At 46.1% G+C, this 69103-nt stretch overlaps 8 protein-coding genes and 1 pseudogene across 11 annotated transcripts in view; 6 read left to right on the top strand and 3 right to left on the bottom strand.

The window, feature by feature from the left end:
* The window catches only part of LOC136529670 (V-type proton ATPase catalytic subunit A-like), a 6083-nt gene extending 5464 nt beyond the window's left edge, over window positions 1-619 (top strand). The window contains exons 18-19 of the mRNA XM_066522746.1: window positions 1-26; window positions 129-619. The exon at window positions 1-26 is cut by the window's left edge and continues 63 nt beyond it. Coding sequence (XP_066378843.1) covers window positions 1-26; window positions 129-243 — 141 coding nt within the window. The 3' untranslated portion in view covers window positions 244-619. The remainder of the gene's footprint in view (window positions 27-128) is intronic.
* Window positions 620-3221: 2602 nt separating this feature from the next.
* On the top strand, window positions 3222-9426 carry LOC136529671 (glycosyltransferase BC10-like). Its single transcript, XM_066522747.1, has 11 exons — window positions 3222-3595; window positions 4306-4791; window positions 5347-5445; window positions 6450-6550; window positions 6629-6700; window positions 6829-6919; window positions 7065-7145; window positions 8327-8383; window positions 8463-8585; window positions 8669-8707; window positions 8897-9426. The coding sequence occupies exons 2-11, from the start codon at window positions 4447-4449 to the stop codon at window positions 9023-9025; spliced, it is 1137 nt and encodes a 378-aa protein (XP_066378844.1). The 5' UTR covers window positions 3222-3595; window positions 4306-4446; the 3' UTR covers window positions 9026-9426.
* A 28874-nt stretch (window positions 9427-38300) lies between these two features.
* LOC136526682 (uncharacterized) lies at window positions 38301-39203 on the top strand. The gene has a single exon (XM_066519270.1). The coding sequence runs from the start codon at window positions 38301-38303 to the stop codon at window positions 39201-39203; it is 903 nt and encodes a 300-aa protein (XP_066375367.1).
* Window positions 39204-39318: 115 nt separating this feature from the next.
* On the top strand, window positions 39319-42451 carry LOC136526681 (cryptochrome DASH, chloroplastic/mitochondrial-like; annotated as a pseudogene).
* A 203-nt stretch (window positions 42452-42654) lies between these two features.
* Window positions 42655-45384, bottom strand: LOC136528255 (uncharacterized). The gene is made up of 5 exons (XM_066521188.1): window positions 45036-45384; window positions 43797-43879; window positions 43560-43701; window positions 43375-43435; window positions 42655-43124 (listed from the first exon to the last, which is right to left on the bottom strand). Exons 2-5 carry the CDS (start codon window positions 43837-43839, stop codon window positions 42945-42947), a joined length of 426 nt encoding a protein of 141 aa, XP_066377285.1. The 5' UTR covers window positions 43840-43879; window positions 45036-45384; the 3' UTR covers window positions 42655-42944.
* A 3865-nt stretch (window positions 45385-49249) lies between these two features.
* On the top strand, window positions 49250-54055 carry LOC136527310 (TBC domain-containing protein C1952.17c-like). The gene is made up of 5 exons (XM_066519997.1): window positions 49250-49600; window positions 50331-50434; window positions 50932-51108; window positions 51698-53352; window positions 53748-54055. The coding sequence occupies exons 1-5, from the start codon at window positions 49458-49460 to the stop codon at window positions 53892-53894; spliced, it is 2226 nt and encodes a 741-aa protein (XP_066376094.1). The 5' UTR covers window positions 49250-49457; the 3' UTR covers window positions 53895-54055.
* A 657-nt stretch (window positions 54056-54712) lies between these two features.
* LOC136527715 (diphthamide biosynthesis protein 3-like) lies at window positions 54713-56089 on the bottom strand. The gene is made up of 2 exons (XM_066520526.1): window positions 55807-56089; window positions 54713-54926 (listed from the first exon to the last, which is right to left on the bottom strand). Exon 1 carries the CDS (start codon window positions 56073-56075, stop codon window positions 55830-55832), a length of 246 nt encoding a protein of 81 aa, XP_066376623.1. The 5' UTR covers window positions 56076-56089; the 3' UTR covers window positions 54713-54926; window positions 55807-55829.
* An 8-nt stretch (window positions 56090-56097) lies between these two features.
* Window positions 56098-57415, top strand: LOC136527714 (uncharacterized). Its single transcript, XM_066520525.1, has 3 exons — window positions 56098-56232; window positions 56398-56952; window positions 57138-57415. The coding sequence occupies exons 2-3, from the start codon at window positions 56520-56522 to the stop codon at window positions 57197-57199; spliced, it is 495 nt and encodes a 164-aa protein (XP_066376622.1). The 5' UTR covers window positions 56098-56232; window positions 56398-56519; the 3' UTR covers window positions 57200-57415.
* A 136-nt stretch (window positions 57416-57551) lies between these two features.
* Window positions 57552-61400, bottom strand: LOC136527713 (putative clathrin assembly protein At5g57200). Of its 4 annotated transcripts, XM_066520523.1 has the most exons (15): window positions 61117-61324; window positions 60843-60912; window positions 60657-60754; window positions 60329-60467; window positions 60081-60208; window positions 59925-60017; window positions 59710-59760; window positions 59549-59614; window positions 59390-59455; window positions 59205-59285; window positions 58933-58998; window positions 58655-58834; window positions 58489-58564; window positions 58199-58317; window positions 57552-58056 (listed from the first exon to the last, which is right to left on the bottom strand). In XM_066520523.1, the coding sequence occupies exons 1-15, from the start codon at window positions 61201-61203 to the stop codon at window positions 57661-57663; spliced, it is 1716 nt and encodes a 571-aa protein (XP_066376620.1). In that variant the 5' UTR covers window positions 61204-61324; the 3' UTR covers window positions 57552-57660. The 4 variants fall into 4 exon arrangements, with proteins under 4 accessions (XP_066376620.1, XP_066376618.1, XP_066376617.1 ...); XM_066520521.1 differs by having other exon boundaries at window positions 59925-60208; XM_066520520.1 differs by having other exon boundaries at window positions 58489-58834.
* Between the last annotated feature and the right edge of the window lie 7703 nt (window positions 61401-69103).

Genomic DNA, 69103 nt, shown 5'->3' with positions numbered 1-69103 from the left:
CTCGGTGATCTTTTCTATCGCCTAGTGTAAGTACTTGAGTCATGTATCCAAAGGGATACTGATTGCAATTTTCTTCTCAATGATTTATGGACGATTAATTGTTACTGTTATCCCCCTCTTTACAACAGTTCACAAAAGTTTGAGGATCCAGCTGAAGGTGAAGAGGCTCTAGTCGGAAAATTCAAGAAACTGTATGACGACCTTACGGCCGGATTCCGCAACCTAGAAGACGAAGCAAGGTGAATATTTATTGTACAGTCCGTGTCAACAATAAGACCAAATTCCCCGGAAGGTTCCGGGAGCAGTCTGTTTTGCCCAGCCTGAGGTTGTAGATGTAAATTAGCAGCCCGTTTGGCTGTGGCTTTCGTAAACGATCGTATATTTTCAGCCGAAACAATATTTTTCTCTCACACAAACCAGTCAGCAGTACTTTTTCACGAACCAACAACGAAACGAACCAGCCAACCGAACAGGCTCAGATTCCCCCTCCCCCCACCAACACTGTTATTTTTGTACCTTGTCCCCCCGGGTGCTCGACGGGCACTGTATTGATGTACCATTATTTTATTGTAAGATACTGGTGCACATGTTCATAGTTGAATAAGCGCGATGCCCATCAGCTTGAGCAGTAACTTTTTTAAAAAAAAATCTTGTCACCAGCGGAGCGAAAAGCAGATTTAGCCCTTGTTTAGTTAGACCCCAAAATCTAAAAAGTTGCTATAGTATCTGTCACATCGAATGTTTGCGGCCCATGTATGGAGCATTAAATGTAGATGAAAAGAAAAACTAATTGCACAGTTTGGTGGGAAATTGTGAGATGAACGTTTTAAGCCTAATTAGTCAATGTTTGGATACTATTTGTCAAGTAAAAACAAAGGTGCTACAGTAGTCCCAAAATTCAAATTTCGTGAACTAAACAAGGGCTTATCTTGAGATGGGAGATGACATTACAGGGTGTTGACCTTATCCGGTTAATTGTGTCAGAATCAGATGATAGTTCGGGGTAGATCGTTGATTCACATAATGATTCCGACCAGCTGTGGGGTTGATCGTACACAAATCATATACTACCAGACAAGGGGATATCTGCTGCATCGAAGCACATGCTGATCCATGGCATCCTCTCGGAAGCTGCTGAGGGCGGAGACAGACTGAAGAGAAAGCATGGCCAAAGGCCAGCCCACCTAATTTTGTCTCTTGCACATCTCCGCTTGCCTGGATGGAATGGACGCATGCTCGCAAGTGGAACAGCCTCAGACGGCTTTCGTTATGCCATGCACTGCAGATCCGGTTTCTCTCTTTTGGCCGTTACAAGTTATTGTCGCTGCTAGGCTTTTTTTTTTTTAAGACGAAAGAAGAATTATATTAAATGATAGCTGAGTACATCATCATGTTACAAGCACACTGGAATACACTACGTATATCCAGAACTTGATCATCTAAATTGTACCTACGCTTTGTATAGCCCAAAATCTCAACTCCAAACATGTACGGCGATTCGTATAGATGACCGCACAGGCAAACACTCGGCAAAATGTCTGAGAACATATGCTCAACAAACGACGACAAATATTCCTGCAGACGAAGTGGAGAAACTTCTTTCTTGTGTCTTCCTTCTTCTTTCTGCCACCGAAGAATAAGAAAGGCTGATCTGAACCTTATTGTCCCTAGTCCTTTATTGTGGTCAGATCTAACCACAACAAAACGGAGAAGAGAACGAAGAAAATTATTCCATTACAGTGGCATCATCTCTGCCTTGATGTCGCCATCCGGAAAGCCATGTCTCCATGTCGTCAAGCCGATGAAGTTGTTGACGCTGATGTCGCCCTCATCTTCAACAGAGCCGCCATGGAGAAAACGAATCGACCCTTCCTCCTCGCCGTCGCCGGGGAGGAGGAGGAGATAAATCCCCAGTACCAAAAAAACTTGGCATGGAGAGACTCTAACCCTAGATGATTCGATTTACTATAAAACTTATAAAAAACGATGATCCCCACTCCTTCCGGCGAAATGGCGGAGGAGGTAGGGAGGGGGGCCAACGGTGGTGGATGCGGAGGCGACGGTGGCAGCGGCGCTAGGACGTTTGGGGAAAAAAAGGATGGGATAACGGGCTATTAGGGGTTTAGGGTAAATTGTCCTCTTTTGTCACTGCTAGGTAGAATGGTATGTCCAGCCGTTTTTTACCCTGTCCACGCTCTTCGTAAGTGGTCAAAGGTTCTTCTCTTTGGCGTTTTGCTAGGGCCCAGTTTAGATGCAATTTTTTTTGCAAAATCAGTACCGTAGTATTTTTGTTGTTATTTGGCAATTAGTGTCCAATCATAGTCTAATTAGGCTTAAAAGATTCGTCTCGTGGATTTCGTCTAAACTGTGTAATTAGTTTTATTTTTTATTTATATTTAATGCTTCATGCATGCGTTCAAAGATTCGATGTGATGAGAAATTTTGAAAAAATTGGCAAAACGAAGTGGAACTAAACAGGGCCCAGGTAGAATGGTAGATCAGCCGTTTTTTTTTCCCTGTCCATGCTCTTCGTAAGTGGTCAAAGGTTCTTCTCTTTGGCGTCGTGCGAATATTCTTCGGTGCCTGCAGTTCTCGTACTCATCGCTTGTATTGTAGCCAGCACATGTACTTTTCTACCAAAGGTACAGCAAGTTAATAAGTATTTAAGCAAAGGTATTTCTCTTTCGGATTCTAAGGAAAGTTTCCAGGTACAATTCGAGGGCGACATTCTTCTGGAGACAGGAAGGGAGTAAAAACCATGTTTCCGACTCACGAAAACAAGAATGGACAAGTTTCAGGATCAACCTTGAAAAAGTAGACTATGTAACCTCTCACAGCTTACAGTAACTATCTTCTCCCATTGCTTAACGAGGACGTGTCAATTTCTTGGAATATGCATGGAGAAAAAGACCTCTTTATCATTGACTTGTCCACAAAGTCCAGATATTTTCGCCACACAAACACTTTTCGTGGACCTATGAAAAGTTAATGTGACAAGTGAAAAATACTAGTATTATTCTCTAGATTCAATTTAATACCATGATGCTGTAGTAATCCGTCTTCGGCAAACGCCCAAATCTAGAAAACCTGAATCAGAAGAGGAGGACAGTTTGTCAATTTCTAATCCCACCGGAGCTCGGAAAGAAATTTCTGATTCCACCGGAGCTCAGAAAAAGGTAAAGTTTACGAGGTCCCAGACGCAAAAGCGCACGCCCAAACGTTACTTTAATCCAAATTTTCTCAGCCCCCACACTTGCCCTCTTCTCTCTTTTCGTTCCTCCTGCCTCCAATTGGAAACCCGTCATCAGCCACCACAAGAAGCAAGCAGCAATAGCCAAGAGCCAGCCAAGCTTCCACCTCTAACCCAACCCATTGAGCATAAACACATCTAGCTTAATTAATCCTTTTCTTTATACCGCCTCCCTCGTGGCCTCGTCGCCTCGGCTCCACCTCCATCTCCATCTCCACCTGCGCCCTCCAAATCCGATCGATCTCCGCAGCCTCCAGATCCCCGGCGGGCGGAGACAGCGAGCTCCAGGCGGTGAAACCCTCCTCGCAGCGCTCCTCTCCTCTCGCTCTTCAAATCCCTTACCAGGTTCGTGCCATTCATGCTGTGTTTGTTTCTACTTTCTAGCTACTGCCCTGCGTGGCTGCTCCCTGCATTGGGCTCGGTTGCGTGAAACCTGGAGGTTTCCGTGCGATTTGGAGTGGGCTGTTTTGGGTGTAAAGCTTCGATTTTTACGTGGAGTAAGAACCAATTTCCGGTGCTGGCGCTGTGATTTAGCTTGGGTTTGGGCCGTTGGGTTGGTTGCTGCGGGTGACGCTGACCGGATCGAACTGGTAATGCGGATGGGAAGGGGTTGTTTGGTTTGGTTTGATTTGGTCAGAGCTTGACTTTTCGCCGGCCGCCGCCGCCGTGGACTCGGCCGCTGTCTTTCTTGTGCAAATCGCCTGCTTTGGACATTGTAGATCACCTACCTCGGCACATTTCCTGGATTGTCGAACAACTTACAAAGCTTTGGATAAAGTGGTGCTGCTCGCTCAATGTTAGTAGCTTGCATCACAATTTCCAGAACAGATCGTGACTTAATCGCATACTAGTTAGTGCATCGCAATATGTACTAGAACAACCACCAAATTACTGGGGTGGACTGCTCGGTCGTGGTAGAATTGTAGGGACAAATCTTGGTGAGTTGACTTGAATGTGTCACTATGAAAGTATATAGGAGCATTATTTGGTGTTTTTGAATCATTTCGATGGGATCCATGTATTAATGCTTTGTTTCCCTTGGATTGCAACTGCAGGAAAGGAAAAAAAAAACGTTGCCTGCCCTGGTGTAGCAGCTGAATTACCCAGTTTGATAGTGAAGAAAGAGCTTTAGATGGTCTAAAGATGGAGATGATGAGATAAAAAGTACCAAAAGTGTACAGTGGGATAGCAAGGATATGACTGTCATGATGCCTCAGCGCCACCGGGCTACAGCCAAGAAGCCCATGTGGATAATCGTGCTCTTGTCTATGGTTTGCATCGTGTTGATTGGGGCTTACGTCTTCCCACCGCGGCGCTTCTCTAAGTGCTACCTCTCTGCTTCAAGTGTATGTACGAATTTCAAGGATTGGCTCCCTTCCATGGGCCGTCGGGAGCGGACTGACGAGGAGATTATTTCATCTGTAGTTATTAGGGATATCCTTTCAATGCCCATGCCTGTGTCAAAAAATCCAAAGATCGCCCTTATGTTCTTGACACCAGGTTCATTGCCCTTTGAGAAATTGTGGGAGAAGTTTTTACAGGTTGGTCAAAATGTACTTGTTGTCTTTGTGCCACTTAAGATGTACTTGTTGTTTTTGTGCCACTTAAGGAGTATAAGCCTTTCAAGGGTCTTTCTGTTTCCTTAAACTGCAAGAAATCATGTGTCTTTCAAATGTATAACGACACCAAGGTTGGTTCCAGAGAAACAATTTAGTGGATATACTTACTTGTTTGTAGCGTGTATTATTGAAATATGAGTATATAACATTGGGCCAACATGTTGATTCCCCTATGACCCTTCATTTGATAGAGGTAACAATGCTCCTAGCAAGTAGTAGCCTGTATAAATAGATTAAGCCTATGAACCTTCATTAGTGAATTGGTTGTTTTATCTGTATAAATAGGTTAAGCCTATGTTTTCACCATATAGGGACCAAAGCCGGTAAGATTTGTAGCAAGTAGTCGCCAATACTCACTGTAATATCCTCCCTTGTTTTTACTAACCCTCTGTGTTTATGTGATGTAATACTTCCCATCTCATATATGATTCATGTGACTTTTAAAGAAAATTGAATCACTGTGCCTTCTTTGAACAGGGACATGAGGGAAGATACTCCATCTATGTGCACGCATCACGTGAAAAGCCGGTTCATACTAGTTCTTTGTTTGCTGGTCGGGATATTCACAGTGATGCGGTAATAATTTTCGTCTCTGTTTCATTTTTTTTCCAAAGCAACTCCGAATTGGTAGAAAAGAATTGACCTAGTTTATGGGGGAAACTAGGCCCAAAAACCTTATAAACACGTGGTTTATTGAGGAAAACTGGGCGAAAAACCTGAACATGGTAGCCTGGACAAGTAACCCTAAGCAACCTACCAACAAACAAGTGTTCAACGGCAACAGGCAACCGATGGAACCCATCATGCATCATCGTTGCCAAGCTTGTCACAAGAGTGACCATCAGCTCCCACTTCCCATGGCGGGCATCAGCCAGAGGCCCCAGAACGCAGCCACCTACACACAGCGAACCCCGACACATCTAGAAAGGACCACAACATATCATAATTGCATTTTCGTCTGTGTTTCATACATTTTGATTTAACACTTTTGTCTTAAATATATCTGTTGTATCAGGGGTTCATCTTGTCAACTCAATCCATTATATTTCCAGACCTTTTGTCTACAAAAAAAAAGAAAAAGAAAATACCCCTCCCTCTGGTCAATAATGAATGAAGAATGTACAAGTGGTTGACCTTGGGTGCCATCAGACACTTCTTTTGAACTAGGATTTTACTCCATTGTAGCAATAATCAGCAATAGCAATTAACCAAACAGTAGTTACAGTAGTTTTTGTGTGAAAAGCCAAACAGTAGTTACATGCTTTGCGTAGGACTATAGGACTTAACTCATGTTGAAGTTGAACACACCAAAGTGACTTGATAAAGAATAAAGATAGCATTCTGGGTTGAGAATATTACTGTTTAAAACCCACAACCTACAACAGTAGGTCCAGTTCTAACAAAATCGCTACTAGCAATCTGGATTGAGAATACTTACTGTTCCACCACTTGCAAATTGAATGGATCGTTATAAAGTGGCATCTTTAGTTGGAATTCTTCTCTGCTAATAGACTATCCTATTGCTTATGCTGTAATTTTGAGATTGTTAACATTGAGCAGAGTATGTATTTGTTATGCAGGTAGTATGGGGATTGATTTCAATGGTTGATGCTGAGAAGAGACTATTAGCGAATGCACTGGAAGATGTTGATAATCAAGTTTTTGTCTTGCTTTCTGACAGGTTTGGACCCTGATTACGGTGACTCCCTTTTTGATCCTTTGTTCTCAATCACTGAGTCATCTTTGCTTTATTTCACAGCTGTGTTCCGCTGCATTCATTTGATTATGTGTATAACTACCTGATGGGAACGAATGTTAGCTTCGTGGATTGGTGAGAACACTATAAACTTATATTTCAAAATCCTTTTGAAAAATAGGATATGAGAACCTTTTCTCTCTTGAAGATGTTCATATCCACTCACTTTGATTTTTTGCCCTGCCTTTGTTTCAACTTATAAGTTTCAAGGATCCAGGTCCACATGGCAGTGGAAGGTACTCTCCTGAGATGTATCCTGAAATAGACGAGAGGGATTTTAGAAAGGGTGCCCAGGTACAGTTATTCTCTATACTAATTTGTTAGGATATAAAATACTTGCTGTTATCAAACTCTATTGGTGGTATATCATTCGATGAACACTTTACATGGATAGCTGAGCGGAAATCTAATTTAAGTCCTTTCTCTGTTCTTGTTGTAGTGGTTTGCAGTTACGAGGAGACATGCTTTAATGATTCTGGCTGACAGCCTGTACTACAAGAAGTTCAAGCTATACTGCAAGGTATATTTATTTATCTTAGATAAAGGAAGGATTTTATTAATTCACAATCATTACATCGAGTTGGTACAGTAAAACTGGATACCAAGTATCTTATCTTAGTACGAAACATGCATAGAATACAACAATGACTTAATTTAGATATGTGCTCAAATATTAATTTATTCTTTTACTTTGTTTGATGTAAGGTTGGCAGTAAGGTCAATATATATTTTTCAATATGAAGTAAAGTCTTGTTGTAGTGAAACTTCAGTGCAGAAATTTGACAACTACCTCTAAAACCCTGTTTGGATATGGTAGTCACATAAAAAAACACACACAATTCATACAACGCCTCAGAATCTAAGTCTGAAGGAACCAAAGAAATAATTGTATACATGCTGGGTCATTGATAAATATGTAAAGCTTAAGAGGGGCATACAGAGGGACGGGGATATTGATGAAGATGTTAGCCATAGAATCAAAGCAGGGTGGATGAAGTGGCGGCAAGCGTCTGGTGTCCTATGTGACAAAAGGGTACCACAGAAGCTAAAAGGCAAGTTTTATAGGACGGCGATTAGACCTGCTATGTTGTATGGTGCAGAATGTTGGCCTACGAAAAGACGACATGTTCAACAGCTAAGTGTCGCGGAAATGCGTATGTTGCGTTGGATTTGCGGTCATACAAGAAGGGATCGAGTTCGGAACGATGATATACGTGAGAGATTAGGGGTAGCGCCAATTGAAGAAAAGCTTGTCCAACACCGGTTGAGATGGTTTGGACATGTGCAACGGAGACCTCCAGATGCACCGGTGCGTAATGGAATCCTAAGTCAGGATAGTAACGTGAAGAGAGGCAGAGGAAGACCGAAGTTGACTTGGGTAGAGGCAATAAAAGGAGACTTGAAAGGATGGAATATACCCAAAGACTTAGCCTTAGATAGGAGTGCTCGGAAGACAGCTATTCACGTGCCTGAACCTTGATTGCTTCTTATGGGTTTCAACTCTAGCCTACCCCAACTTGTTTGGGACTTAAAGGCTTTGTTGTTGTTGTTGTTGTTGTTGTTAAGAGGGGCATACATTCAAATTAGTGTTTCTCAAGTCTGAACCAATGGCCATGATTTCCACTTTTCCAGTTTTCACTTATGTTTTTCTAGTAAGCACATTTGTTGCAAAGAGAATTACCTTTCTCCCATGATCTACAGCCAGCGGAAGGGCGCAACTGTATTGCAGATGAGCATTATTTGCCAACCCTATTCAATGTCGGTATTCGCTATCTATTGAAGTAACATTTAGCCTTTATTTAGTTGGGCGCTTGCTAATTCATTTCCTTGACTTTAGATGGTAGATCCTGGTGGAATCTCTAATTGGTCTGTTACAAATGTGGATTGGTCTGAGGGAAAATGGCATCCAAGGTCATATAGCGCTGATGATGTCACCTATGATCTCTTGAAGAATATTACAGTATGTTTCCTAGCTGCTTAATTTGTTCTCGCCTACCATCTGATTTTTATGTGCATACACTGATGTGTATTACCATTTTGCAGGCAATTGATGAGATCTTCCATGTAACAAGTGATGACAAGGTAAGCACAAAGATCTATCGTCATTATTGACTTTTGAAGAACAATAAACAAATTATTTCATGAACTTAATTATGGATTATAAGCAAACTCGTGAATTGTATTTCGCATCCATGAAGCAATGAAATTTCCAGCTTCAACGCATCTCAACAACCATTGAATGCTGGTGTGCTGTTTTTCCCCATATTGCAGAAACTTGTGATGCAGAAGCCTTGTTTGTGGAATGGATCAAAGAGACCGTGCTATCTTTTCGCTAGGAAGTTTAATCCTGAAGCACTTGACAACCTACTGAAGCTATTTACCAGTTATACATCTGTTTGAGTCCAACCTGATTCTTTGCCTTGGGCTGTCAAATCCCACAAGCTTTTTTTCCCTGTTTGTATGTAAATTGTGAAGTCCGTACTTATTAGGATCTGGGCCCAAAGATACCGGTACAGCTGCAACAACTGTGATGGCTTGGAGCTCGGTCCTCGGTAAAACGGCCACAGCAATGTTTATAGAATGACACTGCCCTCATAGTAATTTGTCGTGTTCAATGTATGTCTCCATAGTCTTCCAGCCAACTCCCAACTCATTAGTTCTTTATTCTTGAAGAACAGTTTTTTTGTCAGAATGTTATACTGTCATTATATGATCCATTCTTTGTAGACACAGAGATTACAACAGATGTACCACAAGTGCATATTAATTTTGTCACTATTAAATCTTTTATCATGGATTCTACTGAATTAGGTGTTCGCATTTCTTAATTTTCACTGTGATTAATTTTTCAGCAAAGTAAGCGTATTTGAGCTGCTGCTAATGGAATTCCAGAACATAATATTTATATTGTAGGAGAGGAGATATACTAGTACAGTACATTTTCCATCTCCAAGATGAGACACTGACACGTGGATGATGGGCCCATCCATTTCAATTTATAAATTGTTAGTCTTTCTTGGTGCATAGTCTTTGCTATGTATAATATATCTATCTAGGTATATAATAAAAGTTATGTATTAAAAAAGTAACTTATAATTTAAAATAGAGGGAATATGTATATATTAGATAGATTTAATAGAAAGATATTTCTTTTTTTTTTCTATTACTTCCTGTTAGGTAATATGCTATTGACGAGCCTGAACCGTGACTAGGAGCTTATGTTGGGATTCAACTCTAACCTATCCTCCAACTTGTTTGGGACTAAAAGGCTTTGCTGTTGCTGTTGTTGTTCCTGTTAGGTAATATGTGATCATTATTATAACATCTAAATCAATGATCTACAGTCGTTTGAACCATAGCAAAAACTTATTTGAGCAAAGTAAGCATTTGAGCTGCAGCTAATAGAATCTCAAAACATGATATTTATATTTTAGGAGATACTAGTACATTTTCAATCTCCAAGATGAGACACTGACATGTGGATGATGGGCCCATCCGTCTTAATTCTACCCAGGACTACAATATCCACATCCTATTTCCACAGGCCCACATCAGGCCACGTAGCACCACTTGAACACGGACACGTGGCACCATTCTCCGCTCTTCCCTCCACCTTCCCTTTCCAACTTTGCAAATCACCCCCTCTGTCGGGTTCATAAACCCGGGGTCCCTCGGGGATCGGCTTCCACGCCAAGGCTTGACTCAAAAAAACGGCCTTTTCTTCTTCTGGACCGGCCCAAGAGTCTGAACTCAACAGACCGGAGCACTCGCTTCAGGCTCAGGCCGCCTTCGGCCTATCTCTCCGACCGGAGCACTAGCTCAGGCTCAGGCCAGCTCCGAACGGCCTCTCCGATCGGAGCGCTGGCGTCAGGCCCCGGCCGCCTCTGCATGGCCTCCACTCGGAAAGCCTGATCCAAGGACCGCCTCCGACTCCGACCCCGTGTCTCCGACCGGGATTCATAGAAAACCCTGCTCATCGCTATTCTCCGACTAGGGACCATCCGACCGGGGACGTCCGCTCGGAAAGAACTAGAAGGCGTGCGAAGAAAGGCAAGGCATGGCTCATAAGTCAAAACCATTGTACCAGGGACCATACCCTGCACGGAACAGTGCTCTGCAGCCACCCTGACACAAAGTATTGTAGGGGCCGCTAGAAACTCCCATATGGTAAGCCCCCTCCGTGTGCCTCTGGACACCGATTGCGGTATGGGCTCCAGGATTTGCCATACCGGGTGAACATAGCACAGCTCCTCATATGCCACTAGGCATCCAGAAGTATTCTACAGGTACCGGCGTCATCCTTCCTGAAGAAGATAGCTCGACCTTTCGTACACATCTGACATCCTACAACGACATCGACAGTATTGGGAGGCTTCAACCATTATCCAGTTTTCATCACTGTAGGCAGCAAGGCTTAGAAATATCTATATTCTCTCCCTCTCACCTGTAAAAGCCATCCCCTTCATCTATAAAAGGGGATGCGCTCCCTCCAACCACTTCCAACCACAGGACCGCCAAGTTCCGACCGTGACCCTTCCGGTCGGAGCCAACCGAACCTCTTGTACACCCTCCTTCTTCCTCCTTCTCGTTTGTACCCCCACTACAGACTTTGAGCACCTAGGCTTAGGAATAAAGTCGTCGACCGACCCCGACTAGACGTAGGGCACGTTGCCTGAACTAGTATAAATCATGTGTCATTGAGTGTTAGGCCACCTCCGATCATAACGTACAGCAAAACTACAAATATTTACTAGTTGGTCACTTTCTGCACCGACAGTTAGCGCCGTTCGTGGGGAAGACGTCGTACGTTCAACACTCTTTTGGTCATCGAATGGCCCATTTTTTCGCCACTCCCTCCATGGCGGGCTCAGGTGATATGATTCGCTTCGGATCGCTGGAGTTTCCCGCACTCTCGCCCATCGAGATGCGGGTTTCACCTATCTTCGAGCCAGCCCATGCCTTCCGCTTTGGGAGCCTGGACTTCGTCGCCGATCGGTTCGGCGTACTTCACCTTCGCGAGGAGGCTCACGACCCGGCACCCGTCGGAGGGACGTCCTCCATCGACTCTGGGACGTGTGACTTCGATGGCACGGCATCTACGCTTCATTCCGAGCAAACTCTCTGCTCAAACCTCGCTGTGAGTAATATACATGCTGTTATTTACTTACTGCGCTCTATTTTCTGCCAAATACCCGGTGGGTTACCGTTGTCCCCATCGTAGCCACCATACGGCCGGTTCCCCTATGGCCTTGTGTCTTCTGTGGACGCATACGCCCGGGGACTCCAAAAGGTGCTGGCACCGCACCCCCTCACGTCTGAGTTCATGGGGATGGCGAGCTATGCTCCCACCTGTTTCCTCGATATCATGGACGACGACGTCGGGAGTGACGGCTCCAGCATCGGTGACATGGCGCCTAGCCACCGTCGGTCCTAGGAGTACGCTGTGGTGGATGCCCCGGAACAGCCGCTAGGGGTGACGGAGTCCTTCTAGACCCACGCCTCGCTGGGCCCCCACGTGGGGACCCCCGAGCTCACACGTGAGCACAGGGAGGATCTACGACGACAGTGGCCGCATCAGCCACCAACTGCACCAACGCGCTCGGCGCACCATACTGCGCCTCGTGTGCATAGACCGGCGAGCGGCACTTGGGGTCACGCCCGTCAGCCCCAGCGTAACACCCCAGCTCAGGGGACCAACCCCTCGCAGTTCGCTCGGGCCAGTCAGAAGTTGCCGCCGCGGCAATGCTCCTGCGTGACCTACCTGAGCCGAACGACCCTCGTGGACGAGCAATCCATCTAGAACCTCCGGGCACTGTTGGAGACCACCGCCGTTCTCCATATCGCGACACCGACCCACGACCTTGCTCCTCGTCTGGGGAACAGGGACGCAACAGACGGGGCACTACACCCTGTCATCGCCACAACCACTGATTGTGGCACAAGAAGCCGCAACCGCTCCTCGTCTTGACTTGACGACCGCCCCATGCCGACCGCCCATCTACACGTGGCTCGAACCAAACCAAGACGCGCGCAGCGTCGACCGGAGTCCCAGCCCTGATAGCCTAGAACCACGGACCTTTGTCCAACACCCCAAGCAAGCGCCTTTTCTGCCATGCTTCAATGGGGGCCGCGACAAAGGTAAGGCCAGGCACCAGGATCAAGACGAGGGCCCCTCCACGTAGAGGGGAAAAAAGAATAGAAAGGATCGCCGCCAACTAGCCAACTCCACGTTGGCCACCACGGCAGATTACGCAGACACTCAGCCCCGGCAAGACCCTCTGGGCCACTTTCACGAGCTCATGGAGAGCCCGTGCACTAACCATAACTATCCCGTCAACCATCTCTACAAGGACTACCAACTCCTCAAGCGCCTGCTGATGTAGGCTGGTAGGCCAAAGGAGGAAGAAGACGGGGAAGCACCGACTGAAGGACGACGACGACGATGCCCTCTTTGTGGACCTTGGAACAGCTATGTTTTTTCTTCTTTTCCTAAGTTTCAGTCTTACCTTACTTAGCGAACGCTCCTACAAGAGCACCTCGACCCAAACACTGTTCATCTCGGAGCGCTCAGGGGCTCCACCAGGGGGCTCTACTACTCCTTTGTTGTTTTTTACCTTAAGTACTCTTTTGCTTTTGTATAAAGAAACTCCTTCCTACCTGAGTAAAAGGGTAGTTCGTTCCTTTGTTTTACCTTACATAACTTTGCTTTAGAACATTCCGACTGATCGCACCCTGCCTTTTCCTACGGCTACGACCGGCCGAGCCTCGCGGGCCACGCCCCAGGCTTGTAAAGTTGCAGCCCACGGAACAAATGGGTAGGTATGAGAGAGAAAGAAATTTAAAACAAAATTATGCTAAGGGATAACTAAGGAACAAAAGGGAACAAGCTTCCCTGAACGGAGCAACTCCATTACAAAAGCAAAAAACCGATTACAGTCATTAAAACACACCACGAAACATCTTACATAGGGAGCCCCTATGAACTTAAAACTTCCTACATTTACTAACTACTATTATATTTTTACATGCTACTAGGCCGACCCGACGACATCCGACGATGGTGCAACCGATGAAGGCGCAGGCTGCTCACTTCCCGATGGCACGACATCTGGCTCGACCGAGGCCAAGGTGACATTTCCCCCTGAGCCAGGCTCTAGGCTATCCGTAGGCTCGAAAGCATTCTCTCCACACATGCTTTGGGCCATGTCTTGACGGCGAACGTCCATCACCCACTCGGCGGAGACTTGCTCTAACGCCGACCGCACGTGCGGCAGCAAGCTCACCCCAATGGATTGGATGTCCTCCATGCTCAGACCTTCAGCATACCCACTGTAGATAGCGTTGAAGTCTAGGTTTGGGTGGTGCATCGCCACCGAGGTCAGCACCCCTGATGCTCCATAAAACAGCCCACTCCTGACGAGGTCCTTGATCAAGTCCGGGACCTCCGCCAGCTGGACCGCGGGCGCACTGGTACTTAGCGCCGACCCAAAGATTTCCGAGATGACAAGCCAGGCAACATTGCAAATCTGGTTGAGATCCCCTTTGAGAGTGCGTCGCTCTTCATGAGACTTGGCTAGCTCCTCGGCGTTCTGGCTGAAGCTCGCCTTGGTGAAAGCTCTAATTTGGTTTTGGTTAATTGATAAAACCCTAAGTGTTAACCTAGTTTATCAAGATGATCATGAGATAGGTAGCACTACTCCAAGTGATGAAGCAATGACGAAGATCATGACATTGGTGATGATCAAATGCTTGAACTTAGAAAAGAAGAAAGAGAAAAACAAAAGGCTCAAGGCAAAGATATAAAATGTAGGAGCCATTTTGTTTTAGTGATCAAGACACTTAGTGAGTGTGATCACATTTAGGATAGATAGCCGTACTATTAAGAGGAGTGAAACTCGTATCGAAATGCGGTTATCAAAGTGCCACTAGATGCTCTAACTCATTGCATATGCATTTAGGATCTAGTGGAGTGCTAACACCCTTGAAAACATTTGTGAAAATATGCTAACACATGTGCACAAGGTGATACACTTGGTGGTTGGCACATTTGAGCAAGGGTAAGATACTTCACCGGTGGAGTGTCCACCCGTAGAGTGCGGACAGTCCAATGGTGCCACCGGTGCCCTAGATAGAAAAGTTGGAGGTCACTATAAGTGACTGGACGCTGGATCTAAATTGACCAGACGCTGGAAGTCTGGGTCCGGTCGAACTAATGGGTCAGCACAGTATCTAGGGTTTTGCACCGAACACTGAGGTGTGTCCGGTCGAGATGGACCGAACGCATCCGGTCGAAGAAAACCTAGTTTGGAACCTTACTGTAAATGACCAGACGCTGGGGGTCTAGCGTTCGGTCACTTGTGCCGGAGCGTCCGGTCGCTACTTAGCTGTTGCGATCGGGTGGTTCCTGTTGAATGGACAATGACACGTGGCTTACATCGGTTGACCGGACACTGGGTCTAGAGTCTAGTTAGTCTGACCGGAGCGTTCGATCAGCCCACGTTGTGCCCAGTGAAGGGGTACAATGGCTCTATTTGATGGGGGCTTCTATTTAAAGCCCCATGGCCGGCTCAAGCTCCAACTCTTGCACATTTTTCATTGACATAGCAATCTTGTGAGCTTAGCCAAAGCCCTCCCACTCATCTTCATTATTGATCCATCATCGTTGTGAGATTGGGAAAGAATCCAAGTGCATTGCTTGAGTGATTGCATCTAGAGGCACTTGGTATTCATGTTGCGCTGTGGATTTCGCTTGTTTCTCTTGGTGGTTGCCACCACCTAGACGGTTGGAGCAGCGGTGGAGGATTGGCACGAGTTGGTGATTGTTCGTGGCCATCTCCGGTGATTGTAAGGGGAGTTGTACCTTTCCCGGCGGAGTGCCGAAAGGTAACTCTAGTAAATTACTCATGTCATTGAGTTACCTCACTTGTGGGTCGGTTCTTACAGTGTCCTATCATGTGGATGAGGTTTGTGAAACACCTCTTAGCTGCCGAACCACCAAATGTTGGTCGACACAACGGGGACTAGCGTGTTGGCAAGCACGTGAACCTTGGGAGAAAAATTGGTTGTCTCTTGTCATTTGCATTCTCTCGGTGATTGGCTTAATCTTCATCTTATGATTGGTTCATCCCCTACACGACGGTATAATCACCCTACTTATTTACATTCTTGCAAACTAGTTGATACAAGCTCTTTAGTATAATTAGAATTGAGAGCTTGTTTTATTATTTACATTCATCTAGTTGAGCTCTTTAGAGTAGCAAGATTGAGAGCTCTTAGTGAGTAGTTACATAACAAGTTTGGGTGCCTAAGTAATCATTGCAACTAGAATTGTTGGATAGGTGGCTTGCAACCCTTGTAGAGCTAGAGCAAGTTTGCATTACGCTATTTGTCATACTAATCAAATTGCTCTAGTTGATTTGTAGATTTTTAAATAGGCTATTCATCCCCCTCTAGCCATATTAGGACCTTTCAAGTGTTATCGGAGCCATGGTCACCATTTGATTGAAGGCTTAACAACCTCGGTGTTAAATTATGGCTCAAGTTGTGTTCAACCATGTGGGGGGCAAACCACCGTTCTTTGATGGCACATGCTATGGTTATTGGAAGAGAAAGATGAGGATGTATCTTGGTTCAATCAATGATCAAGTATGGAAAGTGACCAAGAATGACTATGCTATCATTGATCCCGATGATCCAACCAATCAAGATAAGATTAACAAGCAATGCAATACAATGGCTCTCAACACCATATACAATGCTATTGATTCCAAGGTGTTTGAGCAAATCAAGGATTGTGAAAGAGCAAATGAGGTGTGGAAGAGATTGGAGGAAACATATGAGGGCACACCGGCAGTGAAGAGTGCCAAGTTGTACATCCTCAAGGACAAGTTGACAAGTTTCAAGATGAAGAATGATGAGAGCATTCCGGAGATGTTCCATCGATTGTAAGTCATTATCAACGACTTGAAGGTATTAGGAGAGAAGATCAAGGATGATGATGTCTCCCATTGATTCTTGATGTGCTTACCTCCAAGATTTGAGATGTTAAGATTGCTCATCATAAGAGGAGGATTGAAGGACATTACCCCCAACCAAGTACTAGGTGATGTCATGACACAAGAGACATACCGTGTGGAAAGGGAGGGGGATGACAAGGATGACAAGAAGGAAGAAGAGGACAAGAAGAAGAAGAAGAGTATAGCATTCAAGACTAGCTCATCATCATCCAAGAACAAGGGCAAGTCCAAGAAAGAATCAAGTGACGATGATGATCTTAGTGACATTGATGATGAAGCCATGGCCCTATTTGTACGCAAGATGGGCAAATTCATGAAAAAGAAGGGCTATGGTGCAAGAAAGAGAAGAGATCACACCAAGAGCAAAGAATATGTGAGGTGTTACAATTGCAAAAGCCCCGATCATGTTGTAGCAAATTGTCCCTACAATAGTGATAATGATAAAGATGAGAAGAAGAAGCACAAGAAAGATAAGAATGAAAAGAAGGAAAAGAAGGAGAAGAGAATGACCTTCCAAAAGAAGAAGGGTGGAGGTTATGTGGTCACATGGGATAGTGATGGCTCTTCGGATAGTGATAGCTCTAGTGATGATGATAAGAAATCTATCAAGAGAGCACTAGCAAGCATCGCCATCAACAAGAAGCTCTCCATCTTCGACACTCCATCGACATGTCTCATGGCAAAGCCTACCAAGATAAAATATGATGAGAGTGATGGTGATGAATGTGAAAGTGACTCTTGTAGGAATGATAATGATGATGATGATGAGGAGTACTCCAAGGAGGAGCTCTTGGACATGTGTGAGCAAGTGCACGCTTGTAATGAGATGAAGAGAAAGGAGTGCAAAGAATTGCGCAAGAAAGTAAAATTTCTTGAGCAATCCTTTGATGAGCTCAATGCCACTCATGAGGGGCTAATGGATGCCCATGAGAAGCTTGACAAAGCTCACTCTAAGCTTGAAAAGGCTCACTCCTCTCTCATTGAGCAAGTCAAGAAGGAGGAAGCCAAGAAGGAGCAAGCGACAGTAACATGTGATGTGGGACTAACATATGATCTTATTGATGAATCTTTTCATGAACCCATTATTGTTGCTCCTACTAACACTTCTTGTAGCACAACCATTACCACTCCACCTATGAATGATACATCAATAATGGTGGAAAATAAAACCCTCAAGAAGGAGGTGAATGAGCTCACTCGTGCCTTAGGCAATGTCTATGGTGGAGATGCCTCTTGCTAAAGTGTTTGGGTAGCCAAAGGTTTTCTCTCAACAAAGAGGGATTAGGCTATACCCCTAAGAAAGGCAAGGCAGCCTTTGTCACTCCCAAAGTTAGCTTTGTAAAGGGCAATGGTTGGTTTTGCAATAGATGCAAGCAAGTTGGGCATATAGAGCAAAATTGTAAGACTAACAAGAACAAGCTACCTAATGTATCCGCAATTAAATTTGATTCTTGTTACATGCTTTATAAGGGTGCCAATGGTGTGAAGGCTAAGTTCATTGGTACACCAATTATGGGTCCAAAGAAGAAGGCCATTTGGGTACCAAAGTCCTTGGTGACTAACCTACAAGGACCCAAGTAAGTTTGGGTACCTAAAAAGAATTGATCTTCTTTTGTAGGTAAATTATAAAGCCAGAGGAAGGCATTGGGTGCTTGATAGTGGGTGCACACAACACATGACCAGTGATTCAAGAATGTTCAATTCAATCAATGAAAGCAAGAGCAATGGGATTGATAGTATCATATTTGGTGACAATGGCAAAGGCAAGGTCAAAGGGCTTGGTAAGATTGCAATATCCAATGATTTGAGCATTTCCAATGTGCTACTAGTAGAGAGCTTGAACTTCAACCTATTGTCGGTAGCTCAATTGTGTGATCTTAGTTTTAAGTGCATATTTGGTGTGGATAATGTAGAGATCATAAGTGTAGATGGCTCTAACTTGATATTCAAAGGATTTAGATATAAGAATCTATACTTAGTTGATTTCAATGCTAGAGAAGCTCAATTGTCAACATATTTGATCACTAAGTCTAACATGGGTTGGTTATGGCATAGAAGGCTTGGTCATGTTGGAATGAAATAATTGAACAAGTTGATTAAGCATGACTTAGTTAGAGGCTTGAAAGATGTCACATTTGAGAAGGACAAACTATGTAGTGCATGTCAAGCCGAAAAGCAAGTTGGTAATACACATCCTAAGAAGAGCATGATGAGCACATCTAAGGCATTTGAGTTGATGCATATGGACTTGTTTGGACTAACCACATACACTAGCATTGGTGGAAACAAATATGGATTTGTGATTGTGGATGATTTCACTAGATACACATGGGTATTCTTTCTTGTTGACAAGAGTGATGTGTTTGCAATATTCAAATTATTTGTCAAAGGCATTCACAACGAGTTTGAAACAACAATCAAGAAAGTTAGAAGTGACAATGGAAGTGAGTTCAAGAACACTAGAATTGATGAGTTATGTGATGAATTTGGAATTAGACATCAATTCTTGACCAAGTATACTCCTCAATCAAATGGGCTAGTTGAAAGAAATAATAGAACTTTAATTGATATGGCAAGATCAATGTTGAGTGAGTACAATGTGAGTCATTCATTTTGGGCCGAAGCAATCAACATGGCTTGCTACTATAGCAACCGACTCTATTGTCACCCCATGATGGAAAAGACACCTTATGAGCTATTGAATGGAAGAAAGCCCAACATAGCATACTTTTTGGTTTTTGGTTATAAATGCTATATATTGAAGAAAGGCACTAGATTAAGCAAGTTTGAAAAGAAATGTGATGAAGGTTTCTTGCTTGGTTACTTCACTACTAGCAAAGCTTATAGAGTTTGGAATTTGGCTAGTGGTACTCTTGAGGAGGTTCATGATGTAAAGTTTGATGAAACAAATGGTTCCTAAGAGGAAGGTGAGAATCTAGATGATGTAAGAGGCACTCAATTGATCAATGCAATAAAGAACATGGACATTGGTGAGTTAAGGCCTAGAGAGGTGATTGATGTTGAAGATGACAAGAATCAAGTGCTCTCTAACTCAAATGTGCAAGCTAGTGGTTCTCATGATCAAATCCAAGCAAGCACTAGTAATGGCAATGTGCAAGATCAACAAATGGCTAGTTCATCATCTCAACCAAGTGATCAATCAAATGCTAGCAATCAAGTGCAAGTGCTTCAACCAACCAATGTTGCAAGAGATCATCCATTAGACACTATCATTGGTAATATTTCAAGAGGTGTGCAAACAAGATCAAGATTGGCATCATTTTGTGAGCATTTCTCATTTGTGTCATCCATTGAACCTAAGAAGATAGATGAAGCCTTGAGGGATGTTGATTGGATTAATGCTATGCATGAAGAGCTAAACAACTTCACAAGAAACCAAGTATGTGATTTAGTTGAGAGGCCTAAGGATCATAATGTGATTAGAACTAAGTGGATCTTTCAGAACAAGCAAGATCAAGATGGGATAGTAATAAGGAACAAAGCAAGATTAGTGGCTTAAGGTTACACTCAAGTTGAAGGTCTTGACTTTGGAGAAACATATGCCTCGGTTGCAAGATTGGAAGCAATTAGGATCTTGCTAGCTTATGCTTATGCCCACAACATCAAGTTGTACCAAATGGATGTGAAAAGTGTATTTCTAAATGGGTACATCAATGAGCTTGTGTATGTTGAGCAACCTCTCAGTTTTGAAGATGAGAAGAAACCCAACCATGTCTACAAGTTGAGAAAGGCTTTGTATGGATTGAAGCAAGCACCTAGAGCACGGTATGAGAGATTAAGGGATTTCCTACTCTCTAAGGGATTCAAGATGGGAAAGGTTGACACCACTCTCTTCACCAAGAAGCTTGGAAACAACTTGTTTGTAATGCAAATCTATGTTGATGATATCATCTTTGGATCAACAAATCAAGAATTTTGTGAGGAGTTTGGCAAGATGATGGCAAGTGAGTTTGAGATGTCTATGATTGGAGAACTTAGTTACTTCCTTGGTCTTCAAATCAAGCAAATGAAGAATGGCACATTTGTGAGTCAAGGCAAGTATATCAAGGACATGATCAAGAAGTTTGAAATGGATGAGAGTAAAGCTATTAGTACACTAATGGGGACAAGTGGAAGCTTAGATAGTGATGCTAGTGGCAACATGGTGGATCAAAAGATGTATCGGTCTATGATTAGAAGTCTACTCTATGTGACCGCATTAAGGCCGGATGTGATGTTTAGTGTATGCATGTGTGCTAGATTTCAATCCTCACCAAGAGAAAGTCATTTGAAGGCAACTAAGAGAATATTGAGGTATTTGAAGCATATACAACATGTTGGATTATGGTATCCCAAAGGAGCAAGATTTGAGTTGATTGGATATTCGGATTCCGATTATGCAGGATGCAAAGTTGAGAGAAAGAGCACATCGGGCATATGTCAACTATTGGGAAGATCACTTGTATCTTGGTCATCAAAGAAGCAAAATAGTGTAGCACTTTCAACCACCAAAGCGGAGTACATTTCGGCCGGTAGTTGTTGTGCTCAATTACTTTGGATGAAGGCTACCTTGAGTGACTTTGGAATCAAGTTCAAGCAAGTGCCATTGTTATGTGACAATGAAAGTGACGTAAAGCTCACCAACAACCCGGTTCAACACTCAAGAACAAAGCATATTGATGTCCGTCATCACTTCATAAGAGATCATCAACAAAAAGGGGACATTTGCATAGAGAGTGTGGGCACCGAAGATCAACTTGCCAACATATTCACCAAGCCACTTGATGAAAAGAGGTTTTGCAAGCTAAGGAATGAATTGAACATACTTGACTTATCCAATATGTGTTGATGCACCCTCATTATATGACATGCCTCTCCTTCGAGCAAAGTAAGGTAAAGTTGATTGACATGTCATCAATCCATTGCTAAGGACTTGTTTAGTGCATCTAGTCATTCCTATCATGTCCTAGGCTCATTCATAAAAATTAAATGAATTTGATGCTTGTATGGTACCACTATTGCTTGTATGTTTGAAATGATCTAGTGGTAGCATATGATATGTTTGTGGGCTTGTGAACCTAGTGTTTGATTTAGAAAATGAGCTATAAGTGTTTAACTCAACATGGTACAAGATAACCCTTATTTGGAGGTGTGAAGAAGCTTGTCCTTGGATCAAACCGAGTTAAATATCTTTTGCAAGTAATCTAGATTGAACCAAATTGGGAAAATGATCCTTATTTCACATGGTTTCACCCCAACCTATCTATAATTTGAGCTCACCTTTTGTGCTAATTGTTGACAAAGGGGGAGAGAAACAAAGATATGAGCGATAGGGGAGTATTTGACATAAGGGGAGATATATGATAAAGGAAAGAGATCAATTAATTTTTTGATCACACAAGTAGGGGGAGCAAGCTCATAAACTTGTATGATGCATTTGAATGAACATTTCATATACTTTCTTGCATGGTACAAGTTCTAAATTTCAATATTCATGCTTGTGTGGTGTATGCTAGTTATAGGTTTGAATAATGAAATGAAAAACTAGCATGCATAGGCTAAAGTAACTAGACTTATGTTCGGTCTATGGAAACTAGACCCTTGTATGTAATGTTGATCTCATAGGGTATTCTAGTTTTTATGTATGTCTAGTTACTATTGATGCTAAGGATGGTATATTGGTACACTCCGATTGGTATCATGCTTCAAAGGACCATCTCTTATACCTTAGCATCATTTGGTAGAAATTGTCTCCTATATTTCTGTGGCAGAACCGCCCAAAATAGCACCCTTACGGAGGCGCTTGTCTTCCACCAGACACTAAGCACCCCGAAAGCAAGCTATAGCGGGCGGTATCCATCAGGCACACCCCAAGAGAGAACCCGAAAGATCCACATTTTTCCCAAGGATCCAATAATGAGAATGAGTTACAATACTTATCCATTTCATACATCAGAGTTTCTTAAAAGTATATTATTACAATACCAAATGTCAGAGTGCGGAATGATAACAACAGAATTTAAAAATAACATCTAGTGGTAAGGGGCGAGGATTCTGTCTGAGCCCACCAGAAGGATCCTCCACACAAAGGTACTCTTCAAGCATCACTTGCAACAGGGGTAAATAAACCCTGAGTACATAATATACTCGCAAGACTTATCCGACTAGTGGGAATAATTTCCCGACTCCAAGGAATATGATAAGCTATATGGCTTGCTAGTTTCTTTTGGCAAAAAGCAATACTAATAGTGAGTCCTTATTTATGTTATTATTATCAGCCGTATTAAGTTATCATCTAGCCAGTCTATATAAGCACATGTTCTATTTTCAAGCAAGAGTTGAGCGATCAGTTCCATTTCTTCTCCTTTCACTTGTAGTTCTTACTACGGTGCTAAACATGAGACAAGCCGTACCAGATTGCCCAGTGATTCACAAATCAATGTGCCCAGCTGGGTGCCCCAAAGACACACGCCCTGCTTGTACCCCAGGCACAAGCAGGACTAACCCATCACTCTCCTATCCTGGGTGTCCAGGTCCCCATCCAAACTTGGACTCCAAGCCCCCACATCCTAAGTCCCAGACTCAGTGTGGTGCAAGGACCTCCACCACCTCCTCTTCCCATCAGTCGGTCCGGAAAGAGCCAGATCCGTGACAAGAGAGCAACAAGTCTTCCCTACGCCCATACCCAAGTATGCGCTCGGGACAATAAATCTATGACTTACCCACGATGCCTTATGCAACGACCGGTCCTTAATCGACATGGACAGGGAAAAAGTGTAACCAAGCTATGCCCTATTGGCCGCAGGACACAACCCTTTACACCCACCAAAACCCAACCATATCCTTGCCTGGTCACCATTTTCCTTTCCACCATTTTATCATGAGTGATCATATTTATCACCTATTTGCGAGTAACGGCAGGTTACTCGTGCTACCGATATCCTGAGCATAGTAGCTACTCGACCTATACTAGTAGGACTCATAGGTAGATATATTTATGCATGTAGTTTCCGCAAAATGCCTGTAACGTAAATGCACATCATAGATATATATACAGTTATTATTTAAAATAAGGGTTATGCACCGGGGCTTGCCTTCAGCGGGCACGGTGTTAGCAAAGTCAGTGACGGGTGGCTCCGGAATGTCCTCCTGTACGAGGATCTCCTCCTTGTACTCTTCGACGACTTCGTCGTACTCCTGCTCACCGAAGGTCACGATCTCCAGTGGCGCGTTCTCTATATGCATGCAGTGATGATGATGCAATGCTGAGTAATACAGCAACAGCAACTCTTAAAATAAGAATACATCTACCAAGCTACTAAGCTAACTCTAATGACTAATACGCAAAGTTACCTATTATTCCCACTAAATAGGTATGAAACATTTCATGTATTATCTTAGCAACTAAAGGCATCCTTATTGTTAATATCAGTTTACTATATATATCATAAAACAAGGTGCACTAGCTACCATATTTATCAACCTATTCTAAGGCCACAAAAATTACAGTGAGCACATAATAATACAATAAACCTACTGTAAAAGAATTCTAGGGCTAGCACTTCTACCAATACATCATAAAAATTCATTCTCTAAATAACCATAATAATAATACGCATCTTAAAATAATAAAGTGATCCTAAAGGTATCACTGAACTATATGAACTAATTACACTAACAGATAGATCATGAATTTAGGAATCTAACAAAATTTATTTCATAATAAATAAATAAATTCAAATGAGCTCTAGAGTTGAAGAAAATGATATTATTGGGGAAGGATAATCATGCTATTGGACTTGTTGACTTGCACATGGCTGTGGGTCTAGAAATACTAGATGAGACCGCGGGTCAAGAAAATGATAGAGAAGGAGGATGAAGAAATTCTTGTAGGCTAGCTACCTTGGAATTGAATGAAGTGCCGCCTACGGTGATCGATGTGTGGAGGCAATGCAAGAGGAGAGACACCAGGAAGCTTAGCAATTGCTTGCCCTACGTGGAGCAGAGCAGAACCATATATAGCACTGGTTATGGGTGGTCATGACAAGCTAAGTAGTCTAGAAGCACGAAACGAGTTGGCAAGGTTGTCCTCTAGCTCCATGCCGTGTGAGGTGGTGTGGTCTTTGGTCATGAGAGAATTAATTCAATGATGGACTTTGAGTGGTCTTGGACTTACAAGCACATCAGGACTAGAGTGTACATTGGGCGAAACGTGCTAGGCGGTGGCGCTAGTTCATTCATGCCGATCAAGGAATTAATGGGGGAGGAGACCATAGGTCAAGGAAATATTAGAGAATGAGAAGATCAATTGCAGACTAGCTACCTCAACTGATTATTGCTCGGGGAGAAATCGATAGACGTAGTTCTCTCGGGCAAGAACAGAAGAACTTGATTTGAGAGGAAGAAACAAGTGAGCAGCGGAGCGGGATGGCTCGGTGGCTCGACGTGTCCTTTTAAAGACAGGAGATGCAGGAATGGAGAAGCAAAGGCGCGACAGCGACGCATCGTAAGGTTAGTGGCTAACTAGCTTACTTAAAGGTAATAAAATGCCACGGGAATGACGTGCTGCTGTGGATGAACAGTGTTTTCTACGGAGCTACAGTGTTTTAGCAAAGCGAAGTAAAGGCGGGATAATTAGAACAACGAGAGATGACCGTGGCGCGTCGTGAGATTGATAGAGATATAAATCTTGCCAAGTGGTATGCTAATAATTAGTGAATGACAATAATTTATCATTTGACTTTGTGGCTAAGGAGCTCTCACGTGGAGAGAGATGACGTGCTGGAAGGACAATTTGGACAAGGAATAAATTAGAGCTCAATTTTAGAATTAGTGCAATAAAATTTAATTTCTCATTTACCACATGCAATAATACATAAACATGATGCTCATGACATGGTTTAGTATTTTGATTAAGGCGTAACACCGAGGGTGTTACAATTTCCTATCTAATTGTATGTGCAAAGCTTTAATCCAAACTCTTAGCACATATGTAGGGGGAGCAATTGCTATCATATGGAGTTCATGAAACTTGTCCATATTCTTTACACATGGTAAATATGCTTGGGCAAGCAACATGGATTCAAATGAACTTTAATTCATATGTTTGTATAAGGGTTATCATCAATTACCAAAAAGGGGAAGATTGAAAGCTGTAGTTTGGTTTTGGTTAATTAATGAAACCCTAAGTGTTAACCTAGTTTATCAAGATGATCATGAGATAGGTAGCACTACTCCAAGTGATGAAGCAATGACGAAGATCATGACATTGGTGATGATCAAATGCTTAAACTTGGAAAAGAAGAAAGAGAAAAACAAAAGGCTCAAGGCAAAGGTATAAAATGTAGGAGCCATTTTGTTTTAGTGATCAAGACACTTAGTGAGTGTGGTCACATTTAGGATAGATAGCCGTACTATTAAGAGGAGTGAAACTCATATCGAAATGCGGTTATCAAAGTGCCACTAGATGCTCTAACTCATTGCATATGCATTTAGGATCTAGTGGAGTGCTAACACCCTTGAAAACATTTGTGAAAATATGCTAACACATGTGCACAAGGTGATACACTTGGTGGTTGGTACAATTGAGCAAGGGTAAGATACTTCACCGGTGGAGTGTCCGCTCGTAGAGTGCAGACAGTCCGACGGTGCCACTGGTGCCCTAGATAGAAAAGTTGGAGGTCACCATAAGTGACTGGACGTAGGATCTAAATTGACCGAACGCTGGAAGTCTGGGTCCGGTCGAACTAACGGGTTAGCACAGTATCCAGAGTTTTGCACCGGACGCTGAGGTGTGTCCGGTCGAGATGGACCGGACGCGTCCGATCGAAGAAAACCTGGTTTGGAACCTTACTGTAAACGACCAGACGCTGGGGGTCTAGCGTCTGGTCGCTACTTAGCCGTTGCAATCGGGTGGTTCCTATTGAATGGACAATGACACGTGGCCTACATCGATTGACCGGACGCTGGGTCTAGAGTCCGGTCAGTCTGACCGGAGCGTCCAGTCAGCCCACGTTGTGCCCAGTAAAGGGGTACAATGGCTCTATTTGATGGGGGCTTCTATTTAAAGCCCCATGGCCGGCTCAAGCTCCAACTCTTGCACATTTTTTATTGACATAGCAATCTTGTGAGCTTAGCCAAAGCCCTCCCACTCATCTCCATCATTGATCCATCATCATTGTGAGATTGGAAAAGAATCCAAGTGCATTGCTTGAGTGATTGCATCTAGAGGCACTTGGTATTCGTGTTGCGCTGCGGATTTCGCTTGTTTCTCTTGGTGGTTGCCACCACCTAGACAGTTGGAGCAGCGGTGGAGGATTGGCATGAGTTGGTGATTGTTTGTGGCCATCTCCGGTGATTGTAAGGGGAGTTGTACCTTCCCCAGCGGAGTGCCAAAAGGTAACTCTAGTAAATTGCTCATGTCATTGAGTTACCTCACTTGTGGGTCAGTTCTTGCGGTGTCCTATCATGTGGATGAGGTTTGTGAAACACCTCTTAGCTACCGAACTACCAAATGTTGGTCGACACAACGGGGACTAGCGTGTTGGCAAGCACATGAACCTTAGGAGAAAAATCGGTTGTCTCTTGTCATTTGCATTCTCCCGGTGATTGGCTTAATCTTCATCTTGTGATTGGTTCATCCCCTACATGGTGGTATAATCACCCTACTTATTTATATTCTTGCAAACTAGTTGATACAAGCTCTTTAGTGTAATTAGAATTGAGAGCTTGCTTTATTATTTACATTCATCTAGTTGAGCTCTTTAGAGTAGCAAGATTGAGAGCTCTTAGTGAGTAGTTACATAGCAAGTTTGGGTGCCTAAGTAATCATTGCAACTAGAATTGTTGGATAGGTGGCTTGCAACCCTTGTAGAGTTAGAGCAAGTTTGCATTACGCTATTTGTCATACTAATCAAATTGCTCTAGTTGATTTATAGATTTTTAAATAGGCTATTCACCCCCCTCTAGCCATATTATGACCTTTCACTTGGATGTCTCCAGGTCTCGCTCCAGCGCCTTCACCCTTTCACCTAGCTCTGGAGGAAGGGCAACAAACTCAGAAAATAGGCTGAGGGAAAAATCAACACCACGAGAAAACAAATGGGTACGCACTGGTATGAGAGGCCTCAAGGGTGGAGAAATCCTCTGCCTACCGGGCCACCTACTCGCACAACCGGGTACTCGTGTCTTCCATCCCCATCACCTGGCTCTAGAGCGCGAGCATTTCCTGATCTGCCTATGACCGGGCCCTCTGCTCCGCCTCCAGGGCCTTCTGTGCCCTCTCTAGGGCGGCCTGCTCTGGCTCAAGGGTAGCCAAGGCCTCTTGAAGCGCCACCTCAGTATTAGCCAGGGACGTCCGCAGCCCTGCCTCGATCTCTTCATGGCGGGCCTTTGCCGCCTCGAGCCCTTGCTCGGCAGTAGTTGCCTGCTCTGCCACACGCTGCCCCTCCACCCGCGCCATGGCCGCCTCGGCCGTCCGGATTTGGGACTCACGGCAAGCAAACTCCGCCCGGTGCTCTAGCTCAGCCATCCGAGCATGTTCCGCCCAGAGGAAGTGCGACTTGCGGAACGACACCTTCCTTATCTCCTGTAAAAAAACAGGCGTTATAAAAACAACCGACAAAAGATTCAAAGGGCAAGGAGAAGTACCAAAAACTCACCTCCACGGCAAGCTGCAGGTCGACCTCAACCAGCTACCAGGCAAACTGAGTCTACTTCCAAGCGCTCTCCAACTTCACGGACTGCTCAGTGAGCTCAGACACCATGGCATGCCCTTGTTCGCCAAAAATTTCCCAAAGCTGGTGCTCCTGGGAATCCCGGAGGATGAACCTCGCCTTCAACGGGTCCTTGGGGAAGGGCCACTCCAGGTCACCCTTCGATGAACTATCGAAGGGCCCAGCCTCCGACCAGACCACCACCAGCTCCCATGGTGACACCATCGGTTCCGCCATGGTATCCGCCTCGTCGTCAGACAGGATTTCCACCACCACGTTCGCATGAGACGCCGCCGGGCGTCCTAGCTCCGCCCCAGCCACGTTTCCCTCTGGCGCCTTTGGCTCCGATGGCAAGGATAGGTCATGTAGCCCTCCACCCGGCCAGATAGGGAGTTCGCTCTCCATTGTCTCCTCCACCGCGACTGCCAAATAAGGGGCCACGAGCGTCACCTCCGCCGTCGGCACCGGGATCACCACCAACACCGACGCCGCCGCTGCTGCCTTATCAGCAGCCCCCAGGAGGGAAGGCCTTGCTGCGGCCACACGCTGTAGTGTGGGCCTCCAAACCTCCTGCACGGGGGTCGGGGTGATGCTCAACCCCGGCATCCCCCTGCCGCTAACAAAAATCATGGGTAAGCCACACTCCACAAGGAATCGACCAGCAAGAATCGAAGAAGCAAGGAAACATACTAGGTGCCGAGCGGCACGACGTGGAAGGCAGGCTTCGACGACCATGGACCTATGGGCCGAGGACCGCTCCTAGGCTGCGACCCATGCCCCCTCGCTTTGAACGGGGTTAGAGTCATCCCAACCGGCTCCTACCCAGCCTACGGGTCGCTGCGACCTCCGGCACGGGACTCTCCGACCGGAGCAACAGGTGGGGCATCCTCTGACTGCAAGTCATGTATCGACCGAGCGCTAGTCTGCCCCTCAGACCGCCCAGACTGCTCGACTATAGCCACGACAGGCAAGGCCTCCTTCGGCTACAAGTCCGTCGTTGGTACTGGTTCCGTCGCCGTCATGGGGCACGGTGACCGTGGCCGCTTCACCGCTCGCTCGCCAACGACGTCTGCACTCGCTACACGCTTCCTCGACACAGGAACCGCCACATGCCGTGCGGCCTCCTGCTCACCACCAGCAGACGTCGCAGTAGGGCCACGATGCTCCACCAAGGTCACAATGACCTCCTGACTCTCCTCCTCATCGGAGAAGACCATGCCATCCAAATCTATAGGAGGGTCATCCGATGCGAGTTTTGACTCGACGTTGCTCCTACGTTCCCTGGCCCTCATGTGCTGGGTGACCTCCTTCTTCTTCTCTTCCTTCCACCAAACCTTCTCAGTTCTCTTCTTCTTCCGAGCATCTGCCACTTCCTTCTAAGCAGCTTGCCGGGCCTAGCCCTCCGGTCCCTTGGGAAGCTACGGCCGGGACTTGTATTTTCTGAGCCCCTGTGGAACATATGACCCTCAATCAAGAAATAGGAAAAGCAGAGAAAAATACGTGAATTAGAGAAGGGAACAACCCAGGCAGGACACGATTGAAGAGTTGAAAGGTATGGGCCTCCCTTCGACCCTCTCCTTGGGCCTTAGCTGCAGCACCTAGCCAATGCGACTCCTGACCTCATTGTCCGGTAGATCCTCCGATGACGTATGGTCTGGGTCCATGAGGCCATTGTACATCCACATCGGCCGCACCCTCTCCGCCAACGGCACGACCCGATAGTGGTATAGGGTGTGAAACACCCGCACCCCGTTAAGGCCGCTCATCACGAGCTTCCGGAGCTCCACCTCAATGACTCCCACCTTGTGCTTCTCTTTTTTTGTGCAGCCCCATGACCAACTTTCTTTTTTCTCCAGCCTCCTGCCGATGAACAACGGGAATGGCGCCGCCACCGGATTTCTAATATAGAACCACTCCCCATGCCACCCCCGATTGGAGTCGTAGGGGAGGTACCCGGGATATGAGTCTCCCACGCCCGACTTCCTCTACAAGGTGAATCCTCCCACCGGCGCGATCTCAACCGAGTCCCCCACCGTCAAGGCTCTCGGGGAGAAGAGCCGCTGGAAGAAATCCACGTGCGGCTCCATCCCAAGAAAAGCCTCGCAGACAGTAACGAATCCGGCGAGGTGCAGCACCCCCGTTGGATTGAGATGCTGTAGCTCCAGGCCCCACTCATTGAGAAGCCCATGCAGGAACCAGTGCACGGGGTATCCCAAACCTCGCTCGTGGAAGGTAAGGAATGAAACCACCTCGTCGGAATGAGGTTGCAGGAACTCCTCCTTTCCGGGGACCCTCTAGTGCGCCACCTCCTACGGCAGCAGAAACCCTTTCTGGACGAAGGCCTCCAGCATTGACTTCCTCATGGTGGACGACTTCTAGTCTGACATCCTCACTCTGGATTGCAAAAAGAATCAGTAAGTTCTTCTCTTCTGCTCTCACCCTCTCCCTTCTCTTTCCTAGAGACGCTGCGGCTCTCAGGAACACTCACGATAAGAAAAGAAGGGGGCGACAGAAGAAGAAGAACAGGCAAAAGAACAGAACAAAATCCTCGTCCCTGCTCCTACTTAAAGGAAAAGGGATGGCGGTTGGGGAAGGATGCGCCAATCAGGGAAGGCAGAACGGCGGAGCGAGAATTTCTCTCTCTTTCCCATTTAATGTAGATGGGACGCCCCCTGATCGACGGGACATGCCCAGCATGACAAAACGGCTCCTAATCAGGCGGGACGTGGCCTGGCCATGGCCCACCACTACCACATGATCAACCACTACCGTGCGCCGGGCATGAAAACCGAAGCACCACCGCACGCGGATGGCTCCCCGTCTCCCCAGGCCAGACCTAGAGAGACCCAACAGCGAAATCTCTGCCGGGAGAGATCAACCGGCCTCCTAAGTCGATCGATTCACTCAGGATAAACACCTAAGATACAGGTCCTGGTCAGGCGTCTCCGACTGGAGCTCTTCAAACCCCGTCTCTCAGGACACCAAGGTGAGCATGTGTTCATTAATACAAACAGTCCACACAAGGGCTAACCCACAATTGACAAGCGCAGGTACCAGTCGGACATTGCCGACTAGAGATCTTCGAACTCCATCACTCCAGTCGTGCAGGCCCCACCACATGAAATCTCCACCGGGAGACAACCAGACCCTCCTGAGTCGATCGATTCACTCAGGATAAGCACCTGAGATACAGGTAGGAAGCGAAGGGGCGCCCCATGCGGGCCATGTCGACTCCATCTCAAATGACGAGCACGGGTCCCGGTCGGACATTTCCGACTGAAGCTCTCTGAACCCCGTCTCTCTGGTCATTAAGGTAAGCATATGTTCATTAAACACAAAACTATTCATGCGAGGGCTAACCCACGATTGACAAGCGCAGGTCCCGGACGGACGTTTTCGACTAGAGCCTGACGAACCCCGTCTCTCCTGTCTTCAAGGTAAAACACTATCAAAGTCTCTCTATTTCAATTTAAAACATTCATACATCCATACGCGCATTTCATTCCATACGCCTAAATCCCCCAGACGGTTAGGGCATGAACCGCCTGGGGGCTCGGGAACTAAGCATCGCACGTGTAGCAAAATGCACCAGAACGCTCTATGTTGCACCACGAAGCGATGGCTTGCCTCATTCGATATGAGCAACCGAACAGAGCCAAGGGAGAAAATCGTAGATGAGCACCGTGCGACCTTCGCCCGGTCTGGCAAATCGGGTCATCTCAACCTTCTCGTTTGATCCTAAACCTCTCACTAAGCCCACAGAATCTCCATCGAGGGGAGGCCGTCAGGCCACCTGGGTCAGTCTATGGAATGACCTAGGCATCTGTCGAGCTACAGGTAAAGGAGTAGTGCAATGCCATAAGAGGGCTATGCCGACCCCATCACGAACGACGGATCCAGATTCCACTCGATCACACCCGTTAGCGAGCTCACCGAGCTAGTCTTCGAGCCTGAGTGATCGGGATAGATGATGAAACTCAGCCTCTCTGGTTGTGAGGAATCGGATGTGGTAGCGCAAAAACAACTCATAGCCCCCACGAAGGCTCGATAAGGCTCGGGGGTTTAAACGCCATGGGACCGCGACTCTGATTTCGCGTCGACGGGATAGGCGACATCCGGCTATGGCTTGGGACCGTGACTCCTTAACTCGCGTCAACGGGATAGGTGACATCCGGCTATGGCTTAGGACCATGACTCCTTAACTCGCGTCGATGGGATCGACGACATCCAGCTACGGCTCCAGGGACCGCGACTCCTAAACTCGCGTAACGGCTTCAGATGGCTTCACTAACTAAAACTAACTCTGTCGATCCACGGTGAGCACCGACGCCTGGGTCTACTTGCGACTCCACCTTCCCCGATCCCACGGCGCGCACCGACGCCAAAGATTGAACTCTGTTGCATCCGAAACTAAGTTATTTCCGTTCACAGCGGGCACCGACGCCAGGGCTTGTTTCAAAAACTAAAAACTTCCTTGTCCGATCCTCAGCGCGCACCGACGCTGGGATCATAAAGTTCTGTCTCAATCCAATCCCCATGCTTAAAAACACCTCGGCTGCACAACGACGCCATGGTTAAACAAAATTATGTCTCAAACTAAAAAACATGCATAAACGCCTACTAAGACAACACCCCTAACCAGTTCAGCCTGAACCACCTAGGGCTCAGGGGCTACACCCGAGGGTGTGCTCGTGCGCACCCGCCAACAAGATAAAAATCCCCCAGACGATTCTGTCTGAATCGCTCGGGGGCTTAGGGGCTCCTGTCGGGTTCATAAACCCGAGGTCCCTTGGGGACCGACTTCCACGCTAAGGCTTGGCCCAGAAGAATGGCTTTTTCTTCTTCTGGACTAGCCTAAGAGTTTGAACTCAACAGACCGGAGCACTCGCTTTAGGCCTAGGCCGCCTTCGGCCCATCTCTCCAACCAGAGCACTAGCTCGGGCTTAAGCCAGCTCCAAACGGCCTCTCCGATCAGAGCGCTGGCGTTAGGCCCTGGCTGCCTCCACACGGCCTCCACTCGGAAAGCCTGATCCGAGGACCGCCTCTGACTCTGACCCCGTGTCTTCGACCGGGATTTATAGAAAACCCTGCTCATCGCTATTCTTCGACTAGGGACCATCCGACCGGGGACGCCCGCTCGAAAAGAACTAGAAGGCATGCGAAGAAAGGCAAGGCATGACTCACAAGTCAAAATCACTGTACCAGGGACTATACCCTGCATGAAATAGTGCTCTGCAGCCACCCTGACACAAAGTATTGTAGAGGCCGCTAGAAACTCCCATATGGTAAGCCCCCTCCGCGTGTCTCTGGACACCGATTGCGGTATGGGCTCCAGGATTTGCCATACCAGGTGAACATAGCACAGCTCCTCACATGTCACTAGGCATCCAGAAGTATTCTGTAGGTACCGGCATCATCCTTCCTAAAGAAGATAGCTTGACCTTCCGTACATATCTGACATCCTACAACGACATCGACAGTATTGGGAGGCTTCAACCATTATCCAGTTTTCTTCACCGTAGGCAGCAAGGCTTAGAAATATCTGTATTCTCTCTCTCTCTCACCTGTAAAAGACATCCCCCTCATCTATAAAAGGGGATGCACTTCCTCCAACCAGAGGAGATCGACTTCTTTAAGCCTAGACTCACTAGATCAACATCAACACTCCCAACCACAGGACCGCCAAGTTTTGACCGCGACCCTTCTGGTCAGAGCCGACCGAACCTCTTATACACCCCCTTCTTCCCCCTTCTCATTTGTACCCCCACTATAGACTTTGAGCACCTGGGCTCAGGAATAAAGTCACCGACCGACCCTGACTGGACGTAGGGCATGTTGCCTGAACCAGTATAAATCATGTGTCATTAAGTACTAGGCCACCTTCGATCATAACGTACAACAAAACTATGAATATTTACTGGTCACCTTCTGCACCGACACCCTCACTTCTCAAAACTCTCTGTCAGTCTAATCAAGAAATGCTCCACTACATCTCCTCTTCCCCACTTCGTCCTTGATTCCTCCTCCCTAGCCCACCCTCCAATGTTTGCTTCCTCACCACGAGCGCCGTCCATCGAGCTCCTCATTTCGTTCGGTGAGCGGTGCCTTCCCTCAGCACCGATGAGGCCTATGCAGTGGCAAACGAGGCCTTCTAGAGGTACACGTTGCCGAGCTTGAGGAGAGACGGCGTCGGGGTGGCCGTCGTGTGGTTCAGGAACGACCTCCGAGTTCTTGATAACGAGACGCTTCTGCGCGCGTGGGCGGCTTTAGAGGCTGTCTTGTCGGTGTACTACGTTGATCCATGGGTCTTTGCGGGGAGCTGTTAGAACTCTAGACGAGAACAAACACGAAGTGGACACACTGAATTTAGTGCTGCAAGCGGCAGCGTTTTCTGTTGATTGCTATTTCTGTATAAAGAAAGATACATGCAACTTTACATGGCTACTATGGAACTAGAAAAATCACGGTGATCATGCACTTATCTATTTCCTAAGAATAGAAAAGCTATCCTAGGCTTACTATAACATTCTCCTCCTAAGCCTTGGAGTACATTTACACAAGTTTTTTCATGCCGATTCCACCGCGAAGCTCTTGGAACCGACTACGACCGAGCGCCTTCATGAGGATGTCACCCAGCTATAGCTCAGTGCCAATGAACTCGACGTCAATCAGCTTCCTGTCCTAGCATTCCCAGATGAAATGGAATTTCACATCTATGTGCTTGCTCCGGTCATGGTGCATAGGATTCTTCATCAAAGCGATGGTGGACTTGTTGTCCACCTTGAGCTTGGGTGCGAGGATCGCTCCTTCGACGAGCTCAGCCAGCAACCGTGCCAGCCAGACTACCTCGCACATGGCCGCAGCGGCCGCTATGTACTCTGCCTTGCAAGAAGATAGAGCAACCACCCTCTGTTTCACCGATTGCCAAGCAACTGGCCCTCCCGCCAGGAAGAAGATGAGGCCACTGGTACTCTTTCGGTCATTGACATCTCTGGCCAAGTCACTATTGGAGTAGCCCAACAGGTTTGGGGCGCCTCCATTCTTCTTGCTCGAGTGATAGTGCAAGCCCTAATGCAGCGTGCCTGCCACATAATGAAGGACACGCTTGACTGTAGCAAGGTGCTCTTGACACGGCGCCTCCATGAACTGACTAAGATATCCAACCGGATACGCCAAGTCTAGCCTAGAGTTGCACAGATACCTGAGGCTGCCGATGAGGCTACGGTACTCTATGGCATCCATGCTCGACGTTGTCCCATCCTTAAACAGCTTCAGCTTTGGCTCCATGGGCGTGGCACTGGCATTGCATTCTGCCAGTCCTGCCTTCTTAAGAATCTTGGCGGCGTACATAGACTGGCAGAGTGTGATCTTGGCTGCCCCCTGTGTCACCTCTAGTCCGAGGTAGTAGGAGAGAAGTCTGAGATCGCTCATGCGGAAGGTGCTCATCATTTGGGCCTTGAAGCTGTTCACGGCCCCTACGTCACCACCAGTGATGATCAGATCATCAACGTAGACGCCCACAATCAAGCGCCCTACACCCTTTCCATGGGTGTACATCCCATGTTCGTCGATGCAGCGGGTGAAGCTGAGCCCGATCAGCGAGGCATCCAGCTTCTGATTCCAGGCCCGTGGAGCCTGTCGGAGCCCGTACAGTGCCTTATGAAGGCGTAGCACCTTGTGCTTGTTCTTGCTGTCGATGAAACTGAGGGGTTGTTGGACGTAAACCTCCTCCTGGATCTCCCCGTTCAAGAATGCCAGTTTGATGTCCATGTGGTGGACGCCCCAGCCATAGTGCGCTGCAATGGCGAGGAGCAGGCGCACTAACTCCAGCCACGCGATAGGGGCGAATGCTTCTTCATAGTCGATGTCGGGTCGTTGCACGTACCCCTTCACAACGAGATGTGCCTTGTACTTGACAATGGCACCGTTCTCGTCCCGCTTCACCTTATACACCCATTTGAGGCCGATGGCGTGGTGACCGCGCGAGAACTCGGTCAGAGCCTAGGTGTCGTTGTCGCGGATCGACTTTAGCTCCTCCTCCATTGTGGCGTTCCAGTTCGGATCACCGTCAGCGTCCTTGAAGGACTTGGGCTCCTCCACACTGATGTTGTGCAGCTCGGCATCCTCGACGTCGCGGTGAGCCAGCCCGGGCACGGTGTTCATGCCGAGGACGTTCTCGAGCGTTCTGTACCGGTGCTCTAGGTCCTCGTCGTCATCTGCGTCGAGACTGTGGTCGATGGTGAGCGGCGTCACGAACTCGACCTGCAGCCCCATGGGAGCGCTAGGAGTTACTGGTGGTGGTGACGCGGGCTGCGCCTCCAGCGGTGGCACAGGCTGTACCTCCGGCGTGGGCAGAGATCTTGGAGCAGGTGAAGCCATCCTCACGGTCGATGTTGCTGAGGGTTCCTGCCTGAGCTCGTACTCGTACTCGACGGTGAACGGTTCCTGGTCGCTGCTTGATGACGCCTCGGTCCACTCCCAGCGCTTGCCTTCATCGAAGATGGCGTCACGCGAGATGTGGACACGTTCTGTGGTGGGGTCGAGGAAGCGGTATGCTTTTGATCCGCTCTCGTACCCGATGAAGACAACCTTCTGGCCCCGATCGTCGAGTTTGCTAGGGTGTGGGTAGAGGCACTTGATGTAGGCGATGCACCCAAACACTTTGAGGAAGTGCACAGGTGGCTTTTTGCCGTACCACGCCTGGTACGGGGTCAAGCCATTAAGCGCGTTCGTCGGCGCTCAGTTGAGCAGGAACACGGCGGTGTGGACCGCCTCCCCCCAGAAGTGCCTAGGCATGCCACGGGCGCGCAGGATGCTCCTGGCTGTGCCCACGATCATTTGGTTCCGGCGCTCGACGACGCAGTTTTGCTGAGGTGTGTACGACGCCGAGTGGTGTCGCTGGATTCCTTCACCTGCACAGTATTCACCGAACTCCACCGAGGTGAACTCACCACCATTATCGGTGCGAAGTACCTTCAGCTTCTTCCCACACTCGTGCTCGACGCGCGCTTGGAATGCCATGATCGCCACCGGTGCGTCTGCCTTGGAGCGCAGAAGGGTGAGCCACATGAAGCGACTCATGTCATCAACCAGCAACAAGAAGTAGAGGTTGTCAGCTGGGGTTGGTGGCGAGATTGGTCCACATAGATCTCCATGTATGAGTTCAAGCTCCTCCCGAGCTCGGTACTTGGCTGCCCGAGGGAACGGCGTGCGCTTCTGCTTCGCCAGGACGCAGTCTTCATAGACCTGCTCGACGTGGTTGATGGCGGGCAGCCCGTGCACCATGTCCTCGTGCCCCAGCTTCCTCAGCGGCTGGAAGTTCAAGTGCCTGTACCACTCATGCCACCGCCAGGTGACGTCGCCGGTGCGAGCGGTGAGACACACTGGGGCGACGACGTTCATGTCAAGGAAGTAGAGCCGGCTTGGTGAGCGCTGCACCTTGGCGAGCAGTTGACGATGCAGGTCGTAGAGACGTAGGATGCCGGACTCAATGTCGACCTTGAAGCCGTCCTCGTCCATCTGGCCGAGGCTCACGATGTTGGTGGTGAGACGTGGGATGTAGTAGACCCCATCTAGCCGGCGGTGTTCGCCGGACTTGCAAGCGAAGAGGACGGTGCCCTTGCCCTCGATGTTGACCACGGACCCGTCACCGAACCGGATGGTTCCAGTGACAGTGGAGTTCAGCTCGGCGAAGACGCTCCATGTCCCCATCATGTGGTTCATCGCGCCGGTGTCAAGCACCCAGCGGCGTGGTCCCACGGCCTCCTTCTCCTCCTCACTGAGGTGGAGGAGGACTTTCCGCTCGACGAGGTGGACGTAGGGTTGTGGATCGACGGCAGGCAACGGCGAACTGGAGTGGGGAATGGATACGGGCGGCGCGGTTACCTCTGTCTCTGCGGTAATGTACATTAAGGCCCGTTCCTCCTCCTCCTCGGCCTGGGCCACATGGGCCGCGGCCTTTTTCTTCCCGCGGCAATCTTTGGCCCAGTGGCCTGTTTTGCCACAGTTGTCACAGCGGTTGCCGCGTGGTGGCCTCCAGCCACCGGCGTTCCCGGCGCCCGCGTTCTGGCCATCGCGGCCATCCCGCGACGAGGATCCTTTGCCGCCGCGTCCGCGTCCGCGCCCTCGGCGCTTTCCGTGGCTGCTGGAGCCCGTGTTGCCACCGGAGCTCTCCTGCTCACGACGAGCCTTGCGACGAGCTTCCCAGTCCTCCTCACAGAGCATCAGGCACCCCATGGCGTCCGTGATCTCCTTGGGCTTGACGCACTCCTCGAACACGCGCAGCCGCCCAATCGCTTCCTCGATGGTGACCTCGTTCAGGTCGAGGAACATCTCGAGGGAGACAGCGGCCTGCGAGAGCCTGTCCGGGACGACCTGCAGCAACTTCTTCACTACCTCTGCGTCTGTGATGTTGTCGCCGAGGGAGCGAAGATTGGCGGCGAGCGTGGTGATGCGGACGCCGAACTCATTGACGGTCTCCCCCTCCTTGAAGGAGAGAGCGCCGAATTCCCGGCGGAGCTGCTGCGCACTGGCGTCGTGCGCACGTTCGTCGCCGATCCGCAAGTTCTTGACCGCGTCCCACACCTCCTTCACGGTGCCCTTCCTGGCGAGAGTACTCCAGAGCTCGGACGGCACCGAGCGCAGGAGTCCTGCCATCGCCTGTCGGTCGTTGTGATACTCGTCTTCGTCGGGGTCGTCGGAGATGCCGTCGTGGACAGCGTCCCAGACACGGAGGATCTGGAAATTCACCTCCATGACCAAGGCCCATTCCGGATAATTAGTCCGGGTCAGCATCGGCCACGCGACGTTCGCGGACGGCCGCTCGATGATGCGCTCGACGACTCGTGAGCCGGAGCGACGGCTGTGGGAGCGGCCACGGCGACGTGGTGGCGAACATGACGATTGGACGTTCTTCTCGCCGGAGCCGTCACCGGTCTCCTTCTTGGTTGGAGACTTCGTCGACATGGCGACGGCGAGGATCGGCTCTGCCCAGACGAGAACGAACACGAAGTGGACACACTGAATTTGGTGCTGCAAGCGGCAGCGTTTTCCGTTGATTGCTATTTCTATATAAAGAAAGATACATGCAACTTTACATGGCTACTATGGAACCAGAAAAATCACGGTGATCACGCACTGATCTATTTCCTAAGAATAGAAAAGCTATCCTGGGCTTACTATAACAGGAGCACGCATTACTTTGGGCTCCCCAAGACGGGAGGTGCGGACCTAGCGATTCTGCATTTTGTTCGTTGCTGCTGCATCAGGGATTTGAGATAGCTCAGGAAAATGCTGATTCTTGTCATCGTAGAGCCAACTGCAAGCATTGCCTGATTAGAAAATAATGATGATTTACGTGTATTTGTTGTGTTTGGTGAAACTTAAATCACCTATTCAGCATTGAGGGCGCAGTTCTTGATAGAGTGTTTAGGAGACCTGAAGCAGAGTAGGAAAAAGGGCCTCGATTTGCTAGTCCGTCATGGCAAGCCTGAAGAGATCCTTCCATCAATTGCAAAGGCTGTCAGTGCACACACAGTAGGTCCCCTTCTGCACAATCTTATCTCAATCAATTTTAATATAGTTGAATTCTGGATCTTTAGGTACTAAATTCATGTTAGGCACCTAAGATTAAGTCAGAAAAGCGCTGTATCTCCAGATTTATGCTCACAAGGAAACCTGTAGCGAAGAGCTCCTTGTCGAACGCCTCGTGAGCAAAGGCTTGGAACAAGTTCAGATTGGTCAAGGAGGAGCATCTGTCCCGAAGAAACCTCTGAACCCCAGGTTGCAGCTCATCTGGGGAGCAACAATGTACCACATCGATGACCTCCCGTTCCCAGTTAACAACTTGCCAGACGTGTACACACAGTTCAGAAAGGTTGGGATTTTCTTTGCAAATTCTAGGTCTTTTTTGCAGGCGTGATGATTAATGCTGAAGCAGTGTTTTTTGGCAGGCAGTTGAATCGAAGTCTTTGGTTAGGAACTGCACCAAGTTGCCGCTGTCGCTCTGTCCGCCCCCTAGTTCCAGCATAGATGAGATTGGAGGATGGGGGACCATACCAACAGCAGAGTCACTAGGCCTGAGCGTTACAAAGGCAGGTTTAGTTGCAGCTAGTTGTGCTTTAGTCAGGTGCTTCACGAGTTCCAGTTTTAATCTGTACTGTTTTCTTCTCCCTGCAGTCTGAGAAAGGAATGCATTTCATAGGAGGAGAGAGAGCAGCTCTTGGTAGAGTACATGAGTACTTCTGGAAGAAGGATCAGTTGAAAGACTACAAGGTGACTAGGAATGGCATGTTAGGTCCAGACTACTCCACAAAGTTCTCTCCTTGGCTTGCTTCTGGCAGTCTTTCGCCACGTTATATTTGTGAAGAGGTAAGGAATTCCTCATTGCCTGCAGAGCTCGTTAGCTTTGCCTAATACAATATGTTATATGTCCTTTATGATGCAGGTGAAGAGATATGAGAAGCAAAGACTGGCAAATGATTCTACATATTGGTTAGTGTGCCTTCTCATAAGTTGCACTCCTCGCAGGCTTTTGTAAGGTGTATTCCCATTCATAGAGTGAAGCGCCTTTTCCTGATAAGTCAATGGCTTCAGGGTTTTATTTGAGTTGATATGGAGAGACTACTTCAGATTTCTATCAGCAAAATATGGGAACGCCATATTTCACCTGGGTAAGGACCAAATATGGAGCTCTCTCTCTCATACCCTTAGGTTTTGTATAAAAAAGACCTTTTATGATGAAAATAATGCACAACTATGCCATTTGGGAAACATTTCAATTTTGTCTGGTAAAGGTATAATCCGGCTGCAAACTATTGTTTCAGGAGGTCCGAGGAAAGTAGTATCAAAGTGGAGTCAGGACCAAGCACTGCTTGAATCATGGAGAGATGGTCGAACTAGGTATCGTATTACTCCACTTTATTCTTTTGAAATCTGGAGCCATTGTTCTTGTGCCTTCTTAATTCAGTCATGGTAAATTCTAGATATCCTCTTATTGATGCCAACATGAGGGAGCTTCCAGCCACCGGTTTCATGTCCAACCGTGGTCGTCAGGTATCCTTCCACATCTGACCACATAAGCAGAAAAGACAGCAGAGGGCTTAACACTGCAGGGCATCTATTCCCAATTATTAATCTCTCAATCACTGCCTATCTGCAGATTGTCTGCCCATTTCTTGTCCGAGATATGGATATTGATTGGCGAATGGGAGCCGAATGGTTCGAGACATGCTTATTGGATTATGACCCAGCTTCAAATTATGGCAGTTGGACATATGGAGCAGGTTAGTTATGTCTTTACTGATCCTTTAAATACTGGATAGAACAATATGACCAAAGAAAATAAATTCAAGAAAAACTACAAAGGTCGCTTACATATCCTTGTAGACTGGAACTGAATGAAATGTTTCTGCTGTACTCTGACAGGAGTTGGCAATGATCCGCGAGAAGATCGATACTTCAGTATCCCAAAGCAAGTAAGTATTTGACCAGACTGAACTCTCTTACCTGAAAAATCACTACCATAATGAACCAAAACTTGGGATACATTGCCACAGTGAGAAAATTGTATGTTTTATGAATCGACGGATCACTTCAAAGTACCAAGATGTTAATTTCACAGCATGTTAGCTTGTAACTATAGCAATACCAGTCCAACCTCAACAGTTGGTGACCGCGCATGATTGCATGAACATCCATATGCAGGCCAAGACATATGATCCCGAAGGGGAGTACGTTGCATACTGGTTAACAACTTCGGTCGCTCACAAAGGAAAGGAGAAATTTCCCAGGGGCCTCATACATCAGGCAGATAGTACCACTGAAGTTTGACGGTGAAAATCAAAAGGATCAGCAATTCAACCGGCAGAGAAGACCAAACAACACGTACAGAAGACAAGTAAAATAGGAGGCTCTTAGAACCATCTATCAGTAGGAGATGAAGTATTTTTTTACATAACTGATTGTAGTGTAAACATGCACGAATTTCTCTATGGTCTTATGAAATGTTCAGATGCATTCAGCTACACTTTGCAATGTTTGTCGGTAGATCCAGCACAAATGATTAGAAGGGCTAAACATTAACCTACGAGGGTAAGGGTAAGGGTAAGGGTAAGAGGTCAAGAAAACCCCTGAACCCCAGCATCGTAGCCCATGTAAGAATGACCACAAGCGAGGCCGGGTTTTTTTTAACCTCAGCCTGAAATTTGCTCCAACAGGAAGTCGAACTCAGGACTTAAGAGTGCTATTAAAAGCCACCTAACCAACTCAGTTAGAGGCCCATTCACAACACATTTTAACATGACAACCAGAAACTGAAGAAAGGCAAACATTTTCATTCAGGTTACCTCATTACTCAACAACAAAGTTTATGCCAGTACTTATTCACCAATACTAGCTCCACTAACAAAAAAAAACGAGCAAAATGATATTTACAACACGGCCAATGAGATACTCTAAACACTCAATAAGACACCTCACACCTTCAAAAGGGAAGCTACTCATATATACAAGTTAGCCTTGCTGGGAGAAGCAGAGATTCGGCTACAACGTCACTGAACGGTCATGAAGTTGATAAATGTAGCTTCAACCTCAAGCCTTCGTAAAAGATTCTGTTCCTGCACAGTAGCGAGCATTGTAACTCTTGGCTGGTATAGGAATTCCTATTGACTGATCTACGTTGTGCACTTTCCACGCACAGAATTGTGCATCATGAACAAGAGGATTGGTTGCACGAACTGGTGGGGATCCCATAAAGTATGGAGGTGAAGCCTGCAGATTGCAAGGTCCGACAACAGAAGCATTAGTTTAATTCCAAATAAATTCCAGTTTAACTGTGCTAAAAATTTAAACCAAACCACCTCAAGAAAAGAGAAAGAAAAAAAAAAGGATTTTTTTTAATAAAGGTGATAGATTAAATGGAAGTGGAACCACGTTTGAGAAACATCAGAATACAGGTAGTAGTTTGATAAAAGAACTTTACGTTCAAAAAAATTGATGAAAGAACTGCAGAGAAACGAACCTTGCTAAGAATAAACTCAGAAAGATCTTGCGGGGCTCTCAAGTCATGTTCCCTATACCTCCTTGACTCATGAGCATCAGTACAAGAAAACATCAGAACATGCAAAGTGTATGACTGTTTATGCAAATATTTACAAGTACTATCATAACAGAACTGCCAGACCAGATCAGAGAGCTGGATTGTACCTGCTGCTTTTGCATGGTATTGGACACCTGATCGCTACATCTCTGCTTTCTGTGCTTTGGTAGGTTTCCTTCAGTGTTTCTGCTCTTAGACCTTGTAGCCTTTTCATTTCCTCTGTTGTTTCATTTCCATACAATGCAAAACCTTTTTTATAAGATGTAAACTGGGTCTTAGTCGCAGTTTGTATAAGTTACCCATAAAATGGAACTATATTATGTACAGCGAAGCATGGTCTGAACCTGCTGAAGGGTTTGCAGAACTCATGAAATGTTCCATACCCATGACAGGAACAGGAACTAAGCTGCTTCAGTAAACAAGGCTTCTGCACAATCAAGTGTAACCCCAATGGTGAATGATCAGTAAATCAAGAAAAGGTATCTTCACATAGTTCAAGAGAATAGTTAACGAAAGAAAGGGGCACACGGTTAACGGGGATATTAGTATCACCAAACCCCACTAGAAAGCCCTGTGGCACCCTGCTGCCTCACTGCCCCAACACTGGACCGGCAAACCTTCCTCCCAGTTTCTGTGATTGGGGAAGAGAAAGCCAAACTCGTCCCCTGAATCCTGTAACCCTAATGGCGCTCACCTGGTGCCCCAACACTGTACCGGCATACCTTCCTCCCAGTGTCTGTGGTTGGGGAGGAGAAAGCCAAACTCGTCCCCTGAACCCTTGTACCCCTAATGGCGCTCACCTGATCCCCCACCAGGCCACACCCATTCTCGCCCCACCAGGCCATCACCCATGGTCAGGTAGCTCCCATCCCCATCATAGGTGCTCGTTCTGTAATCACTGTGGCTGCCAGAAAGTTTGTATCTGCCTGTGCCATCTCTCAGACAGAATACCCCTCCAAAAATCCTACCCCCCTCAACAAAATCTCAGACAAAATACCAGAATCAGGACTGCAGCAGGTCCTATTGTACATTTGTACTACATCGGGAAAATAGATGGTGTACTTGTACAGCAGGTTCTTGTGAAAATTCCCCTCAAGAAACTCCCAAGTTCTCGTCTTGCCAACTAAAAAACTCACACAGATATCAGTTCCACAATCGTGTTCTTCAAGGAGCATCATTTCCATGACCTATCTCGGAGACGGGCCACGGTGGCCGGTGCCCACAAAGTTTGTGTTTTTGGCGCGTGGGAAAGGTGAAACTCGAGATCCCAACAATAAATGCTGGAATGAATCCAGGCATTGACGCCGCGAAAACCAAACCTAACGGCCTCGCGCATTGCTTCACCCTCAGATTCCAATCCGTACAACCATTCACCATGGACCCAACAAGAACCTAGAGGCGAATCTTTCGACAACACAGCGATTGATCTATGCGAACAAAACAACCGTCGAACCGCAACCACGGACAAGGGAAGGAAACAGCACGGCGGTGGCAACTTCGCCGGTACGGGCTAGTTCACCAGATTAGTCGTCCTCCTATATACAGACCAGAAGACAGAAGAGGAGAAACCGCAGAGGAACCACCTGAACGGGAGAAGGGGACACCGAGGCTGCGGGGTATTACTGCGGAGAGGGGGAAGAGGGAGACGTCAGGCGTGGAGAAGAACCGCGCCCCCGCCGCCGCTCCCCGTCCGGCCGCCTTTGCCCTTGGCTAGCGAGCGTGCGTGCGTACTACGTGTGAAGGGAAAGCGAGGAGAGCCGGGCTGTTTGCCCCCTGTGTATTTATCCGGGAGATGAGAGGACGCACGCCGGGGCTGCGACGCCAGGCTCGAGAGCAAGACGGCGAGAGGATAAGAAGCGTGGCGCCTGCGGGTACGGTAAGGGAAAGAAGCGGCTGGCGGCTGGCGGGGCGGGGCCGCGTCTCGCGCGCGGCGGGGCTGATGAGTGATGAGGGCGCCCAGCCGCCGTGACCGTGTCACGCGCAGTTGCAGTTGCGCGGCGTGACGTGCAGTACACTTGTACGGTGCCGTCGCGCTTGTGTGAAAGTGAAACGGTGCCTTCTTGAGGGCGCCGCCGCTATGGATGGTGCAACGGGTATAAATTATCTGCGTGCCCGCGGGTAAAAACCTGTTAGGGTGAGGATACGGGTATCATTTTGTACATATGGGCATGGGTGCGAGTTTGATTTTGTGCTCACGGGTAAATAATTTACGGGTATAAAAATATCTTACCCGTGCCCGCAAACCCGCCTGACATGTGGGTCTGCTGCACAAGTATATAAAGGACTTTCTAGGGTTTCATTTATCCTTCCCGCACAGCCGCAATCCCGCCCTCCCGCACGCCAAGCCACAGTGACGCAGCCTCCCTCGGCTTCCGCTCGACCGCTCCCAACCTCCCAGGCCTCTCGCCCACCCTCGGCCATCCCTTCACTCCCGCCGCCACTTTTTCCGCCCGCCCCCGCCCCCCCCCCCCCCCCCCCCCCCACCTCCCGTGAACAATATTTGTGTGATTTGAGCCATGTGTGTGTTGTTCTAGACTTGTCACTTGTGCTTGTTGAACCATATTTATTTGGCTTGTACTCTTGTTATTAAGATATTGAACAATAGTTGTGAACTGTTATTTGTGAACTTGTGTTGTTGTGCATTTGATCTGTGATCTGTACAGGTTTGTGATTGTGAACTATGAATTTATGATCTGGCTGGCTGGTGGGCACGGGTGTGCTCGTGGGTGACGGATGCGGGTTCAATTTCGGGCTCGTGACGGGCCGCGGATGCAGGTGCGGACATAGGGTTTGCCTCCCGGATGCGGGTTTATAAGCCCTCCACCCGTGAGTAATGTGCCCGTTAACATCCATAGCCGCCGCCGTGACCGTGTCATGTGCAGTTGTTGTAGTTGCGCGCCGTGTAGATCGCACAAATGTGGAAAGGGAACTGCTGCTGCCGGTGCCCGATGGGCCGGTAATCATGGACCTGAAAAGCCCACCAAAACGAGACCCAGATTACATACTCTTTCATTTTCCTTCTCAAAAGAAAAAAACATACTCTTTCCTTTTTCATTCAAGAAACATTAGCGTGATTCTAAAAAAAACATTAGCGTGATTGCAACGGTCTCCATGTTTTCTTTAGGGAAATTTTCCATGAAATTAATCCATGAGATGCAAATGGGAAAGAAACTGAGTCCCTATCAAAATGGTGCTTAGTTTACAGACACGATTTAAAAATGTAGTATCTATATATTAAAAAAAGCTAAAACGACTTATAATTTGGAATTGATGGAGTAGAGATGAAAATAAAAATGGAACATTGAGAAATTTTAGATAAAAGTGATATCATTTGTAACCATTCTAATTATTACCTAATTTAAACATTTGATTTTTGAAATACAAGACGTCAAAGGTTTTAAATTTATCTAAAATTATAAGGTATTCTGGATTGTTCAACCTCATTCATACTGCTTGTCTTTTGAATCACATCCATGCATGCATACCTTTTAAACACCACCTTGCCCAAATTATGTAATTGGTAGCCAAAATCAATGACATGCATGCTTGTCTTTTTAAACTATGTCTTACTAGGAAATTAAGCAAGTTAACAACCAAACTATCTAATTAGTGAGAACCAAGTTAGTATTTTTTCAAACTCTTTATCTAGTCCTAAAATTGCTTTGATACCTTGTATTTCGGAACCGAGTATTTTTATCGGTCGTTTTACATAATTAGACTCACGAAGCAAAGGCTGCCATTGAAAAAAAACAATCAATAGAAAGAGATGATGTATGTTGCTAAAATGCCATTCTAACCTTGGGTCAAGCGGGCCTAGGATTTATTTATACGCCGGTATGAATTAGGTCCGGAGATATCTAGAGGCTTTGGTTTTATTAGGGTGCTTCTCTATCATAGTGGTTCTCTCTTAGTGTTGTTATGGAGCATGTGAGGTAGGTGAGGGGGTAGGCTTCTTGATCGGGTTTTCTTCCCAACGTAAGAGTCATCGTTGTTAAGGTGGATGTAAATGTCCTCATGAATCTAGTGATCCACATTTCTTTCTCGATAGTAGATTAGGCGTGGAGAAAATGACAGATTATCCGTCTTCCTTCCCAATCCCAAGCGAAACACGCACGAAGAACACATGACAGAGATGAAGCACTGAAATAATTGATCTCTTACTCAAGAATAGATGGGCGCATGTAAGTTTATATGGTGTCAACACATCAGGGGTATATTCAGCACAATGAGCTCAAGTTTCATTAAAAACTCATTCGAAAACACAATGGAAGAAAAAAATGGAGAAAAGAGTATTTTTTTGCCACCTAATTGTTATAAACGATAGGCAATATAAACGACGAATAACAGTAGATCAAGCACAGGGAACACGAGATTTTAACGTGGAAAATCCTCCCAAGGTGGAAGGGAAAAAACCACGGGCACCAGCCAGTAAATCTTCACTATATCGGGTGAGGTTACAAACGTCGGAGATTTATAACTTTTCTTATTCCAAGACGACGGCTTACATAAAGTATATATATAGATGGAAAAACCCTAATAAGTGACGATCCGTACCGCGGGGGGCTTCGCCCCCCGCACCCCCAGACGTCTCTGGGTGCGGCAGCGAAACATGATGAGCTAACTTCAGCCTCTGCTTCGTTTCGGCCCAAGCCTCCCGGCGACGGCCCTCGCTTTGCTCCGGCAGAAATTAGCTTTTATCTTGTACATAACTGAATTTTGATCACAACTCAACACTAATGCACTTCACCTGTTGTCTCAATAATATAAGCCAGAATCTTCTAGGTGTTTAAAAAAATATCCAATTTCTAATGAGATCCCACAAATGCACATTAGAATGGTGATATCGGCACACAACACAATCAAATATTTATGGATAGAAAGTTATTGATTGTTGTGCATGCACTGGTTGATAAGAGAGTCGTATGAAGAAAGTCTTGCCAACATATTTCTGTAAAATTTATGCATCACACATGCTTGTGAAGGCCTATAAAAGACTAAGCCAATATATTATAAAAATAATAAAGTTACTATATACATCTAGCTATCAACGGAGATGTCAGTTTCTAGTTTCTAATGGAGAAACAATTTAGTTAAAACAATCACCCATACTAAGCGAGAGACACGGACTTAGATGTTTGGTTGTATCTGTGGTAACGCAAACGTAAATGAAACAAAGCTCGGTGGAAGATAGATTTGAACTAATTCCATTTATATTTGTGTTACTGTGCAAGGAACAAAATAGCACGTTACATCACTTCGCTTGGTTCACCTCATGTCCACATCTCAATCATTTGACATTTAGGCCATGTTCGGCTTACACCATATTCAACTTGTTCGGTTTGTTTTTTTAGCCGAAACAGTATTTTTCTCTCACACCAATTCAGCCGGAACAGTATTTTTTTTCACAACAATTCAGCCGGAACAGTATTTTTTAGCCAGTTTTAGTTAAAATTTAGCAAGCCGAACGGAGCCTTAGCACCGAATTTGCATTATGGAGACATTGGTATCAAGTTTGTGCGAAAATCTTGAGTACCTTAATTTCATCAATTGACAAAATGACTAGCCAAAAAATAAATAATGTTTTTACAACAGAAAATAAATAATCAGCATGTTCGGTTGATGCTGGTATACGATCATGAATTATTATCGTTGGCTGGTTTGGTGTGAGAAAAAATACTGATAGAAATTTAAGATGGTTAGCGAAAAGGCCGAATGTTGATGGAGCCGAGGAGCAAACAGGACGCTTGCTGTATTCCAGCGACAGTTGCGATACAAGCCACCGGCGACACATACTCTCCCTCGCTTTCCCCATTCTCCCCCTCCCCCTTTCCCACGACAAGAACGCTGCGACCTCCCTCCTCGTCGTCCTCGATCCCAATCCCTCCTCGTCACGATCACAAACCCATATCGATCCGTCCGGTCGCCTCCGCATCGCCAGCCTGCAACTCCTTCCTTCGGTGAGGGTGTGTCTGGTTCGTGCTCCCGCAGCGGAGGCTGGAGCCGAGATGACAATGCCGGGCTCTCCGGCGAGGCCGAGCTTCTCGGCCCTCCGCGGTGCCCGGTGGCGCGCCGATCTCGGCGTCATCCCCGGCTCCGCCGCCGTATCCACCGACGAGCTCCGCCGCGCCGCTGCCGACTCCCGCCGAAGGTCTGATCGTCTCGGGGAATCATGTTGCTTTCGACCCTGCAGAAGCTTCTTACATTTCTTGAAATGATTTAATACCAAGATTGAGCTCATTTCGCGGCCGTAGATCAAGTTATCTTAGGCTTTCATACCAAGATTGTTGCTTAGTTCTTTATTGCCTTTCTCTCAAATATTGTATGCCAAAGATCCTTGCATATACTAATATAATGTTCATGTCAGCCTCGCGCCTGCCACAGTTCCTCATAAAAAAAAAAGTTCTGACTTCTTGAAATGCTGAAATGGTCCTTGATTGTTCTAAAGATCTTTATTGTTTGGTTTGACTCCATGGAAACAAACTAGAAGGGATTAGAGATTGGAAATTGAGAACACTGAATTGTAATTAGGGTGAATTCCTAGGCCTGGTGCAGTGGTGAGAGCTGTCTCACTGAGTCACCAGGTCGCGGGTTCGAAGCAGCCTCTCCGTAGATTTTGCGGGGGGAAGGCTTGCCTCGGTTTTTCCTTTCCCCAGACCCCACTCATGTGGGAGCCTCTGGCACTGGGTCTGCCCCTTTTTCCTACTAGTGGAACTAACATGCTTTGTTGTCCTTGGACAAGCTGATCAAGTAATCAAAATGCATAATATTGTTAAATGGACGATCTTTGTTACTACTACTTGTTAGTATGTGGTAAAAGATGCAAATTTTGTTGGGTCTCAGGGCTTTGACTCTAGAATTTTAATTGTTGATTGCTGCAGATATGCTAATCTGCGGCGAAGGCTGCTAATAGATCCCCATCTTTCCAAGGATGAAGAAGGTGCTCCTGACTTGATTGTGGAGAATCCACTCTCGCAGAGCCCAGGTAGGCACTAGCTTTTGCCTTTTGCCTTTAAAGTGTGTGGTCTCTGAGTTGTCGTGTTACCCATGATTTATTAAAAAACTAAGGTTATGCTTGGATAGGGGATGTTTTGTGCTAGATTAACATATGAGTTACAGTCCATGTGTCCGTGAAGGTAGTCAGATGTTAAATAAAGTCTTCTGTTAAAAGAAAGGGGAGGGAATGCAGAGAGAAACCTTTTTTGTTGCACTGTTATCTCTCACTAGCTCCAACCTGCAGACCATGCTATTATTTTCTTTTTTTTCTTCTTGAACATGCAAGAGACTTGCGCATCATTTCATTAAAAGAGAGAAGAGAATACACAAAGGGAGGGCAAGACATGCTATTATTATCTCACCAGTCATATATTATCTTCAATCAGTACTCAATCCTATAGCAATATAAGAAAGTGACATCTTCCACAAAGTCACCATTAGTGACATCAGCTTTTATGGGAAAAAAATCTGTACATTGTCATGCAGGGAGCACTTGGGGCCAATATTTCAGGAATGCGGAGCTTGAGAAAATGCTTAACCAAGATCTGTCCCGCCTATACCCTGAATTGGGGGACTTCTTCCAAACAAGCACATGCCAGTCTATGCTTGGACGTATATTGTTAGTATGGAGCCTCAGATACCCAGAGTTTGGTTACAGACAAGGTAAATCGTTGATATCTTTTCAGTCACTGGCTCACTGCAAGCTATTTATCTCCTGAAAAAATGGTTGATACCAACTAAAGTTGTATAGCCGCAACATGATATGCCTAAGTGCACATCCCCGGAGTTGGCTCCTAATCTTATACATATTCAAAGTTTGTCACTACTCACTACGTGGAACCAAAACCACACTTCTAAAAATAACTACCTAGTTCTTTCTGCAATTATTAACCTAACTTTAGTTGAGTACTTCTATATTGCATATTGAAGCAAAATTTATTTGGCCTAGTTTAGGTGACTAAACATTATTTCTGCCAAAGGTAAAAATATAGGTGCACTTTGTCACAACATGCCAAAACCTTTTTGAACAACTTAACAAGACGTGGCTTTTTGTTAGGATCGTTTTAAGTTTTGGACAAATCAAACACATGTAATTTCGTTGCTGTCAAGTAATGAAAATTCGGCTATTGCCATTGTGGAAAAAAACAAGGGTCCAAACCAGTAGGTGTGTGACTTTTGTTTTCTGATGAGATAACCATTCATCTGTCCTCATTGTATGCATTTGTCAACATAAATCACTTTCCTCCTACAGGAATGCATGAACTCTTAGCTCCTCTTCTCTATGTACTTCACGCTGATGTGCAGCACTTCAGACAAGTCAGGGACCTTCATGAAGAACTTTTGGGTGATGATTTTGATGGTCAAACTTTTCCAGATCGTTCAAAGCTGAACAGAAGTGACAGGAAAAACAATGTTGAGGGTAGAACAGCTAAAATTAGAAGTTTGGCTGACCTTGATCCTGATACTAGAGATCTTTTCTTGATCAATGATGCATATGGAGCAGAGGGTGAGCTGGGTATTATTTTATCAGAAAAGTTTATGGAGCATGATGCTTACTCTATGTTTGAGAATTTGATGAACGGTGCACAAGGAGTGGTTGCTATCACTGACTTCTATTTTCTGAGTCCTGCCCCAGAATCAAGCATGGGTTTAACACCTGTAAGAGAGGCATCATCTGCAATATATCACTTGCTTGCTAGTGTTGATTCCTCTCTTCATAGTCACCTTGTGGAGTTAGGAGTTGAACCTCAGTACTTTGCATTAAGATGGCTACGCGTCCTATTTGGTCGTGAATTTTCACTTGACAGTCTTCTGTTTATTTGGGATGAGATCTTCTCTTCTCCTAACCATTCTTATTGTACCGATATCTGTAGTGGGGCAGATTATCAGTTTAAAGTGTTATGTTCTCCTCGTGGTGCACTGATTTTGTCGATGGCAGTATCAATGATGCTTCATCTCAGATCCTCCTTGTTAGGGAGTGAGCATGCGACTTCTTGCCTAGTGAGGTTGTTAAATTTTCCAGAAGATATTGACTTAAAGAGCTTAATTGAGAAAGCCAAGTTACTGCAATCTTTTGCCCTTGAAGCAAATCTTCCTTCATCCCCAATGAGAGGAAATTCTCTCTTGACTACACCCAACTATTGGGAAGAGACATGGAAGATTCTCCAGCCATCAATGGACCAAAAGGGTGGTGGTATCTTCAAGATGAAGGGAAGGGGCTTCTTGAGAAGAAGCTTGTCTAACACTGAGTCGAATGTTTCCAGAAGCAGGGCTGCTAATTTTGAAAACAACGATATGACTTCAACTAGGCAGTCCACTACTGATGAACTTCACAATGCTGATGTAGTTCCTGCGGAGCTGATAAATAGTGCGCCACACATGCTATTAGAAAAACAAAAGCATCATGTTGGTAAAGGTACTGCAGAGGCTATTGAGAGTAATTCAAAGAATGCATGTGAGACAGGCCAGCATGATGGTTACTGCTCAACTTCAGGTGAAATTAGAGATCCTCTTGGAGCAGCTAGTGGGTATTTATCGAGGAGCAGCAGTACCACTTTGTCATGTGGCACTGAATACGATCATGATACCCATCATCTGGAAGAACCATGTGGTCCCTGTGATGACAGAGTGATTAATGAACCTGATCCACTCTTTGTGCACAATGGTAGAACTGATGAAGCAGCAACAACAGATCGAACATCTGGAATAGTGGATACTTATCCAGTTCAACAGCGTAGACTGTGTTCTGTTGATGGGAAGCCGAAAATAAAAGATGACCAAAATTCCACTAGTGATAAAGGTGGCCAAAAAGAAACATTGGCAATATGTTCAATAACAAATGTGGCTGATAAAGAGTTGAGCAGAACATTAAGATCTCTTGGTGAATCTATGGTTGAGAACATACAGGTAACCTTACTTGATAAAAACTAAAAAGAAACTTGTTGCCAGATAGAGGCCACATATATATATTTATCTGGTCGATCTTTTTCTGTAAAGTTCATATTTTATGTTGTCAGTACCTCTTAGTTTATTTATATTTCCCTTTTAGAACTCATACTATTCTGATAATCAGACACTAGACAGGTTTATCAAATATTAGAGTTTGTACTTCCTGCCCCCCCACCCACCCACCCACCCACCCACCCACACACACGCCCTCCCTCCCTCTGCTTTCCTTGTAAGAAGATATGAAAGAACAAGCAGATAATGCCCCCATTGTCGGATCTATGCACCTTAAGCTCAGATCATGAGATGCCTTTTCTTGTATTTTCCCTTGGCTAATTTGCTAGTTTATATCACAGGATATCGAGATGCTATTTCAACCAAATTCACTATCAACTTCAGTGGAGAAACTTGAGAAAGCAATTCCTAGAAGCACAGAGCAAGCTAAGGCAGTAGCAGCTCTAAAAGAACTCAGGAAGATCAGTGACCTTTTACGTCAAATCTAACCAGTACAGCTATAAATATTTCTTCCATACATACAGTGTTGTACTAAAAAAAACATACAGTGTTGTAGTTTTTTATACGTATCCCATTGGACAATGGATCTGATGTAACATGCTAACAGTATATAACCATCTGATTGATTGGTAAATAGTAATTTTGTACATGTTCCCTGTAAGCTGATAAATCGTAACTGTACATCTGAACAGCTGCCTGCTGGTTTTTAAATGAAGGCGGCATACATTTTTTGGCTTGTGACCCAACAATAAATCTGCAAGGTTTCTGCGTTCTTAACGCCTATTTTGCCATTTCTTATTTTGAGAACGGTGGCAATCAAAGATTGTTGCCCGTGTGAGATGTGAATACAGTGGCCACCTACATCATCAGATGAGAGTGCATTGTGGTGGTACCATTGAGGCTTGAGCCCTTCCACATTTCCACATCATGAGAAAGTTTATCAGCTGTTTAGATATTCACCTTCAAAACCTGCCGTTTGTTGATATATGCCGAAAGAGCTGGATTCAATAGTGGTCCGATCATATGCTTCAAGTTGGTTGTGTTACAGTCAACATTACTGTTTATCGGTGTGGAAGCTGGGCCAGGCGATGATATTAACCATACAAGCTTAAGGCATAACAAAATAATTACTCCTATTCATTTTGGCTTTAGATACATTATTGTAAAGCAGACAAGGAATGAAGTTAGATTCATGCAGAGAATGTCTGCACGACCCAATGGCTTAGCTTCAACAAGAACTCACAAGGTGGAACATAAATGAATATATCACCGAAGAGGCGAAAGATCAAACTTGGTAAGGCCACGATCAACGATAAATAGTGACAAACAAAAATTTTCATAGCATGAGTTGTCCATGTCACCTTACAACAATGTCACACAAAAATTGATAGTTTAACAACCTGAGCTTTGAAAATATGCATATGGGTTCACTCATCTAAGTAGTAGTACAAATGCTCCCGCAGTGGTGTGTCAAACATGAACTCATTCCTTTTCCTGCTCTGAGATCCATTCCATGTATCCTGCAAGCAATATAAAATAATGTCAACATGATTCAAATGCGAAACATCAGTGACCCTTATACAACATGGAAGTTATAGATTACACTGTAGAGTCTGATGTGAACCAAATTGTTTGAGAAAATAGTACTGGGCACAACATGAATCTAGCTATACAGATTTTACTTATGTCTTGGAGATTTGAGATGCCTAAAGTCTAAAACAGGTTAACTAAACGATCTCCATGTCCCTACCACACAAAAATCAAACTTGATTACTTGAACTTGAACTACTTGTTGTACAAGGTATAATAAACGTTGTGGGCTTAACCCCATCATAATGGACAAACACGAACTGAATGTTGTGGACTTGCAAACTTCATAAGTCACACAAGCAAAACCACATCAGGAAGCTCAAATCAGCCACTCAACTGATGGAATTCTTTTAGTTTGCCAACATCCAGCTTATTGTCCTCAACTCCTCATAATCTGATGCACATGGCAATTCAGCCAGATTGCATGCACCTTCCCAGCAATCCTTGACCAACTTAATCAAATTTTCTTTCTTTCTTTCTTTTTCTTTTTGGCAAAGTTGGTTGCCCCACAGACTAATAAGGATACAAAAAAAAAAAAACTTGGATGTTTTGCACACCATAAATATAATCAATAAATACTCCCCATTCCTTCCAGCAGCAATCACTAGTTCTCAATTCCACATAGAAGGGCGATAATCCAACCACAGCACTAAGCTTGCAACAAATTTCCTAGCTGGATTTTAATCCCCAATCTTACTGCACCCAAAATTTCATAGCTACCGATTGGTCCAAACAAGACATATAACAGAAGGCTTCAAAAGGCGAAATTTCAGAGCGACTACAGAAACTCCCAGGAAACAGGGGCCTCACCATCTCGCCGGGCACGGGCCACATCAGGCGACGGCGACTGGGCTCGGTGACGGCTTTTGGGTCGGCTCCTTGGCGTCGGCGAAGTCCTCGGCGTTGTATACGACGGTGAGGAAGAGGGAGCACGAGGGGCAGCGCGCAATCTCCTCCCCGAGGCGGAGGTCGTCCAGCGTGATCTGGAAGAGGTCGCCGCAGGGGCACGGGTACGTGTACGCCTTCAGCTCCGCGTTCCACTCCATGTCCTCGATCTCCACCTCGTCGTACGCCGACATCTCGCCGCGGCGAAACCCTAACTCCTCCCCGACCGCGCTCGCAACCGGAGAGAAGACGCGTCGTCGGTGTTTCGCGCCGCCGCAAAGAGGCAGTTGCGTGATGAGGGTTAAGGCGGTGGACGGTGGTGGGCGGCTGCTAATGTTCTGATTACCCCTTGTAAGATTTTAATTGTTACGAAATTACCCCTGAGAGAAACCGGCGGGCGGGCGGAAGCAGCCTGCGGTTTGCCGGTTTGCTTCCAGAACGGACGTGGGAGTCGCCGGAAAAGCCCTTGAGTATCTGCTATATTTACCCGACGCTCCCCACTTCTCTTCCCAACAGGCCCTCAGACCTTCGCGAGACGCGCACCAGCTCGCCGTCGGACGCAAGCGCCTAGCAAACTGCTGCTGCTCCGTCTCCCAGGCTGCCCGCTCCGACTCCGGATCCGTGACGCGAAGGCATCCATGGCGCGCGTGCACTCCTCCCGGGCAGCGGTCCTGGCGCGCCGCCTTGGGGCCCAGCCCCAGCCCGGCGTGGTTCTGAGCCGCCGGCACAACCACACTCGCCGGCGTGCGGCGGCGGTTCTTGAAGAGGACGCCGCGGGGCCCTCTGCACCTGCGGCGGACGCCTCCGCGCTCTCCCGGCGGTTAGAGGAGGCGATCGACAGCGCCATGGCGCGGGCGGCCGAGCCCGACTGGGCGCCCTTCCGGCCCGGGACATCCTACTTCGTGCCGCCCCGGCCCGCCGGCGTGGCCCAGGGGATTCTCGCGCTTATTGGCCACGGTGGTGGGCACATCGGCTCCTCGGCAGCGCCGAGGCGGGGGCTCTCCACCGACGAGGCCCGCGCCGTCGTCGCCGACTCCCGCGGGTACCCATGCTCGACCTACTTCATCAAAGGTAACAATTCGACTATTTGGGATCTCCATTTCGCTATTCGGATTTGCTCGATTCTGAACTGAAACGGATGCATAAGAACTGCTAGAAATCAGAACAATTTCGAGACATTTCATCGTTCTGCTTTGTTTCTATAGCACCTGCTTATTGAGAGTTCTGTCTCACATGGAGTATCGACAAATATGCAGGTCACTTTCCATATGAAGTGGAGAGCCCAAATATGGATGCTAATCAAGCTCAAGAGGAATGAATGGAAGGAGCTACGTTATTGCACTGGATGAAGGGGGTCTGGAAAAGGTGTCACTTTCATGTCATTTAGTGCTGTTGTACAAAAAAAAGGAGTTGAACTGATGAATTCGTGAGCTACCGTGTAAAATAAAATTGTACTGAATTCATGTGATCTTCTAATTTTATGTAAGACTAGTCTATAAATAAAAACTATGGTTTCACCATCTTCTCTATGCTATCCGACATCAGGAACGTATGATGGGACACTGCTCCCATATTAGCTGATATTGGTGTACAAGTCAAAGCTGTGTATTATATTAACGTTTCAGATCATATTAGTTTTCAATTGTGAGCACTACTGCAGTACAGTGTATTGTCAAGATACAGTATTCAAAGTTTTTGAACTATACAAGTTGCTCCTCATAATTGTCAATGTTGTGTGTGATCAAAATTAGTGGGAGCGGTAGAAACAAAATATGCAATTCAGACTAAATTTGAATTGCTTTGCTTCGGTGGATTAGCCATCGTGACGAGGCTACTGAATGGATCACCAAAAGGATTGGATAATCCAGATTGATTAGAAGGGGCAGAATACTGGGACTGCTGCTGGTATGTTTGAGGCGGCAACATCACCATATGCTGCTGCTGCTGTACCTGATAGTACTGCTGCTGCTGTGCCTGGTAATATTGCTGCTGCTCTGCCATCATAGCTAGCTGCACATTTGACGGTGGCGCAAAGCTATTTGACATGGCAAATGGATCATTGGGGTCAAATGGGTTTGCTGCAAGACTTCCAGTGTAGGTTACACTGGCTATTTGTTGTCTCCTTGCCTCGTCTTCGTAAAGACTGTCGAGCAATAGCTTGTCAAATCCCCCAGCCTGTTCAGCAAATGCAAGTAAGTAATTTAGCTCTGATTGCTTTTACTTAAATTCTGTATTTATGACCACATCTTTTACAGCTAATAATCTGTGTGAATTCATATGATCATATTTTCTCTAGAGATAGCAAAGGTCTACATACCAATTGATTGTCGACTTGTTGATTTGTGTGGTTACTTGGTGCAGTAACCAGTGCCAATTCCCATCCAGCCTTGTCAAGGGCAAACAAGTCTCGAGAAGTTGACATCTTGTTTTCATAACCTACATTTAAGAGACAAGTTACTACATAGTGCATGCAGCTTAACACATATGATTTTCCTTAAGTAAAAGCATTCTCTTCACAAAATAGCACCAATTCAAAATTGCTGCTAGTGCAGTTATGCTTAACAGGATATGCTATTGAGCAGTGCATTGATATTATAAACACTGAACCTGGTGCCACAATAGCAAGAGCCAGTGCATTGCTTTCTTCAAGGTCTGCAATCATGGGGTTTACTTCTTCATCCTTCTGCAGTTCATATATTAGTAAAACATGAGGCTTGGAAGAAGCAGGTATTGAGCTGAAGTGTAGATTCTTCTTGAAACATAGAGGAAATACTAATAGATCCCCGGTAGTCGCCCGTGGCTGAGGTTCCACTGGTTCTTCCAGAGGCCCAGCAGCAGGTTGTGGCTCTGCTTCAGGCTCAGCAGATTCTTGTTTTTCATCTTCCACAGGTTTCTCGGCTTCCTGTGGAGCTGCTTCTTCATTATCACTAGGTTGATTATCTTCATGGTTTTCCTGGTTTAGCAAACAGCAATAATTATCAGAGATATTCTCCTATGTGCTTTGACCTTTTGCAGTTCCACTGACACTGGACACACTCACCAAACTCTTACCTCAGTATTGGCACGGGGTGCTTCTCTGATATACTCTTCCATTGTCACAAGAAATGAAGGCGGCGGCTGCATAGTGGTAATTAGTAGACCATCAACACAGTGACTAATAGTACAATACAGTGTGCAGAGGACAAAATTTAAGTCATTCCAATTTCCAAATGGGATTTAAACCACTGACATTTTTACACTTATAACTGTGGTATATTCAGTGATGTAATATATCTTTCCTGAAGATTTATCTGTTAAAATCAGTAAGGAATGTCGGAACATGCCTGCCTCAGAGTGGGAAACTGGAAAGTCCTGGCCAGCTCAAGATGTTTGCAGTGGTCATAGAAATTAGAAAGTTTTTCTGCCTGTGAAATTGATGGTACACACCATGAGATTCCAAGAACCAGATAGTTCATCCAAATATATACTCTTGAACCCAGTTTATGGTAAAATTGCTTAGTTTCTATACCTGCTGACCAGCTCGTTTATAAATTTCAAGGGCCTTGATTGCATCATATTTTGGCATCTCAAAATACTGCATCACATGAGAGAAATGTAAGTTATTCTCCGTATGTTCAGATTATGGAGATATATGTAAAAAAGCATTTCAGTAAGAACTGGAAGTTACCATATCAACAAGATTGATGATGCCATCATTGATTGAACAGTATATTTTGAAACTTTCCTTCAAAACCTATGGCCCATAAGACCTCTGTAAGACTTAAGGATATAAGGAAACACACACCATATTGTGCCAAAAATCTTTGCCAGAACAAGTTTCAGACTTACAAGAGCTAAGGCATATTGGACAAGGTAATTTGTGCAGGCTGCACCTTCAGGCTGCAAAATGACAATGGAAAATGAAATGTTGTATCGGCATCAGTCTATATCAGAGAGTTGTATGTATACACTGGCCGCTTAACAAAATTTCTTATTTGAAAGCTCAGTAGTGTTTCTTATTTCATAAACCAGGCTTAACACAGTTTTATTTTCTAAAATTAAACCTGACAGTAAATAAGCCTGAGAAGCAGTTTCTGCAATGCTGGCAACTGATCCAAAAGTTCCCCGAGCGGCAGGGTTCTTGTTCTGCTGTGTGCCTGGGATTTGCCAAGATTCAGCATAGCATTCACATGGAGCAAACAATTCACAATGATGCCTACCTTGCCAGAAGCGTGGGGTAACTTGAGCAGACGATCTAATTCGACGTCGTACTTGAGAACCCTGAAGCACTCGACCCGTTCGTCCAGGTAGAGCGCGTACGTGCGAACCCAAGCGGAGCAGTCCCAAGCTGCATGAAAAAGCGAGCGAGCAGAGAACCTGTTTGTTCAGGCATTGAAGCACGTAGAACAAACACAGGGAAGGCACATTTTTGCACCCATGGAAAAATGCAGATTGAACACAAAACGACCTAATGGGCTGGAGTCATCCTTGAACTGTGGGATCTGCAGAATGTTCCCTCTGTATGAATAGGTGAGGAAATCCTCCTTGAATGTGCCATCGCCTTCTCTGAGCAGCCTGTGTATCACTATCAACGTTTTCAGTGCAACCTGTAATCAAGAAATGGGTTGGCATGTGCTCATGGCTGGCTGCCCTTCACATCGCAAAATGTAACAAACGAGCAGTTCTCAGAAAGGTAGCAGAATCAAAGGGAACCAGAAAGAAATAGGCAATAATGTGTGAATCAAAGGATCGTCACGAATTCATGAACAATGGAGCAAGAAGAAGCTAAGACCCACTATCCAGTTCTTGGTCTTGGACAACCTCCTCGCCAGCGTGCATATCGAATAGGCGACGTCGGCTCGCGGGCGATGCCCCGAGGTCGCGAAGAGTATCCCTGCACGAAGCAGAGGAAACTGACCATGAACACCTGCTGCTGTTGCGAATGCCCTCTCGGAAACATATAGAATCGAGCTAGCACTCACTCCTGAAGTGGCGCTCGTTGGGCGGGCACTCCACGTGGTTCGTCGCCTTCACAATGGCGATGTCCAGATCCTGCAAGGAATTCATCAGAAAATTAAAACGCCTTCACAATGGGCAATGGGCAATTGGCCATTGTGGGGGCGAAGAGCCGGGAAGGAAGATGACAGTCGAACGCCATGGGACGGGAGGCCGGGCGGCGGCGCCCGGCGCGGCGGGTGAATAGATGGGCACCGATCGATCGATCGGACATCGGAGGCAAGGCATCGTCGTCATCACCTTGTACTCGCTGTTGAAGTTGGCGAGGCCGACCTTGGTGGAGTCCTTGAGCGCGCCGTAGGCCTTGCGCCACGTCCCGGAACCCATGCCGGCCGGCCGTGCCCCGCCGTCCTCCGCCGCGTCCCCACGGGCCACGCGATCACCGCTCACCGACCGGCAAACCTGCCAGCTAGGCAACTCCCCAAGTTTAGCGCGCGGCGGACGGACGGACGGGGAGGCGAAGGGAAAGGAGCTAGGACGGGAGGCGCGGGCTTGCGTCGTTTTGGTAGGAACGGAACGGCCTGCTGTGCGCGTACGGTCACTTCGGCTCGATCAGGTCGCTTCGCCCGCGCAGGGCGCGCGCGTGCGCGCCACCGGACTCTGTCACGGTGTCAGCTAAATTCGATGAGTATGATTCCCCAAATCAATCGCCTTCAGGCCTTGTCCGTTTTATCCGGAACCAAGTGGGTTAGAGTGGATCGAGGAGTTAAAATACTGCTTAGGCTCGGTTCGGTTCTTCCGGAACAGGCCGTTCCACGCCTGAAACGGTTCCGGTGCACTGCTAGTGTACCCATCCCGAGGCTGCAGTCGGTTTCCCCTCCGTTTCTCGCGTCCACGCGTGGGCCCGCGCTGCCCAGACCATTGCTTGACCGCACCTGCATCACCCGCGCCTATGCGGGGCCCGTGCCGTCCGAATCTACTTTTGAAACATCCAGACGCAACACTTGTAATATAAAAAAAAGACGAAACATTCGAAACATACATCTGAAACACTTGAAAAAACAATTGAAAACCATTCCAAACATACGCAACATTCAGATAAAAACACTTGCAACATATATGTGAAACATATCCAACATCCAGATAAATACGTTTGCAACATACGTCTGAGAAAAACAAATAAACATTGGGGACGGACGGTGTGAAACACTTGAAACATCCAAATAAAAACGCTTGTAACTTACGTGTAGCACCATTGCAACATATGCAACATCCCGATCTATTTTTGCAACATCCGTGTGAAAACACTTGAAACATACCTCTAAAACATCTGAAACATTTCAACTGTACACTTGCAACATGCATCATATCCCGGTGCGGCCTCCTCCACTGTCTGCATTGGGGCGCTGTAGCCGTAGCGGGAGGTGATGGCTCCGCGCAAGGCCTGACGCTTCTCCTTGCGCTGGCGGCACCTGTCAGCGTCGTTGGGCGGAGCGAGCGGCGAAGCAGGAGCAACAACAGGAGCAGCAGGGCGAGCACGCAGAGCAGCGGCAAGAGCAGCGGACGCGGGCGCGGAGCATCGGCAAGAGCAGCAGCAGGAGCTGCGGGCACGGGCGCGCGGGAGCAACGGCAGGAGTTGCGACAGGAGGAGCAGGGTAGACGGCGAAGTGGGAGATGGATGAATTGACTGGATATTGCAGAGTGAGCGATGGATGAATTAACTGGATATTAAACAAAGGTTATGGCACATGGCTTCACGCCCGTGTCCGTCTGATACTTGAGTAAAAAGTCGGATGCTCGGATCGAGGAATTACCTTATACAAATTTGTGAAGAAATCATTTGGCCGAGAATGATTCCCCATGGACTGAACCGAGGCCTTAACCCCTTCCAATCCTCTCCAACTCTTTTGTTTGGGAAAGAAACGAATAAGGCCTCAACGAATCTATGTTGTGCCGTTCCATGTCTACTAAGCTATACTCTACAACATCTTTTTTTTTTCGATAACAGACTGCTTGGTCCAGCTTGTATTGAAAGCCGACAACATCTTTTTATTTTAGTTAGGGTGGCATGGTAAATTTCATCTTTTTTTTTTTTCCTATAACAGACTGCTTGGTCCAGCTTGTATTGAAAGCCGACAACATTTTTTATTTTAGTTAGGGTGGCATGGTAAATTTCATATTAGTGCCGCTGTGCAAAGTGTGAACCTTTTCAGTTTACAAAGATGGGACTTAAAACTAACCGATTATGGAGGAGGGTGACATATAACAACAGTTGCTGGGCACGCCTTTAACATCATTAGGACCAAACTAGAGAAGCGAATTGTCTCGTCTCCATAATTCAGCATTTTAACATCATATCCTTACATTGTTTCTTTCATATAATGCCTTATTTGATAAGACTCATCTTTAAAGGCTTCTCCGAAATAGCCAGAGCCATTTTAAAGAAGCCACAATTTTATATAATTCGTTTGATAAGACTTTTCTGCATAAGTCGAAGCTAGAGCAGAGAAGCCATACCAATCGGGGACTGGTTGGGTCTTAGTGTTTGAAATTTCGACATTAGTGTCTGGCCAACCGTTAATAGCCCAACAGAAATTATAGAGATGTCCACAAAGGCGTGCGCGTTCGTGTTGTCGTCCCGATGCGCGTTTTTCACGAGCTATAGGACACACCGGCGGAACCAGCCTGGCCGCACGGTTCCATCGGTGATGACACGACCCCGGCGCATAGCTATCCACCGGGCCCCGGAGACCGTGGCCTGACACGACTCCGGCGGAGAGCTATCCGCCGGACCCCGGAGACCGTGGCTGCAGACCGGGATCGGATTGGAGAGCACCGCCACTGCCACTCAACAGGCACGCCAAACACCCTGACATGCACGCCTCGTATGCGTAAGCTCGTCAGTCCCCCAAGAGCTCACTGAACACTGAACCACGACTGTTTTTACTCGAGCTAGCATATAAATTGTGATTCAGCTTTTTGTAAAAGAGATTAAACAACTATAACATTGTGATCCATTCTTCAGTCATCAAAATTCATTCAGCGAAGGTGACAAAACTGTAAACACACATACCCACACCCAGTTTTACACCCACATAATAACAAAAATCCATCGGCGATTCATGGTTGCATGATACAACACAGCCTTGGGTCCTTCCAAACACGACAACCTTTTCTGTTTACTTGGGTCCTTCCAAACACGACAACCTTTCTGTTTACATCTCACCGAGTAGTAGTTCTCCAGCAGCATCGAGTATTTTACTCTTCTTTTCTTTTGCTTTTGCTATGGCTTTTGTTTTTAAAATGCTTTTCCTTTCTTTTGTTTACACACGAAGACACTGAAACTCGTATGACGTATGTTGGGTGTTGGAAGGAGCATTTTTATGTGTCATCAAGATGCCATGTATAGACACGGATTTAATAACTTCATCCGAGAAAAATTGACCCATTGTATCGACGCCGATCTGTGACAGCAGGAGTTCCCTATTTGGAAAAAAAAAACTTCCTCATCTAGTCTGTGGCCTGCTATAAAAAGCGAGCAAAAGACCTCACAGGAATACGATAGAAATTAAGAAATATTGTTACCTCTTAGACTTAAATGATACCTTCACATGCACAACTCACATCTGAGGATGGGTGCACAATTTTCAGCGTTTCTGATTGCTGTCACCTAGACGATTCTTCAGCTGCAAAGATAAAAAGTCAATTAAACCGGTTTCTGTTAGGACTAATCTTGTCATATAAGGCATATTAGTGTTAATCATAAAGTATAGGCATTTCTAGATGAGAGAGTACATAAGTCAGTAGCATTAGTGGTAATTGAAGTCTAACACCGCAGGAAGCAAGCTGCTGGGGTGAAAATGGAGCAAAATTGTTTTTTTACTTGTAGCTATAACAATAGGTTGCTTAGCTAGCAAGTAGGGGAATGTGAACTGTGCTCTATTAGATCGGTTCGTGTAGCAACCGACCTGAAAACCCTATAAAAGGGGCAACAACCCTCCTGTGTAGAAGTGAGTTTGAATTAGAGGAGATAGCTTTGGTTTGGTTGTGAAGATGTAGTGTGTATGTGTGATAGGAGAGCATAGTTGTGAAGATCAAGCAAGGTGTGAAAGCTTGTAGTGTGAAGCTATAAGATCAACATAGTGCAAGCTGGTCATGTATAGAACCACCCCCACCCTTTCCTTTTCGGTTGGGGTGGGTGGGTTTGGTGGTGTTTTCTTTGGCAAGCTAGGTTTCTTTCTAAATCCAGCTCGTCTTGTATTCTTCTATCTTAATGAAATGACAAGCAGATCTCCTGCGTCGTTTGAGAAAAAATATAGTGCAAGCTTGTGTCTGTAGGAAACAAAGAGATTTTGTTTCCAACAGTTTCAAAGAGAATCCATGGCAAAATCTAAAGTGTATTCAGGGTCCTAATAGGTAGGACTGATGAGCACATGAAGCCCAGGGCTACAAAGATCAGGCAACCTCACATAAGGCCCTATACTTCAGTTTCTTTTTCCTTACAGGGGACACGGTCACACGGAGTTCAATTTCTCTTCACGTAGATAGTCATTGAACTCCTTCATGATGAGCACTTAAAACTGAAATAAATGCTTACTCCTAGATATCACTTTCATGCAACTGATTGAACTTCAGTCACTGCACAAGAACAGATAATTCCTGGACTGCAGCCTTTTCTTTTTCTTTTTCTTATGAAAATATGTTGAGCTCAGGTAAGTGGTTAAGACCATCAAAACACACATAGAAGCACAGGATTAGATGATGATACATATTTGACCAACCAGGATTGAATGGTGTCAGATTATTTGCCTCTGTGGACATATGATCATCTGGTTGGTTTAAACCACTTTCGAATTTTAATTTTGTCATATGGCACTACTTAAAGAGAAAATTTAGACAGCTTCATTTAAAAACTTAGTGTAAACAAATATTTTTAGATGCGAATTTTGATTTGTTACATGGCATTACTAAAGAGAAAATTTAGACATAAAAAATATCCAAACTTCACTAGTGTAAAAAAAAATCTAGAGTAACTAGATTTAAGTGATACTAATGTCTGTGATAAGAAAAGGCTTCTATACAATATTCTTTGAAGTTTTACCAACCAATGGTCACGGTCCTCATATGTTATGAGGTATCACAAAAAAGAAACATTTCCATAAATAGGAAGCGTTCAATTTTTATTGCAGAAAGCACATCACATTAGTTTATCAGGTCAAAAATAGGAAGAAAATTGTAGTCAGTTCCTGTCGATGCGGGACCCACAGGATACCCCGCAGGGTAGAAAAAAGATCTAGTCCAACTAGGATTCTTCCCACATAATCGTAGTAGTAGAACTATTAGGTAATACTACTAGGAAATCTCATTATAAACCGACTAGGACTCTGGCCTCCTGACTATATAAAGGAGGGCAGGGCTCCTGAGAGGGAGAGAACAATTGTACAACACAACGCAACACATTACAATCAATCTAACGCAAAGGCTAACGCCGACTGGACGTAAGGTTATTACTCGATCTACGATCGAGGGCCTGAACCAGGATAAATCGACTGTCTCTTGCGTTAACCATCGAGTTCAGCATACGCCGAAGCCCGAACATACTGCCCCGGGTACCCCCGTGGCAGGCTATCGGTGGTGAAACATCGACAGCTGGCGCGCCAGGTGGGGGATTTCGGCGACTTTGCTTCCGAGAGCTCGATGGACCTCGACAATATGATTTTCCCGACGGGATCAACCTTCATCTTCGGCTCATGGATCTACGAGGCAGACAACAACGGCAAGCTTCAAAGCCATCTCCTCGAAGATTTAGATCATCTAAAAGAAGTTCCTATTCCAACGACTACAACGGATTAGCTCACCAGAAGATTCACGCAGCTCATAGTATCCGAATCAAATCGGATTTCACGACCACTCGTATCCGATTCAAATTCAAGCCCCAAAGCGAAGTTTTATCAGAGTGTTTTCCAGAAACCGAGTTCTTTTTTGGCAAGATTCCGGAACACAACCCAAAACAACTCGGATTACCCCCAGAATTCTTTCAAGTTGAGTTCTTCTCCATTTGGGCTCGACAACATGGCAAGATCCTATCAAGGACAGGTCGAAAGATTTTTTAATCCAAGATTCGGGATACCACTGACAGGAGCTCAGGAGGGCCTCGTGCTAACGATAACATCGCGGGACTGTATCATCCACTGGCCAAATTCCGTTCCTGAGGGTAGCGGAACCCAACTAGTCGGCACGACAACAACAGCTATTTTACCCTACCAAGAAGGAGACTCGATCTACGACACCGAGGCATCCACTAAAGTTATCAGCGACTCCGACAGTACGAAAACTAACGCCAATAACAGAACGACTCATGCGCGAGAAGTGTTCATGGTTCGACGACCGCGATCACCATTAAATCCCCCGGAAGCACCCGATGTTAGATCATCAGATGAATTAGAATCCAACATATCACCCTTTGCCCAGGGCTACGACGGAGAAACAGATAGTCAGAAACAAGCTAGAGAAAGAAAAAACAAGTTGAAGCAAGGGCGCCAACACCGTGCTAGGCAGCGCAGGGAAGCTTGGACCAGATACGAGTCAGAATTGGATGAGTACAACAGAAGAAAATCACAACGAGAAGTCGAAGGGAGACGCACGGTGAATATGCCTTACGATAAGATTCGAGAAGCATTAGAAGAACTCGGAGCAACTTCGCATCCTGGTGAGAAGTATGAACAGCTCCAGGACTTGCTCCGATCGACAATCCCGAGAACACATGAAGAGAAAGCTCGATCAAGACTACCCGCCAGATCAACAACCCACCGGCAAGAAGATCAAAATCAAAGAAAATCCACCTTCGAAAGACTTGGGCCGGGTGGAAGCCATGACGGAGGAAGTAGGAAGGAACATAATCAAGGCCACCGATTTGAACAACTAAGGAAGACTAGGAGCAGGGTTCCTACCCAGACAACTTCGCAAAATTGTTCCCATCAGAACGACAGTTGGCCAGAGGAAGGCGCCGAATCTGAATTCAAAGAAACCAAGGCTCACGACAGGTTCCCCTGTTTCACGAACAGGCTCGCATTGGTGCGATTACCTCACAAATTCAAACCATCTAATCACTCCAAATATGATGGCAAGACCGAACCAAAGCAATGGCTCAGAATATATTCACAATCGATCGAACTAGCCAGAGGAGACGACGATATCAAAGCCCTTTTCTTCCCCATGGCACTAGAGGCCATGCCCCTCCAATGGTTCGATAAACTAAATCCAGGATCTATCAGAAATTGGGAGGATTTGCAGAGAGCTTTTTGTGAGAATTTCGCAGGAATCATTACACACCCAATCACTCATGCAGAACTAAAAGGACTCAAGCAAAAGGGAGGTGAAAGTCTCAGAAACTATTATCGGCGATTCGGCGAACTACGAGCTCAAGTGCATGACATAACCGAACGAGAAGTAATTGAAGCTTTTTCTCACGGAATCATGGCCAGATGGCAATTTTAAGACTTCTGCAAAGAAAATCCGAGAAACAATGAAGAATTCAGACGCACAGTAGAAAAGATGATTACTGCAGAAGAAAAAACACGAGAGAGGTTCCCGGACAGAAGCAACCAAGACAACCCGGACAGGCAAAATCAACGAAATAGCAGACATCAAGAAAGAAAACGTAGACCAGACAATACTGTGGCAATGGCCGACAAATCAAAGAAATTTCCCAAACCAAGAAGATATGATGACATTGAAAACATACGTTGCCCATTGCACCCTGGTGGGAGGCACACTATCGGAAATTGCTACACTTTCAATGATCGATACGCAAGAAAAGATAGTAAGGAAAACACTAAAGAGGACAATCAGAAGAGAGAAGAAGACAACCACGAGGACAAAGGATTCCAAAAACCTAGGGGAACGGTAGCAGTGATTTTCTTAGGGGCTCCGGATTGCAGAAGCAAACATTGAGAAAAATTAGCACTGCGGACCATTATGACAGCAGAACCGGCTACACCAAGATACCTCAATTGGTCACAGTATCCTATCCAATTCACCAGAGAAGACCAATGGACTAGCGTGGGAAACGCAGGCCATTATCCATTGGTTCTGGATCCGACTATTGCTGGTATGACCGTCACCAAAGTACTAATCGATGGAGGAGTTGGGCTTAACATCATCTTTTCAGAAACTCTAAGGAAAATGGGGCTACAACTCGCCGGGATGATTACGCCAACAAGCACACCTTTTTACGGAATAGTACCCGGCAAAGCAGCCATGCCACTCGGACAAATTACTTTACCTG

Source organism: Miscanthus floridulus, chromosome 19, assembly GCF_019320115.1.
Source record: "Miscanthus floridulus cultivar M001 chromosome 19, ASM1932011v1, whole genome shotgun sequence".
Lineage (NCBI taxonomy): Eukaryota > Viridiplantae > Streptophyta > Magnoliopsida > Poales > Poaceae > Miscanthus > Miscanthus floridulus.
This window is presented reverse-complemented; position numbering and strand designations above follow the sequence as displayed.

Bases quoted from the DNA above. Each gene is read 5' to 3' on its own strand.
- LOC136529671 (XM_066522747.1), top strand. From the start codon at position 4,447: ATGACTGTCATGATGCCTCAGCGCCACCGGGCTACAGCCAAGAAGCCC. The intron at 6,551-6,628 runs GTTTGGACCCTG...TTTATTTCACAG, and splicing joins TTTGTCTTGCTTTCTGACAG to CTGTGTTCCGCTGCATTCAT. The intron at 8,586-8,668 runs GTATGTTTCCTA...ACCATTTTGCAG, and splicing joins ATCTCTTGAAGAATATTACA to GCAATTGATGAGATCTTCCA.
- LOC136526682 (XM_066519270.1), top strand. From the start codon at position 38,301: ATGGGCCGCGGCCTTTTTCTTCCCGCGGCAATCTTTGGCCCAGTGGCC.
- LOC136528255 (XM_066521188.1), bottom strand. From the start codon at position 43,839: ATGGGTATGGAACATTTCATGAGTTCTGCAAACCCTTCAGCAG. The intron at 43,702-43,796 runs GTTCAGACCATG...CTTATAAAAAAG, and splicing joins TTCTGCAAACCCTTCAGCAG to GTTTTGCATTGTATGGAAAT. The intron at 43,125-43,374 runs GTTCGTTTCTCT...TGCAATCTGCAG, and splicing joins CTGAGTTTATTCTTAGCAAG to GCTTCACCTCCATACTTTAT.
- LOC136527310 (XM_066519997.1), top strand. From the start codon at position 49,458: ATGACAATGCCGGGCTCTCCGGCGAGGCCGAGCTTCTCGGCCCTCCGC. The intron at 50,435-50,931 runs GTAGGCACTAGC...ATTGTCATGCAG, and splicing joins TCCACTCTCGCAGAGCCCAG to GGAGCACTTGGGGCCAATAT. The intron at 53,353-53,747 runs GTAACCTTACTT...TTTATATCACAG, and splicing joins CTATGGTTGAGAACATACAG to GATATCGAGATGCTATTTCA.
- LOC136527715 (XM_066520526.1), bottom strand. From the start codon at position 56,075: ATGTCGGCGTACGACGAGGTGGAGATCGAGGACATGGAGTGGAACGCG.
- LOC136527714 (XM_066520525.1), top strand. From the start codon at position 56,520: ATGGCGCGCGTGCACTCCTCCCGGGCAGCGGTCCTGGCGCGCCGCCTT. The intron at 56,953-57,137 runs GTAACAATTCGA...ACAAATATGCAG, and splicing joins CTCGACCTACTTCATCAAAG to GTCACTTTCCATATGAAGTG.
- LOC136527713 (XM_066520524.1), bottom strand. From the start codon at position 61,203: ATGGGTTCCGGGACGTGGCGCAAGGCCTACGGCGCGCTCAAGGACTCC. The intron at 59,761-59,924 runs GTTTAATTTTAG...GTCATTTTGCAG, and splicing joins TCAGGCTTATTTACTGTCAG to CCTGAAGGTGCAGCCTGCAC. The intron at 58,999-59,204 runs GCATGTTCCGAC...ACCACTATGCAG, and splicing joins AGTTTCCCACTCTGAGGCAG to CCGCCGCCTTCATTTCTTGT.